The sequence below is a fragment of the Eulemur rufifrons genome, chromosome 9 (assembly GCF_041146395.1).
Source record: "Eulemur rufifrons isolate Redbay chromosome 9, OSU_ERuf_1, whole genome shotgun sequence".
Classification (NCBI taxonomy): Eukaryota; Metazoa; Chordata; class Mammalia; order Primates; family Lemuridae; genus Eulemur; species Eulemur rufifrons.
In genome coordinates, this window is record NC_090991.1 from 295,366 (window position 1) to 367,454 (window position 72,089).

The window sequence follows — 72,089 nt, forward strand, 5'->3', positions numbered from 1 at the left end:
AAGAGAGGACAAACATAAGGGCACAAGAGGAAACTATCCTCCAACACCTAAAGCTAGTAAATAGTAAAAGTAAATAGTAAAACAGCCTAAACCCCAACCAGATAAACATAAAACCTCACAACAAATGCCTATTTACCATGGCTCCTTTTACCCAGTATATCATCATGTTCAACAAAAAATTACAAGGTATACTTAATATGGCAATAGGACTCAAGTGTTCCACAATCTTTTAAAACACTGTTGAAAAATGTAATCTTTGATAACATCGTCGATTATAAAAAGTCAGGATAAGCAGGGATATTCAGCCAACACTAGCAGTATTCAAGATTATACTAGAGGTCTTAGTTTAATTCAGTTAAGATTCCAAAAGGATAAACAGTTTAAATATCAGCAAACAACTAAAAAAAGGCCACTATTTGGAGATGTTTAGAAGATATAAGCATTTCAACTATCAAACTAACTGAAAACCAGGCCCAGCAGTGCATGCCTGTAGTCCCAGCTACTAGGGAGGCTGAGGACGGAGGATCACCTGCATCCAGGTGTTTGAAGACCAGCCTGGGCAACATAGCAAAATCCCATCACAAAAAAGAAAATGATAATAACAAAAATAAAATTTAAAAAACGAATTCAAGTGTTCAGTATGGTGTTTGGATTAAAAATTAGCATAAAAAAATTATTAGGTTCCTATATATTAATCAGTTAGGAAAATATAACAATAGGACTTCAAATAGAAAAAAAAATCCATAAAATACCTAGAACAAATCTAACAAGAAATATGCAAACTTACATAATAAAATTTTACAACTTTACTAAAAGAATATGAGACTGGGCGCATGCCTATAAACCTAGCACTTTGGAAGGCTAAGGCAAGAGGATTACTTGTGCTCAGAAGTTCAAGACCAGCCCGAGCATGAGTGGAACCCTGTCTCTAGAAAAAAATAGAAAAATTAGCCGGGCATGGTGGCGCATGCCTGCAGTCTCGTATACTCGGGAGGTGAGGCAGGAGGATTGCTTAAGCTCAGGAGTCTGAGGTTGCTGTGAGCTAGGTTGATGCCACGGCACTCTAGCCCGGGCAACAGAGTGAGACTCTGTCTCAAAAATAAATAAATAAATAAATAAAAGAAGAAGTACCAATACCTGCTCAAATTCCAGACCTTCAAAAATGAGAGGTAAATTATTAATAAAACAATTGCTCGTTAAAACCACTAAGGTCTAAGATAGTTTGTTACGTGGCAATAGATAACAGGAGCCCGTACATGATTATTTTCATTTAGTCTGTATACACTTTTTAACTAAACATTTTCATGTTTTTGAGGAAATCTTTGTGTAACTATCCTTATTGGCCCAAATGAGGTCATCCAATTCCTATCAAGATTGCAAACTGTCACGAGCTTCTGGTCCCAACAGAATCAACCCTGGAAAGGAAAAAACATGGAAGTAAATCCAGATTCCAGGAACAGTAATAGCAGCAGCAACAAAAACAAACAGAAACTGCTGGAGATACCAGAAGCTGTACTGAACTTATCTGAGAGGAAACTGGTGGCCAGAAGCAAAGGGCAGCAGAGGTTGGAGTTAAAAGACAGATTAGCTAAAAGCTTTTTTGAACTCTGCCCTTGCCTCTCCTTGATTGTCCCTTCACCACAGAAATTAGCAGCAACAGCCTAGATGTCTTTGGCAGCAAGATACAATGCAGACAACACAGAAGCCCCGTGGGGGAAGCTGTGGAAACAGGTACAGTGCCTCTGGGCACTCACCCTTCCTGCCCCCACTCGGGCTCCCACAGCAAGGGCCAGGGGTACGGAGCCGAGAGGGAGTTATGATCTAAGGACACTGCCTCTTCCCAATATTACTCATTCTGAGAGTGTACGAAGCAAACCCTCATCAGAAGTTGCCTGATGCAGCATCAGCCAAGAGGAGACTCAACAGCACTTCAGCGGTGCCAGGCGGCTGGCTGACCTGAGACTCAAGCCCTTCCTCTCCTTAAACTCACCTGGACTGACACAAATTCCAATGCACATTAGAGTAAGTAACTAATACCCCCCCCAAGGGGCATAGACAAACAGATACATGTGGAGCATAAAACTACTGTAAAAGAAAGACAACACACTAAACAATTTATGCCATCTGAAGTAGAATTATTGGAATGGAGGATCCAAGAATACAGCCCTAAGAAGTCAATGAGAGATGTAAACACTACCAAATGAAACAAGAAACAACGAAAAAGAATCAAGTAGAAATATTGAGCATGAAAAAGAGACAATATCCAGATAATCAGAGTTTCAGAAGGAGGGAAGAAATAAAGCATTTCAAGAAATAATGGGGGTAACTTTCCCAGAATTAAAGATAAAAGAAGTCAATATTATAAGGGCTCAAAGAGCCAAATAACAGAGGAAACTATTCCTAGAAAATTTAAGTTCACCACAGAAAAAATTCGAAAACACTGAGAGAAAAGAATAGACCAACGCCAAAGCAAAAGAATAAGATTAATATATATCGCAGTAAGTAACACTGGATACAAGATGGAGTAACCCAAATTCACAATCCATACTTCTTGAGGCAAGGGTTTTTTCAGAATTTAAAATTGCTATAGCTTGAATGTATCCTCCAAAAAGCATGTGTTGGAAACTCAATATCCAAAGCAACAGTATTGGGACTAAGGATCAGCCCTCACGGACGGATTCATGCTGGCCCTGCACTGAGAGTGCGTCCATCAGGAAGGGTTCATTATAAAGGGGCGAGTTCCCCCACTGCCTCACTTTCTCTGCCCAGCGAGATACCAGCCTCTCGCTCTTGGACTTCCTATCCTCCAGAACTGTGAGCCAATAAACTTCTGATTCATTATAAACTACCCAGTCTGTGGTGTTCTGTTACAGACAGACAAAACAAACTAAGACAAAAATTTTTCAGATGTTACAAAAGTAATATGGTATATATCATATATTATGTAACATCCAGAGCAGTGTCTAAGGCACTAACCCATAATTGAACTCATTAATATTTTGAAGCAAAATCTGTAAATACTCACACTAAATGAGATGGATAAAAGCCATAAATACCCTCATGTCAGTTCAGGTTGGGTTCTTCTGCCAAATGAGCCATAAACAGCCTCATGTCAGCTTGTTGGGTTTTGTTGCCAAATGAGTTACAAGAAGTCTTTTGGTTTTCAGATCTCTTTTTGATTTTGGAATTCCAGGTAAAGGATTGTTACCTCTATTTTAAGTCTTGAATTAAAAGAACTTTACATTTAGAATTTTCCATCCAGACAAAATATCATTCCAATATGTTAGGCAAAAATATTCCCAAGAACACAAAGCCTCAGAATGTCATATAAAGCCCACTAAGCACAATCTTGGAGGAATATTGAAAAGAAAAAGAAAAAGAGAGAGACAGAGTAAAAGTAGTCAAATGCCTTCATATCGAACAAAACTCTGACCTAAAATACTAGCAATACATTCATTGGGGACGGGGAGTCAGGACACACACCCAGAGAACATAAGAGTGCGCTAGAGTATCTGTCATATGTGGGGGAAGAAAAAGCTACTTTAAGTGTAACCAATATGCAGAAATAAACAGGAATGGGTCTAAAGGACAACCAGCATAAGAACAATAATAGAAAAAAATACAGCCTATGCAATGAAAGGCAGGAAAGGGGGAAAAGGACCAAAAGCAAGCCCAATTAGAGTAATTACAACAGGGGCCGATGCAGAAGGATCATTTCAGGCCAGGAGTTCATGACCAGCTTGAGCTAGAACGAGACCCCATCTCTACAAAAAATAGAAAAATTAGCTGGGCATGGTGGCATGAATCTATAGTCCCAGCTACTCCAGAGCCTGCGGCAGGAGGACCACTTAAGCCCAGGAGTTGGAGGTTGCTATCAGCTATGATGATGCCATGGCACTTTAGCCTGGGAGACAGAGCAGAACCCTGTCTCAAAAAAAAAAAAAAAAGAATTACAATAATGTAAACGAGTTGAACTTGCCAATTTAAAAAGAAATTAGGCCAAAGATTTTATGGTGGGTTAAAAAATCATAAAGCAATATGGTCCCTACAAGAGACATATTTAAGAAATGATACATCAGATGAGTATGAACTGGGCTAGAGTGCCATGATGTCAGCCTCGCTCACAGCAACCTCAGACTCCTGGGCTCAAGCAATCCTTCTGCCTCAGCCTCCCGAGTTGCTGGGACTACAGGCATGTGCCACCATGCCTGGCTAATTTTTTTCTATATATTTTTAGTTGGCCAGATAATTTCTCTCTATTTTTAATAGAGACGGGGGTCTTGCTCTTGCTCAGGCTGGTCTTGAACGCCGACCTCGAGTGATCCACCCGCCTTGGCCTCCCAGAGTGCTAGGATTATAGCTGTGAGCCACCGCGCCCGGCCTAGAAAAGCCTTTCTGAGCCCATTCCTTTCAGCTGGGACTGACTTAGTCACATAGGTTTTAATTTTATGCAACTTAGTATATTTACCTGAAATGCTGATCTTTTAAGTGAATTAGGAGTGGAAGGTGGAAGAATGATCTTTTCAAGTCACAGTGTTAATTTTTCCTCCCCACACCCAGGGTCTCATGTCATTCTGGTTCTCTTAAACCTATAATAAACCACTGAGTTTTAAGTTCCTGTATAGAATGGAATTCTGAACCTCTGACTGCAGCTGCAGTTGTCCTCTACCCTAGGGCCATAGAAAGTGGTTTGGAGTGCAGTTTCTGCCGCTGGGAAGAACTACTGATCTCCCTAACAAGGATAACTGCACTGATACATAGCACTGTTAGGCTGCAGCCCGCTGCTAGACGCGGCCTGCACTGTGTGCAGTGGCTTCTCTCGCCCTGTGTCAGTCACCACTGTTCTGCAGTTGGACGCGCAGGGCTGTTTCTCAAAATGCATTTTGAGACCCCCTGCTGAGGCAGAAGGATTGCTTGAGCCCAAGAGTCTGAGGTTGCTGTGAGCGAGGCTGACATCATGGCACTCTAGCCCGGGCAACAGAGTGAGACTCTGTCTCACAAGGAAAAAAAAATAAAGGCTTTTCATTTTTTAAGAGACAGGATCTTGCTCTGTTGCCCAGGCTGGACTGCAGTGGCACAATCATAGCTCACTGCAGTCTCAAACTCCTGGGTTCAACCAATCCCCTTAGCTCAGCTGGGACTATAGGCATGTGCCATGATCCCAGCTAATTTTTTTTTTTTTTTTTTTAAAGAAACAGGGTCTTGCTGTTGTCCAGGCTGTTCTCAAACTCCTGGGCTCAAGCGATCTTCCCGCCTCCACCTCCCAAAGTGCTAAGATTACAGGTGTGAGCTACCATGTGTTGCTCCAAAAAGGCTTGTAGAAGTGACAGGCAGAGCTTTAGTGTACGAAAAGCACTCACCCTAACAATGGCCAGCTAGTTAATTAAGGTCACCAACTCTATTTACATAAGCATATCCCCTTAGATGGCAATTATTTCCAGATACTTCTAAACTGGACCATTAACTAAAAACTGGAAATTTAGTATCAGTTTCCATTCCCTAAACTTTAAACTAGTATTAGACATTAAAATATTTTCTATCTATAGGCCAGACATAGTGGCTGATGCCTATAATCCCAGCACTTTGGGAAGCCAAGACAGGAAGACTGCTTCGAGACCAGCCTGGGCTAAATAGTGAGACCTCATGTCCACAAAAAAATTTAAAAATTAGTTGGGAATGATGGTGCATGCCTGTAGTCCTAGCTACTTGGAAGGCTGAGGTTGGGGGATAGCTTGAACCCAGGAGTTCAAAGTTACAGTGCGTTATATTGTATCACTATACTCCAGCCTGGATGACAGAGCAAGACCTTGTCTCTTAAAAATATATATATTTATATACATTTTTTCTAGCTATAGATGAAGATTTTCACATTGGATCAAATTCCCAAAACTGAAGAGCTAATACCAATCATTCTATTCCCTGAAAGTTTCCCAAACTCCTTCTTTATAGATATTAACATTTAGAAAGGGAGAAACTCAGAGCCATTAAGGCTGATGTGTGAAAAAATATCCCATGTATTTCTGGGTTTTAAAAAATTTCAATTTCTACAATGTGTACATTCTCTCACATTTGGTGAACAGATTATTCCTTTTGCCTCTGTGGGGGGTAGAGGACTCAATACCTAAACCCAACAGATTGCTTCTAGTAGACTGGTACGCATAGCAAGATGCTATGAAGTCAGAATGGGAAATCAGGATCAGAAGTCAGCCATATGACCACAAAACCAGGAAACTAAAGCTGTTAATACTGCATAAATAGTTTCTGAGTTTTTTCCATCTCTAAAACTGCTATATTCTTTTCCTATCACCAGTGAAAAAATAAGCTATCAAGATAACTCACTAATCAGATAATTACAAAAATTAACTTTTTCAACAAATATTCACTGAGCTCCTACATATTAGGACCACATAGATATTTTAATGAAACATATATAAATTAAATATAAGTCAACATATTATAAAACTATATTTTTAAAAGCACAAAAATAAAATAAGCACTATATTCTTTTTTTTTTTTTTTTTTTTTGAGACAGAGTCTCACTCTGTTGCCCAGGCTAGAGCGAGTGCCGTGGCATCAGCCTAGCTCACAGCAACCTCAAACTCCTGAGCTCAAGGGATCCTCCTGCCTCAGCCTCCCGAGTAGCTGGGACTACAGGCATGCACCACCATGCCCGGCTAATTTTTTCTATATATATTTTTAGCTGTCCATATAATTTCTTTCTATTTTTAGTAGAGATGGGGTCTCGCTCTTGCTCAGGCTGGTCTCGAACTCCTGAGCTCAAACGATCCGCCCACCTCGGCCTCCTAGAGTGCTAGGATTACAGGCGTGAGCCACCACGCCCGGCCAGCACTATATTCTTGAAACTACCATAGAAGCAAAATATTTGTAGACTACCAGAGATTAACTACAGTGCAGTTTTACAAAAGTAACTTTATTTTTAGTTTGTAGCAACTGCAACACAGTGACAATTAAACACTTTTTAAGATCATTTTATACACACTTCAAAATCTGGCCTATACAGATGTCAAAATTGAATTGACAATATTCAACATATACTTCTGATTTTAAAAAGTCTTAACCAGCAAACCGATCTCTTTCACATGTATAAAGCACACTCAAAGGCAGACATAATGCTTAATCGTTCCTAGGACATAGGTGCATCTTAAAAAAGAAAAAAATGCTCTATGTCAAAATATTATAAACATTCCAAAAATGTAAGCATTTAATGGAACATCAGAAGCATTAATTATTGAACAAGACAAGATGCTCCTTATAATCACAATGTTCTAGAAGTTCTAGCCAATGCAATAAACAATCTGGCTCCGGAGTCCATTCCTTTTAATTTTCTACATTTCTCTTCCAAAAGAATAATAGATTTGTGAAGACCACTTAAAATCTTTTAAAATCCTGAAGGAAAAATGAAAACAGGTAAAAAAAAAAATACATCAAAAATGTTAAATGTCAATACCAATTAAAGAAATAAAAATGAAGAAAATAACAAATATTTTCTGCTCAAATGGACAGACTTAAAAAATATTATAATTCTAAAGATTTCATCAATTCAGTGAATAGTCCTAGGATTACAGACCAGAACTCCATAATGAAAGTTTAAAAGACTAAATAACGTGCCGTTATCCTTACCCCTAGAATTCCAATCCCAGGAATCAAGTTTCAGAAAATACTCACGGATGTGCCCAGACTGAACCTGGGAGTGGACACTGGGCTGTGATTACCCTTCCCATGTTTCTGATAGTCAACACTGATAGAATTTTATTTTAGAAAATGTGGCATCAGAGATATGTTTCAATTTTTTTAGCCCATCATGTAGCTGTGATATGTGATGGGTTAAAAGTGCATTTTAAAAATTTTCTTTCTTTTTCCACGTACAGTAAGATTTCAAGACAGTCCCTTCTGCCCCCTTCCCTTCCTCTCTCACCATGTGCTCAAGAAAGTCCCTGCTGAAAAGAACAGTAACCCCGTGGGCAAGACATGGCGCCTTCCGCACTGGCCCTGAGCAGCACAGCACAATCCACAGTCTGAACAGCGGTTAAGGGCACAGACCTCAGAGCCAAAAGCTCTAGGTTACAACCTCAATTCTCCTATCTCCTAGCTGAATGAACCTTGATAAAGGCACTTAACCTCTCTAAATTTTCTCAAGTATATAAATGAATACAATTTATTAAACAGGTAAGTTAAGATAATACAGAAAAGTACTTTACACAGAGCCTGGCATTTATTTAGTAGTTCAACTAATGTTAAGATATTATTATCTGTATTATTAGGGGAAAAAAAAAAAGCCACCTGTCCATTCCTTAAAAAAAAAGATTGTCTTACCTGTTCATGTTGTTATAACAGAATACTTGAGGCTGGGTTAATTTATAAATAAAAGAAGTTTATTTGGCCCACAATTCTGGTGGCTATAAAGACCAAAAGCATGGCACCAGCATCAGCTCGGCTGCCGGTAAAGGCCTCAGCTGCACTAGCACATGGTGGAGAAACGGAAAGGCAAGCAGGCCTGTGTGAAGGGGGACCACACAGGAGAGGACCCTCACTTTACAGCACCCACTCTCGGGGAACTGATCCATTCCCACAAGGGAGAGAACATGCTCCCTGGGGAGGGCATTAGTCTCCTCAGGAGGAATCCACCTCCCTGACCAAACACCTGCCACCAGGCCCCACCTCCCAACACTGCCTCACTGATTTTTTTGGCAGGGACGAATCACATCCAAACCACAGCAGAGAAGTCACATTAAATACACAGTATGTACAGTCCACCCTCAGGATCCAGGGGTTCTGCATCCAGGGATTCAACCAAGCATGGATAGAAAACATCTCAGGGAAGAAAATTCCACAAAGTTCCAAAAAGGAAACCTTGAATTTGTCACATGAATAAAGTGACATACAGGCATCATAATGGGTATTAGAAGTAATGATTTAAAGTATATGGGAGGATGTGTGTAAGGTATATGTAATTACAATGCCATTTCATATAAGGAACTTGAGCATCTGTGATCCTGGAACCAATTTCTCACAGATAATGAGGGATGTCTACCAAATTAAACTTTCTAAAATATAAAAAGTTCTGCAATTTAAAAACACATGTGGGCCCCAAGATTTTGAATAAGTGATTGTGGTCCTGTACCTTTATAAACTCTCCTTATGAAAAAATAATTAATACTGACTTATGGTATTTATTTTTTTAAGTCAGCCAGATTCCAAGTTGCCCATAATTGTTTATTTTACAGTTCTAGAGGTGCCAAGGGTTCAGCAGGAGTCCCTGCCAAAGGGCCAATCACTGTAGATGAACACATGCTCCTTTTTTCTAGAACCCTAACTTCCATTGATAAGAATACATTCATAGTAAGACTGTTCACATAACGTCAGTCTCATCGAGTTAACAACAAACTCCATTTGCAATGGCGTGGACTACATATTTGTTTACGACCTTAGTCCTTGTATTTGGTACTGAAAAAAAAATCAGTGAGTAGATTGCATTGTCTGCTACCTGGCATAACTGTATTACAGGCTTACTTGCCTAACTCACAATTCAAGATTTAGTGAGTTACTTGAGCTCTTATTATAAAGGTATGGAATGAGTGATGAGAAGGATGTATCAGGACATTTTCACATACATGTAAGAGAAAAATCCAAAGCAAATTGGATGAAACAAGGTGTTTACTGACTCGTATAACTGAAAGTGTAAAGCCATAGCACCTTCACGGAAGGCTTGAGCTGGCAGCTCAACTGAGGTGACCAGGGCAGGGTTTTTCTCCACCCTGTTCCTTCAGTGTTGACTTCTTATTCAACTAGCTTTCCTTTGATGGTCAGAAGATAGCTGCCAGGAGTTCAATGACTATGTTTTCAGGTTGAAATTCAGAAAAAAAAGTGCCTTCATCCCAGCATTCCTAGCAAATGTCCTAAGATTCATTCTGACTGATCAGGCTTAAGTCACATGCCTGCCGTGATTGGCTTAGGTAAGACACATGATCCATTCCTACAAACCCATCAAACTTATATGAAACAAAGCACATTAAAGTTGATCTTAGTGATTTAAATTTCTTATATTACTAAACAACGATATTACTGCATTTAAACTGAGGGGTAAAGCACATCATATAACTTTCCCTATCTTCTTAAAAATTACTCTCCCAGATTTTCATCACAACCTATCAAGAAAAAAAAATTAAAATTTTCCCTTAATGTAAATCACTTTTTGGAGGATTCAAAATGTACTACTAGATTACCTGGTAAAATCAAAACCACAAGTTCATGATTGTTCTTGTTAACATAACTGAAAGCAACACCATGGATTTTCAACAAGAAAAAGAGCTCCTTACCCCATACTTTTTTGAGATTATAATAACAACTTAAAAGATAGAAGAGTACAGGAATATCTTGACTGTGGCAAAAAAGAAAGAAAGAAAGAAAGAAAAAAAAAAAAAGAAGTGGTTTGTTTCATACAGCCTTAAGACATAAGCAACTAGATAATCCATCCTATGGCTCAAGACCCCTCTTACCATACTCACCACCACACCTCTTCTCTTGCCCCGCCCAAAACACAGGTCCTAGGAACACAGTGGGGGATGCGCACTTTAGGGAATCTTACTGTGAATGTGCACTCCAAAGCCAAATACAAATCATTCCTGAACTGTTTTCGAATGTTCATGTCCCTCATTCTTACAATTAGCACAAAAAACACAAAGTTTACTCTCAGATTTTACAATGGAGAAGAAAGCAAAATTGCATTTATTAGACTGAAAGCCAATACTCAAACATGTAGGAGTATTCTGGTTCTGATGGTAAAGTTGCACAAAAACAAAAGGCAAAATCCAAGCAGTATGTTTTAGACTAGAACTAACCACCTGAACACATATTACACACTAGTCATCTTAAATAAAAAGTCAAACTTCACTAATAATCCTAGAGGGAAGTAGTGTGGTTAAAGAAAAGGACGTGAATTAGAAGAAAATCTCTATTCAATTCTGTGGACTGGTTTTTCAAATACTCCACCATTCAAATAATTCAGTTCAACAAATATGTACTTAGGAATTCACTAAGAAGAGCGCATTAATGTCAGACACGACAGGGATATAAACATAGCATTTGACTTCAAACATTCCTGAACAGCATAAAACATAATCAAGTAGAAATGCCTGAGACACTTAAAGATAGGGCTTTGGGTAATCAGAAAAGGAAGAAATCAAACGAATGTGGATGATTTCTATAGCAAATAACAGAAAATCTCAAGGCAAAACTACTTAAACAATAAAGCAATTCAGGTAGGGTGGCTCTAGGCACAGTAGACGGGGCTCCAGTTCTACTTTTCTGCGATCCTGTTGGTGCTGCCCTCTGTCATGGAGGCATCGCCTTCGAGCTACTAGAGAAACGGCTACAGCAGTCCCAGATGTCACATCCAGCTAAAACCAGCCCTGGAGAGAAGACGGACCACCTTTTTTCTTCCTTTTCTCAAATGCAAGAAAACCTTCCCCAGAAGCCTCTTGCACAGTTCTCTTTTATCTCCCATCAGCCAAAACTGTCTCTCGTATCCATTACTAGAACAGTCGTTCCAGAGGGAATGAGATCCACTACAACTAAGATTACCATGGATACTGGTAACCATCATGACCATCACTTCAGTGTGGGCTGAATATTTCAAGAATATTTCCGGCCTTGGAATGAAGAAGAAATAAAAAAGAAAAATACATAAGCAAAGGAAGAGATGTGCCTAACTGGAAGAAGAAAGCCAAATTCTGAAATCATACATTAAATACACTGTTAGGGATAAAGAATTCTCTTAAACTGCACTGTTGTCTTTCCCAGTGATACGAAAATTAACTTACTGTTCATCAGTAAATGCTAAGAATGCAGAAGTCGTTCTATTTTTATGGAAAGAATTGAAGTTATTTAATTATCAGTGGGGACAATAAGACTTACCACTCCTCATCAGTGGAGCCACCCATTCAGCTACATCTGGGCTTAGAACATTCCATATTATGCATCCAGATGACGCTGCAGACTCACTGCCAGTAGTTCCTCCTTGAAGGTTTCTTCTCATCTGGGGAAGAGGTTTCACTCAAAAATCCACACACTCCAAACCGGCCCTATCTGCAAATGAAAGCATGCAATTAGGAGGCAAAAAGCTGCAGGGAGCAATTCCCCCTCCCCCATCTATAATTAACTGATCCATATGAAAACTGAACTCAAACATCAGACTAAGCACCATGTTTAAACTAAGCAACCTACACTTCAACACTTGTAATGTGCTTATTGTATGTGGTTACCACCCTTTTCCCATCATGTAAATCTGTTGTTGCTTCCACAGTATACCGGTACAACCCTAGCAAACATTGCCAGTAAGCAGAATTCAGCAGACAGATATTTTTGTTGGACCCACGCAAGGTTGGTCTCCACAGTGTGTTAAAGGATAGCTACCTACATTTATAAATCAGAAGACTTCACGTGAAAAATCAACACTTCTAGCTCTCTTGAAAAATCAGAAAATCTGGCAATACTGCACCCACGTTCCCACATGGTAATAATCTGCTGGAGCTGATTAACAGTTAACCCTCTAGGTGGGGCATGGACTTCACAGTTCTCCAAAGACAACGCCACTCTTTCATGTTACAGCCTGGCTCACGGTTACCTGCCTGGACTCCACAGGCAGCTGAGCTTCCAAACTCTGCTACGTATTTCCAGTAGCTCTCAGGGAACATTTTATTATTGCCAAAGCCAGGCATATTTTTCTGCCTTGAGGATATAATATAGCATAAGGGAATAACAACATGGGCTTAGTCAGAGCACCCAAGACCTGAGTTCTAAGTCTGTAAATGACTAGCTATGGGACCTCAGGCCTGTTTTTAACCTAAAATATATTTCTTCATTTACAAGCACCCAAATAAACCTATAAACATTTAACACAGTAGGCAAACAGGCCTAAAATCTAACCTGTCCAAGCCGAATTGATAATCTTAAATCCAGGCCGGGCGCGGTGGCTCACGCCTGTAATCCTAGCACTCTGGGAGGCCGAGGCGGGTGGATCGCTCAAGGTCAGGAGTTCGAGACCAGCCTGAGCAAGAGCGAGACCCTGTCTCTACTAAAAATAGAAAGAAATTATATGGACAACTAAAATGTATATATAGAAAAAATTAGCCGGGCGTGGTGGCACGTGCCTGTAGTCCCAGCTACTCGGGAGGCTGAGGCAGTAGGATCGCTTGAGCCCAGGAGTTTGAGGTTGCTGTGAGCTAGGCTGACGCCACGGCACTCACTCTAGCCCAGACAACAAAGTGAGACTCTGTCTCAAAAAAAATAAATAAATAAAATAAATAAATAAAAAGAATTCTTAAATCCACTGCTTCCTCATTCTTCCTCATCTCAATAAATCATACCATGACCCACACAGTTCTGCTCAAGCCACAAACATGAAAGTCCTTACCATATACTCTCCTTGTCCCCCAAAATCATCAGCAAGGCAATTGATTCGCCCTCCAAAATACATAATTTGAACAGATGGTTAGAATTCCAGCCATGAAAACAAACAGCAATTCCTCCCTCAGAATCAAATACTTTGCTGAAATTGCCTATAAATTCAACTATTTACATAAGAGTAGCTTGAAATGTCAAGGTTCCATATTATGAGGAATATTAATATTTCATTAAAAGGAAAATGAAGACAAATATTGGGGATGCTGCACATCACTCCTTGCAAGGTACTGACATCACAATTCATAAGCTTATGCAATTCTTCAACTCTAAGCTGACAAGGAACTCAGAGGCTATGCTAAATCTTATAATGAAATTGGGAAAACCAAAAGACTACTGTTAGCAGAACTAAAGTGATTTTAGGAACGTTGCAGAATACATGATCAATACTCAAAAACGGACTCTGTTTCTATAAAACAATTGTTCAAAGAACAATCAGAAACTGACACTGTAAAAAAAGTTCATTTATAATATAAAAATATGAATTATGAATCAATTATCAAATGATGTGCAAAGACAAATAGAGAGAGATACTATGTTCATAGATCAGTGCAGTCAATGGTGTTAACATGTCAATTCTCCCCAATTTAAGCAATAGAGTCAGCGCAATTCTAGTTAAAATCCCAGCAGATTTTTTTGTAGAAATTGACACGTTGATTCTAAAATCACATAGAAATGCAAAAAAGATAGAATAGTGAAAATAACTTTGAAAAAGAATACCATTAGAAACCTTATACTATGTGAATTCAAGGTTTATTATAAAGCTATGAAAAGAAAGTACTGATACATACAACATGGATAAACCTTGAACATACTAAGTGAAAGAAGACAGTTACAAAAGGCCACATATTACCTATTGTGCTGACAGAAATGTAAAATTGTACAGCTACTCTGGAAAGCAGTCTAGCAGCTCCTTAAAATGTTAAACCTAGAATTACCATATGATCCAGCAATTCCACTCCTAGGTATATATCCAAGATAAATTAAAACATATCCACACAAAAAAACCTGTACGTGAATTTTCATAGCAGCGTTGTTCATCACAGTTGTTTGGGTTCACTCACTCACTATCTATTCATTAGTGAATAGAGAAGTCAAATGTTGTATATCCTACAATGGAATAATATTTAGCCATAAAAGAGAATGATGTACTGATATACACTGTCCAGATCACACTTGAAACATTATGCTAAATGAAGAAAGCCAGTTGGCCACACAGCATATAATTCCATTTATATTACATGTCCAACAAGGCAAATCTAGAAAGACAAAATATGTTAGGGGCTGAGGAGAGGGAAGAATGGGGAATGACTGCTGATTTCTTTTTTGGGGGGGGGTGATGAAAATACTGTAAAATTAGATAGTGGCAAGGGCTGTATAACACTGACTTATGTACTTTAAAAAGGTGTTTATGTTATATGAATAATCTCAATAAGGCTGTTACAATAAAAAAAATAATTTCTCCCCTCACTCCCGCAAAACAGAAAAATGGGTTATTTCCTTAGGATGTACTGAGTTCCGCTCTGTGACATGTGCCAAAGTGCTTCTGAAACAGGTTCCACAGACTTGTACTCCCTCCAGCACTGCATTTAGCACCTGTGTCACTGTGCGCACGTCTGAATCAGCATCATCTCTTAAATCTGATAAAAAGTTTTTATTACTGGTTGAACACTTTCCCCTCCTATTTTCATCATATATTTCTTTCCAAAGGGTCAGTTCTTAGCCTTTAAAATTTACCATCCTTATGGATACAGCACAAATGCTTCACTTTCTCAGGAAATGTAGAAATAGTTACTTTCTTGACATTTTGGTCAGCAATAATTAACTCATCCCAATGGGTTCCATTTCAGCTTTTAACAATAAAACCTGCCTTGAAGTCAAATATTTTGAAAGTTATAAGAACCACTCTGCTTCTCAGACAGGGAAATTAAGAAGGTCACTACAATACGAGTCCACCTGGGTTACGTCTATTTCCAGTTTCCTGACTGCAATTCACTTTCAAGTGAAATGTCCAAGTGGCTCCCAAGATATTTTAAAACCATAAGGTGTAGCAGAAAGGAAATGAAACATTTATTAGCATCTTGTACAAGCCAAGTGCTTTACGTGTATTACTTCATTTAATCTTAATAAGCCTATTACCCTCACTTAAATGAAAAGGAAAATAAAAATCACCCAGGGTAAGAACTTGCCATGCAGCAAATATGTGCCAGAGTTAGTGATCAAACTGAGGTGTGTCTACCTCCAAAGTCCATATTCTTTCTGCCACTTTACAGGGCTTCCCAAGCTACTGACTCTGAAAAATCAGAAAGGACTTCAAACATGAGTTCTGCCACTTACTGTGTGACTAGTTACTAAGCTTCTTTAGAACAGTTTACAAAAATAAAATAGATGTAAAATGAGGAGGCTAAAAACTCACTGTGGAATGAACCTTTTTTAAAAATAACATTTTTTTTTAAAACAGCAAAATGTATGGAATAATTCTAAACACTTTTCTCGAATTTATCTCAAGATTCACTTTACCTTCCAACAAACAGAGACACCTGCATGTTCATTCACAAACATAGAATGTGGATGAAAAACATTTTTTAGTGACTACACTGCCAGTCTCTAAACAAGAAATACATCATTTCTCAGTAAAAAAGTCCACATTGACTACACTGCTTTTTATTCTTCTTTACCATGTGAGAAGTGCTTTCTGCAACACATGCACCGTCTGGGATGTGGCATTTCGGGGTAAGAGAAATGGCCACTGAACAGAAAAAGACTACAAGAGCTTGCGAGCAAGCGGTAATACAACACAGAAAAGGGCATAGCTAAAAACAAGGCAAAACAACAGCCTACTCTACCCTAGGTAACAGGTGCCTTTCCTGTGGCAAAGGAAAAAACATTTTTTTTTTTTTTTTTTTTTTTTGAGACAGAGTCTCACTCTGTTGCCCCAGCTAGAGTGAGTGCCGTGGCGTTAGCCTAGCTCACAGCAACCTTAAACTCCTGAGCTCAAGCGATCCTCCTGTCTCAGCCTCCCGAGTAGCTGGGACTACAGGCATGTGCCACCATGCCCGGCTAATTTTTTCTATATATATTTTTAGCTGTCCATATAATTTCTTTCTATTTTTAGTAGAGATGGGGTCTCGCTCTTGCTCAGGCTGGTCTCGAACTCCTGAGCTCAAACGATCCGCCCACCTCGGCCTCCCAGAGTGCTAGGATTACAGGCGTGAGCCACCGCGCCCGGCCCCAAAGGAAAAAACATTTAAATTATAAAACCCTTAAAGGATCTTTGAGTGGCTTTAAAAATTGCTACTTTAAGGCCCAGCACAGTGGCTGGCGCCTGTAATCCTAGCACTCTGGGAGGCCGAAGGAGGAGGATCCCTTCAGCTCAGGAGTTCAAGACCAGCTTGAGCAAGGGTGAGACCCCGTCTCTACCACAAACAGAAAAAATTACCAGGCATGGCGGCGCATGCCTGTCGTCCCAGCTACTCGGGAGGCTGAGGCAGGAGGATGGCTTGAGCCGAGGAGTAGGAGGTTGCAGTGAGATATGACGACTCCACCGGCACTCTAGCCCCAGCAACTAAGTAAGACCTGTCTCAAAAAAAAATTGCTACTTAAGACCCAAACAATTACTTGACAAGATTGGGACTGGTAATTTCCAAGGAGGCAATACACCAATGCATCTCAGCAATTCTTCCACAAGAATTTTCACAGTCATAAAACAAAAGTCAAATCAAACATTAACATAAGAATTCTTACATGCTAAATTTTCTTTTTCTAAGAACTCCCTCACTCTGACACATAACAAGGGCAGCAATATCTAATAAAACTGTCATACCACACATAGATGAAGGCTGTCAAAAAAACACATTTTTCTTCTAGAAGTATTTTAATATTAAGACATCAGTAGGACTTGGGCAGTCTAAAAAATATGAACGTATTTACAGGCCCATATTTCACCATAGGGCTATTTAAAATAATTCTACTTTACATAGATAGAGTCAGGAACGGTTTTTGTTAGCTAGTATAAAACAATCAGGCTATTGTACAATGGTGACAGAGCTCTTGAGAAAAAAATTACTGCTTAAGTAATTCTTGTCTCCAGTTGACTCTGCCACATTCTGCTCTCCATAAACACCATTGTTTTTACTCACAACTTTGCTGACAGCTTTGCTCTTGTCAAACAAAATTTTCACTTTCCAATAAGACCCTTTCAAACTGAAGTAATAAAAAGCAATGCTTATATGATCATAATATTTGCTAAGGTAAAATGTTATAGAATACTATGTATAGTAAGATCTTACTTTTGTGAAAAAGCATATATTCACTGATTTATCTAGAAGGATATTCATCAAAATATTACCAGTGGTTGGTTATCCTGTGGTGGTAGGAGTGAAGGTTTCTTCTTTACCTTATATATACTTTCTGATGCTCTATATTAAACAGTTTTTTTTCATATGTACATAAGAGAGAGAACAATTTGAGTTAGAGGATAGGAAACGTAGGTGTCATATTTTATAATAATTCAATACCACCAGTTCAAATCCACTTATTCAGAATTAACATAAAACAAATATTGCTCAAGAAATACCAATAAATTTCCCTGAGCCAACAAAGTTCAATTTTTAAACAATAAACTTCCTCAGATAAGAAAATGATGCCTGTAATTTCATGTCTCTTTGCTGGAGAGCTGGGGGGAGGGTTGGAAATGGGCTGGAATGTCCAGGTAACCATAGGAAAGATAATAGGAAAAAACTCGAGAAACAAGACAGAATCATTTCATTGATTTAGTGACATTTATTTGTAGAAGAAATCACGGAGTAGCAGAAGTAAATGATCAGAAAATGTAAGCAAGCACTTCAAGAGTAATAATGGGCAAAAGAAGAAAAAAGCCAGAAAAAAAACCCCCAAAAAACTGAACTCAGACATATTTATGTCAATCATAGGGGGGGAAAAAAGGGTAGATAATGCTATATCACTAACTGAATCAGATCTGCTTTCTGGACGAGAAAAGGAACACCTTTCAAAAGGCTCATTTACTGCTCAGTAGCGAAACCAAGAACACTCTCAGAGGAATCTGAAGATCTTTTGTGCCTGCTTTGGAATAAGCTAAACTATTAGATATGCAGTTAAATAATTAACATACAAACATATACGTAGCTAATTTTATGCATTAAATGAATCTCAAAGTAATCATCAGATGTGAAGGGAACATAATTTTGAAAAAGAAAGAAGGTAAAGCACTGAGGTAATTTCAGTAACTCCTATGAAGAAATTATCTTTAAACCAAAACAGGTAACTCTACTAGGTTAAAACATAAGAAATTGCCAATATTCAAGCAAACACCAGCAATTTCACATGGGCCCACCCAGTGGTCTCCTGATAAATATTGAACCACCACCTCTTTTGAAAAAAAGAGCCCTGATTGGTAGCTTTTGCCCATTCCCATGTTGGAACTGTCCCACCACGGCCAGTTTCAAGCTGCCAGACAATGGCACCCAGCGCGGAGTCGCGGAGTCGGAGCGAGAGGCACAGGCACCTCACCAACTCCAGCACACCATGGCTCCATGGAACACGCTGAGGATCAGAGCAGTCCCCAAACTGTCCCACCCTGTTCTAAAGCCAGGCTTTTGTCTGATTGATCCAGTTTCTGTCTTCCCTAGGTTAGAAGAAATATGCTGTTGACAGTTTAAAATACTAGTACAGTAAAGTCATTCATAACAAAGAACCAATGAGACCGGTACCTGGTTTCATCCATTCAACACTTGACTGCACACCTGTTTGGTGCCAGGTAGCATTCTGGGCATTGTGGACAGCAGGGAACAAGACAAAGGAGGTCCCTGCTCTCCTAAGAAATATATATAAAAATACATAATTTCAAGGACTGAGAAATGCCATGAAGAAATTAAAACAGTAATGGGGAAGCTATTTTAAACTGCGTGGTGAGTTAGGTGATATTTAAGCTGAGACCTTAAAGTTAAGGGGCCAGGCTCAAGATCTGGGAAAGACCATTCAGACAAAGGAAACGACAAGTGTAAAAGTCCTAAGGCAAGACCAAGCATGGCATGTTTGAGAAACTGAACAGACTAACTTGCATACAGCCTAATGAGCAAAGGTGAGATTGTCTGAGAGGTCGTGAGAGGCAGGAAGATCTCCTGAGCCCAGGAATTCAAGACCAGCCTGGGCAACACAGCAAGATCCCATCTCTAAAAAAAAATTCTACTCTGCTGGGCATGGTGGTACATGCCTGTAGTCCCAGCTACTCAAAAAGCAATGGCAGGAGATTGCCAATGTAAAAACCTCCAACAGAAGTCTCCTAGATTTAGGGAGGGATTTTCAGTGTACAAAACTCTATTGGTATGCCTGTCCTCTTGGTACTGTGCCGCCTATTTAGTCCCCCCTTTAAAAAGGAGAGGAATATAAGTACATTTATTGTTTTGCACGGTAAACTAGCAGGTAGCTACAGCAATCCCAGGAGTTATGATCACACCACTACACTCCAGCCTGGGCAACAGAGCAAAACCATGTCTCTTTAAAAAAAACAAAAAAAAAACCCCACAAAAAACCATGACTATAGCTGAAATAAACTTAGTGGTAGGAGTACACACCAGCTCAGAAATAAGGATCTTATTAACCCAAGATGTTTACTTCGTACGTGAAATGCTAACATATGAATTCAAGTATGTCAATGTTGAATTCTAATGAAGATGACCTATTTAGTCTATAAAATAGATTCACTATGTTGTTCAGGCTAGGATTATTTCAAAACCATAGGCAAACACTTCTTGTGTGCCATCCAAAATCATTTTATTTGGTATGTAAATAGACTTTTTAAGAATTATAGAGGTCATGCTTATGTTAACGTGAAAGAAAAATATAATACCAAATCTGATTTTTGTTCAAATTAGTGCTTAGGAGTTAAAGTAAAATATAGCATATCAGTCTAAATTACATGTTCATATTACAAAAACTGTAAAGAAATATGCACACACATACACACCCACACTCCCTGTAGCCATGAAAACCAAGTCTACATTATGGCCACATAAAAGTCCCACAAGTCAATAAAGACAAATTTTTGCATATTACACAAAAAAAGGAAACTGTGTAGACTGGTTTGAGGAGAATTTACACTTGCACATAAAATTATTTATTCATTGAGGAACTACCAAGCTAGTCATATCAACAATTTATCTAAAAGATTTTTTTTTTTTAATCAACCAACAGGAAATGACACCTACAGCTCAGGGAAAAAAGGTTAAAAGAAAAAAAATCTTGTCTCAGCACAATGAAATACTAAAAATCTGCATATCATTAATTCCCCTTGCACTCTCATTTCCCAACTAAATATCAGTTAAGTTCCATTTTTAGACTATGCATTTAAGTCTGTACAAGCATTTTTCTTTTTCTTTTTTTTCCTTTAAGAGTACAAATAAGCATATGCATTTAATACTACTCAATAAACTTGTGATTATTGTAGCTAGCTGCTATTTTACCGTGCAAAACAATAAATGTACTTATATTCCTCTCCTTTTTTAAGGGGGGACTAAATAGGCGGCACGGTACCAAGAGGACAGGCATACCAATACATTTTTGTACACTGAAAATCCCTCCCTAAAACTATGAGACTTCTATTGGAGGTTTCTACAAACAAAAATAAAAACTGCTAAGAATACCATTCGGCTTTCTCAGTAATTTCTCCTTTTCTTTAAAAAAAAGAGTTGGGCAAAACACAGAAGAACAATGAAGTTTTGGCTCCTGATCTCACCTGAGCCTACATCCCTGATAAAAAGAAGGGTATAATATAGTCCAACTTGAAGTGTCTAGCCCATGAAAATCACCAACACTCAGAACTCAAGAAATGTAACTGAAAAGAAATATGGGACAAGCCCAGAATAAATTTTTTACATGTTGTCACCCTATTTCCAAACCAGGTTTTCCTCTTCTTTATTTCATTTGCCTTAGCTCTCTTCATTCCTTTCCTACCTCCTCTGTCCCTTACCATTTCACTGTGTATTTTCACTTCCCATACACAAAAACTGACTTGAAACTTACTTTATATTCTTGTATCTAAATTTGTTTCTACTTAATTCTTACAGGACTATACGGTTTTAGGTGAAGTTCAAATACTTTTGTTATAGAAACATGCATATAGGCTGTAACCAGAATCAGGAGTAACAAGACAAGCAGCCCTTCATTCAGGAACTCTGAGTGCCCATCATGAGCCAGCCTCGGTCCTGGGGACTCTGCAGTGAATATATAAAACAATGCTCTATCCCTGAGGGCACGAAAGCAAGACTGTGCTTGGCAGGTTCAAGAAACCTGGAGGATGCCTGGGGGCCAGAGTAGAGGAAGCCAAGGAGAAACCTGATTGTGTAGGACACAAAACCAGAGAGGCAGGAGGTACAGATCAACGGAGGCTCTTATAGGCACAGTAAATATTCTGGCTTTTACTCTCAAGGATATAGAAAGCCACTGAACGGTTTGAACACAGGAGTGAAATAACCAGACTTTCATGTTAGAAGGATCACCGTGGTTGCTGCGTTGAGAATAGAAAGGTGCAGAAGCAGCGGGGAGACGAGTGACTATGAAAATAACACAAGCAAGAGGTTATAGTTGCTTACAGCAGTGGCAGCAAATTGTGGTTCCATTTATAGTTAAGGCAGCATTTAAAGTATATAAAGAAGGTACTTTTGGCCGGGCGCGGTGGCTCACGCCTGTAATCCTAGCACTCTGGGAGGCCGAGGTGGGCGGATCGTTTGAGCTCAGGAGTTCGAGACTAGCCTGAGCAAGAGCGAGACCCCATCTCTACTAAAAATAGAAAGAAATTATATGGACAGCTAAAAATATATATAGAAAAAAAAAAAAAATTAGCCGGGCATGGTGGCACATGCCTGTAGTCCCAGCTACTCGGGAGGCTGAGGCAGTAGGATCGCTTAAGCCCAGGAGTTTGAGGTTGCTGTGAGCTAGGCTGACGCCACGGCACTCACTCTAGCCCGGGCAACAAAGCAAGACTCTGTCTCAAAAAAAAAAAAAAAAAAAAAAAGAAGGTACTTTCGTGATTACTATTTGAATTAGATGGGGGAGTATCAGAAGGGAGTATCAAGATGTCTATGAGGTTTGGGGCCAGAGAAACTGAAAGAGGGAGTGGACGTTTAAAAGATGAGGAAGACTGGAATGGAAACAATTATTGGAATGGGTGGGAGAGAAGAAGGAGGCGACGAGTTGTTCAGTTGTGACATGTTAAATTTGGGATCTAGATGTCTAGTTAAATTAGACATCTAGCTGAAAATGTTGAGTACGCACATGAACATACAAGTCTGGAGATTAGGAAAGAAATTCAGACCAAAGATAAAATTTTTAGTTAGAAATATATAATTCTAGCTAGATAAGATGAGATCACAAGGGACTAAATATAAATACAGAAGAGGTCTAAACATATATCCCTGGAACACTGCCTCATTTTTTAGAAGTTGGAGTGATGAAAAGGAACCAGCAAAAGAAACTGAAAATAAACAGTAATATCCCAGAAGCAAAGGGAAGAAGGTTTCAAAGAATAGAACATTATCAAACACATCAAATGCTGTGACTGCTGCTATCTTCACTGACATTAGAATTCACCAAAGAGGTCACTAGTAACCTCAAAAAAGAGCTGCTGTGGTAGAATGGAAGAGAAAAAAAAACCTCACTGTAGTGGATCCAAGAGAGACAGGGAGTACTGAAGACCACAAATATCAACTTTTCTGGAGAGTAGTAACTAAAGAAAGATGTGGTGTTGAACAAGGTTTTTTAAAGATGGGAGATTTCAGTATCTACATGCTGCATATATATCTATATGCTGACAGGAATGATCCGGTAAAAATAGGACAGTGACGCATCTCGTTGGCACGCACGAGGGGATGGACACGGAAGCCAGGCAGTGTCCTTGACAGGAGGAAGGGAGAGAACCCAGGGCAGCCGTGGAGACCGGGGTGAAGAACAGCAGGAAATGCAACGAGCATGGGCAGAGGCCTGAGGGACAGGGAAACGCTTTCTGATCGCTTTCATTTTTCACACACGGGAAACACGTTATCAGATGAAAATGGAGAAAAGGGTAGGGGCTTGAGGAGAGAGGTGTAAAATAGTCACTTATGGGCCGGGCGCGGTGGCTCACGCCTGTAATCCTAGGACTCTGGGAGGCCGAGGTGGGTGGATCGCTCAAGGTCAGGAGTTCGAGAACAGCCTGAGCAAGAGCGAGACCCCTGTCTCTACTAAAAAAATAGAAAGAAATTATCTGCCCAACTAAAATATATATAGAAAAAATTAGCCGGGCATGGTGGCGCATGCCTGTAGTCCCAGCTACTCGGGAGGCTGAGGCGGTAGGATCACTTAAGCCCAGAAGTTTGAGGTTGCTGTGAGCTAGGCTGATGCCACGGCACTCACTCTAGCCTGGGCAACAAAGCGAGACTCTGTCTCAAAAAAAAAAAAAAAATAGTCACTTATGGGAATGCTAAAGTGATTCAACCAGGGAAATGTCCTGGGATTACACCACTGTCAGCAACACAAAGGGCCTTCCTGAGGTCAGCGGTCAGGCACTGAACGGGAGACCCGGGTCAGCATGGCTGTGTTTTCCTCAGAGCACGGTCTACTGCCCAGGTGCAGGCTGAACCGGACGGAGAACTGCATGTAAACGGTGTGGGGTGGAGGGCTGGCCAGGGGAGTGCAATGGAGGAGCGCCCTACATGGAACTGAGGGCCCATGAAAGGGAGAGATTATAATAGTGGACCATGGCTTCAAGGCAGGGAAAATACTCAAGTAAGGATGTGCAGGAAGAGAGACAGTACAGAGGTGGCAGAAGCAATGGACTGCAGGTCCCAAACAGACAGAAGTGCTGTCAAGGGGGGTTACAGCTGTCCCACGGGGGTTTGGTTCATGGAACCCCACCATACCAACATCCCCAGATGCTCAAGTACCAGATATAAAATGGGTAGGTGTTTGCATATAACCTATACATATCCATAGACTTTAAAGCATCTCTAGATTACTTATATGTAAATGCCATTAAGTAGCTGTTATCCTGTAGTTTTTAAATTTGTCTTTTTTTTAGAGACAGGGTTCAGTGTTTTTGATCCACAGTTGGTTGAATCCCCACATGTGGAACCCACAGACACAGAGGGTCTACTGTATCTGACAGAAGTTGGAAATAGAGGATGCGGAAGCCCCAGTGGAATTATGCCGAATGAAATATCCTTAGTAAAGTATGGGCAGTTCTGGTTAAAATGTTATAGAACCACCTTAAACACTAAAGCAGAACGTCACCCTGGGCAAAGTGGGCCCGCAGATGAGGAAAGCTGGGAAGCGAAATTAAAGATAGAGAATTATATCACAGGAATTGTAGCTGGGGGTCCCAGACATAGAATTCTCCAGAAAACTATTTCCAGCAGTCCTAGGGAGTCAGCTTTGAACAACCTGTCCAACCCAGGAGGCAAAAATGCCAGATCACAACCAGATCAGCTAAAATAAACCATACCTTTCCCCTCAATCCCTTTTCCACATGGAGCTGGACCCTGAGCAGGTGAGGACGTCACACTGAAGAGAATCTGGCAAAATAAAAAGAGAAATCCAGTAGGAATCTTCCTCCAAAGCAGGCTTCTAGGTCTGAAACAGTGGGAACCAAAGAAGAGTTCAGAATTGTGTGAGCGTCTCAACACTGATTATACTGAACTGCACCTCCTAATGACTAAAATAAGATTATGAATGACAAGTAACCACAAGAGTTTTTATTACCTGGAAGTTACTGGAAAAGCTATCTGATCTTACTAAGAGCTCATGCAGAGGTAGAGACTGAATCTATGGAGAGTCTGAAGGCACAGTGAAAACTGTTTTCTGCTTAGCCTTACCAAGTCCCATCCACTGAACATACTAGTTCCACAGATACCCATAAATTCCCACTACATGTAAGGCATAAAATATACCCAATGCTAGAGGTAGTAAAAATTCATTTTTGCTTTACTAAGCAAAAAGTGAAAGCAAATTATTAAGTCAAATAAAACAAAAGTCATTTTATGTTTGAGTACAACTACAAAATTTGATCACAGAAGATGTCATAAGAAATCTTAGCATGAGTTTCTAAGCGGGCAAGCAACAAAACAGAAATATCAGGGCTCACCATTTAGTCATTTTCAAAGTCACCTCTATTTAATGTGGACTTATCTAATGCATTCTAGGAAAAGGACTGAGTATGTGTTACCATAATTTTGACTAAAATACATTTACAGGTATTTTACAGTGTCAAGATAAAGACAATAAAGACAATTTATTACCAAATCTTTTTGGCATTTCAGTTCAGAAACCCCATTTGGATGCAGTCACAGAGCAGTCTCAATGAAATTCTAGTCCATTCATAATTTGGTAGTATTACAGAAAGAGTCAAGCATACTGAAGCTTTGAACTGAGGCAGCAAGTCAATATTTAATATGCTAAATTCCAAGTTTTTCCAGGAAGTATGAAAAAAAAATCAGAAAAAATGCTATCACCTAACTAGCAAGCAAGCATTAAGGATAAGCACGTTTCACTCAGTTCCTCTCAAGAATACACAGGGAACCTACAATGCCCCCCATTCTGACACATTACTAACATTTAACATTCAATAAAATGTTAAAATATTTGTTTCATAAAAACTGAGATTAAAAAACCACTAAAACAGGCCAGGTGGGGTGGCCAGTACCTGTAACCCCAGCAGTTTGGGATGCAGAGGCTAGGAGTTCCAGACCAGCCTCTGCAACATAGCAACACCTCGTCTCTACCAAAACTTTGAAAATCAGCCGGGCATGGCAGTGCAAGCTTATTATCCCAGCTACTCGGGAGGCTGAGGTAGGAGGATCGCTTGAGCCCAGGTGTCTGAGGTTGCAGTGAGTGACAGTCATGCCACCGCACTCCAGCATGAGTGACAGAGTGAGACCCTGTCTCTGAAATAAAAAAACAAAACAAAACACTACAATAAATCAAAACCAATAAGCATGTTTCATTCTGAGTGAAAAATCTTATAAAACCTTAAAAAAATCCCAGATTCATCCTAAAACAGATTAGAAACCTAAACATTTTCATGTTTTTTAAAAAGACAACTGGGAATTAAAAACATAATAGCAATCTATACTAGACAATAAACGTGAGAAATCTGTTATATAGCATTTAAATAAAAATTTTAAAATTCAAAAATGTTTTCTACAAATGCTAATTAATAAACTCTGACAATCTACACAGGCAAACATGGGCACAGCTGCAAATGCCTTGTTAGCATCATTCTTCATCACTTGATTAATTACATCTGAGAGAAAAGAAATTCCTTCTAGATCACTCTGCAGGGTCTTACAAAAAATCAACCACCCCCCCCCAGCAGACACATCTACCTCGATGAAGAAAACACCAACATTTCAAATATTCCAACAATCATAAAATAGGATAATCCTGGAATTTACTCAGCCTCAAAACATTATGAACTACTCCAACACAGGAATAATACTTTAAAAACATTTACAGTGTTTTCTAAAGTACAAAAAATATTCATTATGAATCCTGATTTCTTGGAAAAAATTATTTTAACATGTCTCAATGCTGTTGATTGTCAAGAATTTTGATGATGTGCTTATCCAAAAAGAATGCCAGGCACTTTTTATTTAACATATGACAGGCTGCTTACATTGTTCTTTATCATTGCTATTAGATTTCTTATCAACACCAGACTGATAGTGGTAAATTGTCAAGAAATACACATTTCTTCCTCCAAGAAATACACATTTAAAGAAAAACTATCACAACTCTCTACCACTAAAATTTGAGGGATTCCTTCCCTTATTATTCCTAGGAACAACAATCATAAAAAGCTAATAGCCAGTAAGTCTAAAATCTAAAACTTCTCTTTGAATGTATACATTATTTTCAACAATGTATAAACTATTATAAGCATTGACAAGTCAAAAGGGTCCACCAAAATTCAAAAGCTAACTGCAAAAAAATTAGTAATCTACATTATTTTGTAAAGATCAAGATTGGCTTTGGAGTACATTAACTCAGACTTCTGAAGAGGCCAAATATTGTTTTTAAACATATGTAAATAAGATAAAAATAGGCAATGCAACCTTAGAATAAATGCAATACTAAAAATTTCATCTTCTTTTTAATAAGCACTTTTATCAGTAGTAAAACTACAGGTAAAGTCCATATATGGAACCACAAATTATTACCAATAAACCTTCCCATTTCAGCACTATCAAGTTAATACTGTATTTGTTTGTAAATAGTAAAGAAACAGGACAAAATAAAATTCCTGAAATGGTGCTTTACTTAAAAACGTTTCTTATGGAAAAGGAATCCAATGTTTATCATCAGTGATTTTTAAAAATAGAAAATATTGCTGTTCCAAAGATTATTTACAGAACACAGAACCAGAAGTCCATGACCTTTCAATAAATACACTGTACTAAAATCTTCTTGTAAGAGAGATAATAAAAACACCAGTCTGTTAAATCTCTTCCTCCTTTCTTTTTAAAATGTAGATAGATTTTACTAAACTGACAATATGAAAGTGTAAGCCAATAATCTTAGCCCTCTTAAGTTACTTATTATCTTTTCAATAGACTGTTATGAATTTACAGTTCCTGCAGTTCACCTGCCACCTTTCCCAACTTAAAGCAGGCACAAGGGGTTGAAGACAGTCCCCACTTGCAACATCGATTATAAGAAAGAACTTTATGCTCGTTTTAAAAAAGGATTATTGTGAGTTTTGTTCGGCCCCAGAAACACCGCTCAACACAGATCTCAGCACATGATAGATGTTTAATGAATACCTGTTAAGTAAATGGTAATGTTGAATTGTATTAGTGCAACATTAGTTTTTTTTCCTGCTTCAATTTACAGTTCTCCCTTGTTGGAAAAGAAACTCAAGACCATAGCAGTCCCTCAAAAGCACATAAACAACTTTATTCACAATGAAAAATAAAGCTGGGTCTCAAAATACAATCCCAGTGCCTCTTTATGATCTCCATTATTTAAAAAAAAAAAGAGAGACATAAAGCCTGCTTTTAAGAAATAGATAATGTATACCAACTTTCCTCAAAATAAAAAATCCACATTTCAAACTTATTTTAGATGTTAGCAGTACTGAGAGTAACAACTGATGGTTCCAAAGGATGCATATATTGGGTAAAAATCAAAAACAAGCATATAAACAAAACTACATGTTTTTTGCCAACGTTTTTTCCTTAATCTTAGTCAAAAGGGTATGTGCCTAAATTTTACGAGATGGGAGACCAGCTTTGTCTGATGCTTCCAGATTCATTCGTTCAACAAATATTTTAATGAGCATCTACTGTATTCCAAGCCCTTTAACGTTTGCGTTTGCAAACTGCACACCACCACCGAATTCCTCTACGAAGCCTTATCATTTAAAAGAATGGCAAGGTAATAAGGAATCTCAACACCGTTTCTTGTACACATTAAGTCAGTGGATTGGGGCGCTTTTTCAGCCGTTAAAGCGACATCAGCGAGCCGCTACCCACCACACCCGGGACCCAAAATCCCAACCAGGAGCCACAGCCGGTGAAACCACCTGTGAGAGTCGTCCGCGCTCCTCCTCCGAGGAGGCGGCCGGGGCTTCCGCTCCGAGCCCAGCGAGCTCCGCTGCGGGACCGCGGGCGGGACGCGCCGGGCGCCTCGGGCGACAGTCCGGCTCCGGAGCCCGGGTCCCCGCCCCGCCAACCCTCACCTGGAGACCCCGGGCCGTCCCGGCCCACCCCTCGCGCCACCCTGGCGACCGCCAGACCCGCCAAGTGGGGGAGGGGTCTGCGTTTCCGCTTTACCGCGACGGGCGGTGGGCGCCTCGGTCGCCCGCCTGCCTGAATTCCGAGCTGAGTTCGGGTCCCTTCCTCAGAGGGAAGGGACGAAGCCCAAAGGGCGGGTCCTCGGGGAAGGGACCTCGCCCGAACCTGGAAACGGAGCCGCCGGCTCGGCCCGGAGCCCACGGGCGGCGCTCACGGCGGAGCCCCCGGGCACCGCGGTTCGGGGCTTCAGGCCGCCGCCCAAGGGCCCGAGCGGGCGAGGCGCGGGGCCGGCGCCGCACTCACCGTCGCCTCTGTCTCGGCTGCCCGCTCCCGCAGCGCCGCTCTCGGCCGGCTCCGCGGCTCTCCAGTAATGGGGAAGCGATTTTAAACTGAGTGGTGAGTTAGGTGATATTTAAGCTGAGACCTTAAAGTTAAGGGGCCAGGCGCAAGATCTGGGAAAGACCATTTGGACAAAGGAAACGACTAGTGTAAAAGTCCTAAGGCAAGACCAAGCATGGCATGTTTGAAAAAGTGAACACACTAACTTGCATACAGCCTAATGAGCAAAGGTGAGATTGTCTGAGAGGTCGTGAGAGGCAGGAAGATCTCCTGAGCCCAGGAATTCAAGACCAGCCTGGGCAACACAGCAAGACCATATCTCTAAAAAAAATTCTGCTCAGCTGGGCACGGTGGTACAGGCCTGTGGTCCCAGCTACTCAAGAAGCAATGGCAGGAGATTGCCGATGTAAAAACCTCCAACAGAAGTCTCCTAGATTTAGGGAGGGATTTTCAGTGTACAAAACTCTATTGGTATGCCTGTCCTCTTGGTACTGTGCCGCCTATTTAGTCCCCCCTTAAAAAAGGACAGGAGTATAAGTACATTTATCGTTTTGCACGGTAAACTAGCAGCTAGCTACGGCAATCCCAGGAGTTATGATCACACCACTACACTCCAGCCTGGGCAACAGAGCAAAACCATTTCTCTTTAAAAAAAAAAAAAAAAAAAAAAAAACACAAAAAAAACTGTGACTATAGCTGAAATAAACTTAGTGGTAGGACTACACACCAGCTCAGAAATAAGGATCTTATTAACCCAAGATGGTTACTTCGTACGTGAAATGCTAACATATGAATCCAAGTACGTCAATGTGGAATTCTAATGAAGATGACCTATTTAGTCTATAAAATAGATTCACTATGTTGTTCAGGCTAGGACCATTTCAAAACCATAGGCAAACACTTCTAGTGTATCATCCAAAATCATTTTATTTGGTATGTAAATAGACTTTTTAAGAATTATAAAGGTCATGTTTATTTTAACGTGAAAGAAAAATATAATACCAAATCTGATTTTTGTTCAAATTAGTGCTTAGGAGTTAAAATAAAATATCAGCGTATCAGTCTAAATTACATGTTCATATTACAAAAACTGTAAAGAAATGTACACACACATATACATCCACACTCGCTATAGCCATGAAAACGAAGTCCACATTATGGCCACATAAAAGTCCCACAAGCCAACAAAGACAAATTTTTGCATATTACACAAAAAAAGGAAACTGTGTAGACTGCTTTAAGGAGAATTTATACTTGCACATAAAATTATTTATTCATTCCGGAACTACTACGCTACTCATTTCAACAATTTATCTAAAAGATTTTTTTTTTAATCAACCAACAGGAAATGAGACCTACAGCACAGGGAAAAAAGGTTAAAAGAAAAAAAATCTCGTCTCAGCAGAATGAAATACTAAAAATCTGTATATCATTAATTCCCCTTGCGCTCTCATTTCCCAACTAAATATCAGTTAAACTGCATTTTTAAAAGGTGAAAGATTTATATGATCTGAAGAGAAATCAGAGTATAAAACTGCATTTTTAGACTATGCATTTAAGTCTGTACAAGCATTTCTCTTTTTTTTTTCATTTAAGAGCACAAATAAGTATATGCATTTAATACTACTCAAATAAACTTGTGATTATTGTAGCTAGCTGCTAGTTTACCGTGCAAAACAATAAATGTACTTATATTCCTCTCCTTTTTTAAAGTAGGACTAAATAGGTGGCACAGTACCAAGAAGACAGCCATACCAATACATTTTTGTACACTGAAAATCCCTCCCTAAAACTATGAGACTTCTATTGGAGGTTTCTACAAAAAATAAAAATAAAAACTGCTAAGAATACCATTAGGCTTTCTCAGTAATTTCTCCTTTTCTTTGTTTCTACTTAATTCTTACAGGACTATACGGTTTTAGGTGAAGTTCAAATACTTTTGTTATAGAAACATGCACATAGGGCTGTAACCAGAATCAGGAGTAACAAGACAAGCAGCCCTTCATTCAGGAACTGTGAGTGCCCATCATGAGCCAGCCTCAGTCCTGGGGACTCTGCAGTGAATAAAACAATGCTCTATTCCTGAGGGCACGAAAGCAAGACTGTGCTTGGCAGGTTCAAGAAACCTGGAGGATGCCTGGGGACCAGAGTAGAGGAAGCCAAGGAGAAACCTGATTGTGTAGGACACAAAACAGAGAGGCAGGAGGTACAGATCAACGGAGGCTCTTATAGGCACAGTAAATATTCTGGCTTTTACTCTCAAGGATATAGAAAGCCACTGAATGGTTTGAACACAGGAGTGAAATAATCAGACTTTCATGTTAAAAGGATCACCCTGGTTGCTGGGTTGAGAATAGAAAGGTGCAGAAGCAGCGGGGAGACGAGTGACTATGAAAATAACACAAGCAAGAGATTATGGTTGCTTACAGGGGTGGCAGCAAATTGTCGTTCCATTTATACTTAAGGCAGCATTTAAAGTATATAAAGAAGGTACTTTCGTGATAATTATTTGAATTAGATGTGGGAGTATCAGAAGGGAGTATCAAGATGTCTATGAGGTTTGGGGCCAGAGAAACTGAAAGAGGGAGTGGACATTTAAAAGAGGAGGAAGAATGGAATGGAAACAATTATTGGAGGGGGAGGGAGAGAAGAAGGAGGCTACGAGTTTTCAGTTGTGACATGTTAAATTCGGGATCTAGATGTCTAGTTAAATTGGACATCTAGCTGAAAATGTTGAGTACGCACATGAACATACAAGTCTGGAGATTAGGAAAGAAATTCACACTAAAGATAAAATTTTTAGTTAGAAATATATAATTCTAGCTAGATAAGATGAGATCACAAGGGACTAAATATAAATACAAAAGAGGTCTAAACATATATCCCTGGAACACTGCCTCATTTTTTAGAAGTTGGAGTGATGAAAAGGAACCAGCAAAAGAAACTGAAAATAAACAGTAATATCCCAGAAGCAAAGGGAAGAAGGTTTCAAAGAATAGAACATTATCAAACACATCAAATGCTGTGACTGCTGCTATCTTCACTGATATTGGAATTCACCAAAGAGGTCACTAGTAACATCAAAAAAGAGCTGCTGTGGTAGAATGGAAGAGAAAAAAAAACCTCACTGTAGTGGATCCAAGAGAGACAGGGAGTACTGAAGACCACAAATATCAACTTTTCTGGAGAGTAGTAACTAAAGAAAGATGTGGTGTTGAACAAGGTTTTTTAAAGATGGGAGATTTCAGTATCTATATGCTGCATATATATCTATATGCTGACAGGAATGATCCGGTAAAAATAGGACAGTGACGCATCTCGTTGGCACGCACGAGGGGATGGACACGGAAGCAACGCAGTGTCCTTGATGGGAGGAAGGCAGAGAACGCCAGGGCAGCCGTGCAGACCGGGGTGAAGAACAGCAGGAAATGCAACGAGCATGGGCAGAGGCCTGAGGGACAGGGAAACGCTTTCTGATCGCTTTCATTTTTCACACACGGGAAACACGTTATCAGATGAAAATGGAGAAAAGGGTAGGGGCTTGAGGAGAGAGGTGTAAAATAGTCACTTATGGGCCGGGCGCGGTGGCTCACGCCTGTAATCCTAGGACTCTGGGAGGCCGAGGTGGGTGGATCGCTCAAGGTCAGGAGTTCGAGAACAGCCTGAGCAAGAGCGAGACCCCTGTCTCTACTAAAAAAATAGAAAGAAATTATCTGCCCAACTAAAATATATATAGAAAAAATTAGCCGGGCATGGTGGCGCATGCCTGTAGTCCCAGCTACTCGGGAGGCTGAGGCGGTAGGATCACTTAAGCCCAGAAGTTTGAGGTTGCTGTGAGCTAGGCTGATGCCACGGCACTCACTCTAGCCAGGGCAACAAAGCGAGACTCTGTCTCAAAAAAAAAAAAAAAAAAATAGTCACTTATGGGAATGCTAAAGTGATTCAACCAGGGAAATGTCCTGGGATTACACCACTGTCAGCAACACAAAGGGCCTTCCTGAGGTCAGCGGTCAGGCACTGAACGGGAGACCCGGGTCAGCATGGCTGTGTTTTCCTCAGAGCACGGTCTACTGCCCAGGTGCAGGCTGAACCGGACGGAGAACTGCATGTAAACGGTGCGGGGTGGAGGGCTGGCCAGGGGAGTGCAATGGAGGAGCGCCCTACATGGAACTGAGGGCGCATGAAAGGGAGAGATTATAATAGTGGACCATGGCTTCAAGGCAGGGAAAATATTCAAGTAAAGATGTGCAGGAAGGGGGACAGTACAGAGGTGGCAGAAGCAATGGACTGCAGGTCCCAAACAGACAGACGTACTGTCAAGGGGCGTTACAGTTGTCCCACGGGGGTTTGGTTCATGGAACCCCACCATACCAACATCCCCAGATGCTCAAGTACCAGATATAAAATGGGTAGGTGGGCCGGGCGTGGTGGCTCACGCCTGTAATCCTAGCACTCTGGGAGGCCGAGGTGGGCGGATCGTTTGAGCTCAGGAGTTCGAGACCAGCCTGAGCAAGAGCGAGACCCCACCTCTACTAAAAAAATAGAAAGAAATTATATGGACAGCTAAAAATATATATAGAAAAAATTAGCCGGGCATGGTGGCGCATGCCTGTAGTCCCAGCTACTCGGGAGGCTGAGACAGGAGGATCGCTTGAGCTCAGGAGTTTGAGGTTGCTGTGAGCTAGGCTGACGCCACGGCACTCACTCTAGCCTGGGGAGACTCTGTCTCAAAAAAAAAAAAAAAAAAAAAAAATGGGTAGGTGTTTGCATATAACCTATACATATCCATAGACTTTAAAGCATCTCTAGATTACTTATATGTAAATGCCATGTAAGTAGCTGTTATACTGTAGTTTTTAAATTTGTATTTTTTTTTAGAGACGGGGTTTAGTATTTTTGATCCACAGTTGGTTGAATCCTCACATGTGGAACCCACAGACACAGAGGGTCTACTGTATTTGACAGAAGTTGGAAATAGAGGATGTGGAGGCCCCAGTGGAATTATGCCAAATGAAATATCCTTAGTAAAGTATGGGCAGTTCTGGTTAAAATGTTATAGAACTACCTTAAACACTAAAGCAAAACGTCACCCTGGGCAAAGTGGGCCTGCAGATGAGGAAAGCTGGGAAGCGAAATTAAAGATAGAGAATTATATCACAGGAATTGTAGCTGGGGGTCCCAGACATAGAATTCTCAAGAAAACTATTTCCAGCAGTCCTAAGACGTCCGCTTTGAACAACCTGTCCAACTCAGAAGGCAAAAATGCCAGATCACAATCAGATGAGCTAAAATAAACCATACCTTTCCCCTCAATCCCTTTTCCACATGGAGCTGGACCCTGAGCAGGTGAGGATGTCATACTGAAGAGAATCTGGGAAAGTAACAAGAGAAATCAAGTAGGAATCTTCCTCCAGAGCAGGCTTCTAGGTCTGAAACAGTGGGAACCAAAGAAGAGTTCAGAATTGTGTGAGCGTCTCAACACTGATTATACTGAACTGCACCTTCTAATGACTAAAATAAAATTAGGAATGACAAGTGACCACAAGAGTTTTTATTACCTGAAAGTTAATGGAAAAGCTATCTGATCTTACTAAGAGCTCATACAGAGGTAGAGACTGAATCTATGGAGAGTCTGAAGGCACAGTGAAAACTGTTTTCTGCTTAACCTTACCAAGTCCCATCCACTGAACATACTAGTTCCACAGATACCCATAAATTCCCACTACATGTAAGGTATAAAATATACCCAATCCTAGAGGTAGTAAAAGTTCATTTTTGCTTTACTAAGCAAAAAGTGAAAGCAAATTATTAAGTCAAATAAAACAAAAGTCATTTTATGTTTGAGTACAACTACAAAATTTGATCATGGAAGATGTCATAAGAAATCTTAGCATGAGTTTCTAAGCAGGCAAGCAACAAAACAGAGATATCAGGGCTCACCATTTAGTCATTTTCAAAGTCACCTCTATTTAATGTGGACTTATCTAATGCATTCTAGGAAAAGGAGTATGTGTTACCATAATTTTGACTAAAATACATTTACAGGTATTTTATAGTGTCAAGATAAAGACAATAAAGACAATTTATTACCAAGTCTTTTTGGCATTTCAATTCAGAAACCCCATTTGGATGCAATCACAGAGCAGTCTCAACGAAATTCTAGTCCATTCATACTTTAGTAGTATTACAGAAAGATTCAAGCATACTTAAGCTTTGAACTGAGGCAGCAAGTCAATATTTAATATGCTAAATTCTAAGTTTTTCCAGGAAGTATGAAAAAAAAATCAGAAAAAATGCTATCACCTAACCAGCAAGCAAGCATTAAGGATAAGCACGTTTCACTCAGTTCCTCTCAAGAATACACAGGGAACCTACAATGCCCCCCATTCTGACACATTACTAACATTTAACATTCAATTAAATGTTAACATATTTGTTTCATAAAAACGGAGATAAAAAACCACTAAAACAGGCCAGGTGGGGTGGCCAGTACCTGTAATCCCAGCAGTTTGGGACACAGAGGCTAGGAGTTCCAGACCAGCCTCGGCAACATAGCAACACCTTGCGTCCACAAAAAATTTGAAAATTAGCCGGGCATGGCAGTGCAAGCTTGTAGTCCCAGCTACTCGGGAGGCTGAGGTAGGAGGATCGCTTGAGCCCAGGTGTCTGAGGTTGCAGTGAGTGACAGTCATGCCACTGCACTCCAGCATGGGTGACAGAGTGAGACCCTGTCTCTGAAATAACAAACAAAAACAAAAAAAAAAAAAATAAAACACTACAATAAATCAAAACCAATAAGCATGTTTCATTCTGAGTGAAAAATCTTATAAAACCTTAAAAAAATCCCAGATTCATCCTAAAACAGATTAGAAACCTAAACATTTTCATGTTTTTTAAAAAGACAACTGGGAATTAAAAACATAATAGCAACCTATACTAGACAATAAACGTGAGAAATCTGCTATATAGCATTTAAATAAAAATTTTAAAATTCAAAAATGTTTTCTACAAATGCCAATTAATAAACTCTGACAATCTACACAGGCAAACATGGGCACAGCTGCAAATGCCTTGTTAGCATCATTCTTAATCACTTGATTAATTGCATCTGAGAGAAAAGAAATTCCTTCTAGATCACTTTGAAGGGCCTTACAAAAAATCAACCACCCCCCCAGCAGACACATCTACCTCGATGAAGAAAACACCAACATTTCAAATATTCCAACAATTACAAAATAGGATAATCCTGGAATTTACTCAGCCTCAAAACATTATGAACTACTCCAACACAGGAATAATACTTTAAAAACATTTACAGTGTTTTCTAAAGTACAAAAAATATTCATTATGAATCCTGATTTCTTGGAAAAAATTATTTGAACATGTCTGAATGCTGTTCATTGTCAAAAATTCTGATGATGTGCTTATCCAAAAAAAAAAAAAAAGCCAGGCACTTTTTATTTAACATATGACAGCCTGCTTACATTGTTCTTTTTTTTTTTTTTTTTTTTTTTTTTTTTGTTGAGACAGAGTCTCACTTTGTTGCCCAGGCTAGAGTGAGTGCCGTGGCGTCAGCTTAGCTCACAGCAACCTCAAACTCCTGGGCTGAAGCGATCCTACTGCCTCAGCCTCCCGAGTAGCTGGGACTACAGGCATGCGCCACTATGCCCGGCTAATTTTTTCTATATAGATTTTTTTAGGTGTCCATATAATGTCTTTCTATTTTTAGTAGAGACGGGGTCTCGCTCAGGCTGGTCTCGAACTCCTGACCTTGAGCAATCCACCCGCCTCGGCCTCCCAGAGTGCTAGGATTACAGGCGTGAGCCACCGCGCCCGGCCTTACATTGTTCTTTATCATCACTATTAGATTTCTTGTCAACACCAGACTGATAGTGGTAAATTGTTAAGAAATACACATTTCTTCCTCCAAGAAATACACGTTTAAAGAAAAACTATCACAACTCTCTACCACTAAAATTTGAGGGATTCCTTCCCTTATTATTCCTAGGAACAACAATCATAAAAAGCTAATAGCCAGTAAGTCTAAAATCTAAAACTTCTCTTTGAATGTATACATTATTTTCAACAATGTATAAACTATTATAAGCATTGACAAGTCAAAAGGGTCCACCAAAATTCAAAAGCTAACTGCAAAAAAATTAGTAATCTACATTATTTTGTAAAGATCAAGATTGGCTTTGGAGTACATTAACTCAGACTTCTGAAGAGGCCAAATATTGTTTTTAAACATATGTAAATAAGATAAAAATAGGCAATGCATCCTAAGAATAAATGCAATACTAAAAATTTCATCTTCTTTTTAATAAGCACTTTTATCAGTTGTAAAACTACGGTAAAGTCCATATATGGAACCACAAATTATTACTAACAATCCTTCCAATTTCAACACTACCAAGTTAATACTGTATTTGGCTGTAAATAGTAAAGAAAAGGACAAAATAAACTCCTGAAATGGTGCTTTACCTAAAAACGTTTCTTATGGAAAAGGAATCCAATGTTTATCATCAGTGATTTTTAAAAATAGAAAATATTGCTGTTCCAAAGATTATTTACAGAACACAGAACCAGAAGTCCATGACCTTTCAATAAATACACTGTACTAAAATCTTCTTATAAGAGAGAGATAATAAAAACACCAGTTTGTTAAATCTCTTCCTCCCTTCTTTTTAAAATGTAGATAGATTTTATTAAACTGAAAATATGAAAGTGTAAGCCAATAATATTAGCCCTCTTAAGTTGCTTATTAACTTTTCAATAGACTGTTATGAATTTACAGTTCCTGCAGTTCACCTGCCACCTTTCCCAACTTAAAGCAGGCACAAGGGGTTGAAGACAGTCTCCACTTGCAACATCGATTATAAGAAAGAACTTTATGCTCGTTTTAAAAAAGGATTATTGTGAGTTTTGTTCGGCCCCAGAAACACCGCTCAACACAGATCTCAGCACATGATAGATGTTTAATGAATACCTGTTAAGTAAATGGTAATGTTGAATTGTATTAGTGCAACATTAGTTTTTTTTCCTGCTTCAATTTACAGTTCTCCCTTGTTGGAAAAGAAACTCAAGACCATAGCAGTCCCTCAAAAGCACATAAACAACTTTATTCACAATGAAAAATAAAGCTGGGTCTCAAAATACAATCCCAGTGCCTCTTTATGTTCTCCATTATTTTTAAAGAAAATGAGAAATAAAGCCTGTTTTTAAGAAATAGATAATGGATACCAACTTTCCTCAAAATAAAAAATTCACATTTCAAACTTATTTTCGATGATAGTAGTACTGAGAGTAACAACTAATGGTTCCAAAGTATGCATATATTGGGTAAAAATCAAAAACAAGGATATAAACAAAACTACATGTTTTTTGCCAACGTTTTTCCCTTAATCTTAGTCAAAAGGGTATGTGCCTAAATTTTCCTAGATGTGAGACCAGCTTTGTCTGATGCTTCCAGATTCATTCGTTCAACAAATATTTTAATGAGCATCTACTGTATTCCAAGCCCTTTAACGTTTGCGTTTGCAAACTGCACACCACCACCGAATTCCTCTACGAAGCCTTATCATTTAAAAGAATAGCAAGGTAATAAGGAATCTCAACACCGTTTCTTGCACACATTAAGTCAGTGGATTGGGGCGCTTTTTCAGCCGTTAAAGCCGCATCAGCGAGCCGCTGCCGACCACACCCGGGACCCAAAATCCCAACCAGGAGCCACAGCCGGTGAAACCACCTGTGAGAGTCGTCCGCGCTCCTCCTCCGAGGAGGCGGCCGGGGCTTCCGCTCCGAGCCCAGCGAGCTCCGCTGCGGGACCGCGGGCGGGACGCGCCGGGCGCCTCGGGCAACAGTCCGGCTCCGGAGCCCGGGTCCCCGCCCCGCCAACCCTCAGCTGGAGACCCCGGGCCGTCCCCGCCCGCCCCTCGCGCCACCCTGGCGACCGCCAGACCCGCCAAGTTGGGGGGAGGGGTCTGCGTTTCCGCTTTACCGCGGCGGGCGGTGGGCGCCTCGGTCGCCGCCTGCCTGAATTCCGAGCTGAGCTCGGGTCCCTTCCTCAGAGGGAAGGGACGAAGCCCAAAGGGCGGGTCCTCGGGGAAGGGACCTCGCCCGAAGCTGGAAACGGAGCCGCCGGCTCGTCCCGGAGCCCACGGGCCGCGCTCACGGCGGAGCCCCCGGGCACCGCGGTTCGGGGCTTCAGGCCGCCGCCCAAGGGCCCGAGAGGGCGAGGCGCGGGGCCGGCGCTGCACTCACCGTCGCCTCTGTCTCGGCCGCCCGCTCCCGCAGCGCCGCTCTCTGGCCGGCTCCGCGGCTCCTGCCGCTCTGATGCCCGCAGCTGCGCTCCCGGCTCCCTGCGCCCCAGAGGCGTCGCGCGCTCCCAGAGCGGCGGGGGGCGGGGCTTCATCCCGCAACCGCAGCGGCCCCCAGAGCTAGGCCCCGCCCCGGGCCCGCCCCAGCCAGGCCCCGCCCCCCGCCAGGCCCCGCCTCGGGATGGGCGGGCGCGCCACCCCCACCTTGGAGCCGCGCAGGCTGGGCGCCGCTGCTGTGGGGAACCGACCGCCCACAGCAGGGGGTGGAGCCTGCGCGGGAAAGCGCACGCGGAAGATGGCCACCGAGCCTGCGCGGGAGCGCGCGGGAGCCTCTTCCCAGCCCGGCCCGCAGGCGGCTGCGGCTCGCGCCCGCCCGGCCGCGGAGGGGCGGCGTCTGCGCGCGGTGTGGGCCGCGGCCGCGCCCTGAGGAGGAAGCGGGGTGCCGAGCTGGCGGGGGGCGAGGTGTCTGTCGGTCACAGTTGAGACCTCGAGGTCCTGAAACCCTCCGACCATTGTTGTTTTCAATGTCACAGTCAGAATCGTTTTGTCATTCACTGGCTTCAGGCCCGGCACATCCAGCTGGCATTTGCAATGCGAAAACTGTTCCTGCCCCGACCTCTGTGACTCCTCCCCCGGATCGCATACGTCCCAGAAGTCGGGACACGTGACAGTGTCCCAGTCTAGCGGCCAGTACTCCACCAAAGGACCCTCCAAACTCTGCCTGTGGTCAAAGGGACAGAGAGAGCCAGGTGTCGGTGTCAGGGCATCCTGCCAGCTGCTCAGGCCACAGACTTTGGCGTCATCCTTGGTCCCTCTCACACTCTCATTTTCACTTCCAATCTGCCAAGAAAGCTCGTTGGTTCCACTTCCAAAATAGATCAGACTAGTTCTCACCTGCGTTACTTCCAGCATCTCAATGATACCTCAGGGACCTACTAAACCGCAGGGCCTCCCTGCCCATCATCTACTCCGTTTACTGTCAAAACAGCCGGAATATCCTCTCACGAGGAAATGTCACTTAGCGTTGATACTTAGCCTGAGCCAGGTATTTAAAATTGCAACCGCCAGACACCAATTCTCGATCCTTCCTACTTCATTCTTTTTCTTTTCTTCCCATGACACTTCACACCTGGTAGCGATCTCTATGGTCAGCTTTCCGGATCTATGGTTAGGCATTCACAGATTCAACTAACCGCAGATCAAAAATAGTCAGGAAATAAAATTTAAATAACACAAAAAATACAGTGTAACAACTATTTATATAGCATTTACACTGAATTTGGTATTGTAAGTAATCTAGAGATCATTTAAAGCATACAGGAGGATATATATAAGTTATACGCAAATATTATGCCATTTTATATAAGGGACTTGAGCATCCACAGATTTTGGTATTGGTGGGGATCCTGGAACCAATCCCCTAAAGATATTGAGATATGACAGTATTTATTTTACATGTTTATCTTTTAGTGTCTCTCTTGTCTTCGCTGGTAGAAGCTGGGATTTTTGTCTGTTTTGTTCAACTGATATACCCAAGTCCCTAGAATAAATGAAAAATTTTTAAATTCCCTGAGATAATAAAAAGTGTAAAGCAACAAAAAATGACCCGGTTTGTATTTTAAATTTCCTCTTGGTTTCAATTTCTATCAGTTAATTTGGTCACTATTATATTCATAACACTCTCTTTACATATTTAATGTACCCTTTAAGATTTCAAATAAAACAATTTAAAGCCACAGATTATACAGTACAGTTTGGATTTTTTTTGTTTGTTTGTTTCTTTCTTTGAGACAGGGTCTTGCTCTGTCACCTGGGCTAGAGTGCAGTGGCGTCATAATACCTCTCTGCAACCTCCAACTCCTGGGCTCCAGGGATCCTGCTGCCTCAGCCTCCTGAGTAGCTGGGACTACAGGCACACGCCACCACACCTGGCTAATTTTTCTTTCCAGTTTTTGTCGAGACTGGGTCTCACTCTTGCTCAGGCTAGTCTCGAACTCCTGACCTCAAGCGATCCTCCTGCCTCAGCCTCCTAGAGTGCTAAGATTACAGGCATGAGCCACCATACCATGCCCCGTCCCCGCCCCCACTCCCCTCCCGTGTCTGCCCCGGCCCCACCCCCTCCTCCTCCCCTCCCCCTCCCCTCCCCCTCCTGCCCTCCCCAGCCCCCCGCCGCGGCTCCGCTCTTCCCCCCGCGGCCACACGGGGGCGCAGCCGGACAGTGAGCGGGAGCGGGGCGGGGCGGGGCGGGAGGACGGGGATGGGTGGGGAAGGGGGCGCCAGGGAGGCGGGGGTCTGGCTGTGTTAAGGAGCAGTTTTCCCCTAAACTGATCTACAGACTAACCAGGATCCTTACTGAACCCTGGCAGCGCCTTTTTTTAGTGGAAATGACAAGCTGACCCTAACATGTGTATGGAAATTCAGAGCATCTAGACAATATGCCAGCCAAAACAATTTTGAAAAAGAACAAAATTGAAGAACTTACACAACCAGACGTCCAATTTTACTACAAAGCTATGGCAATAACGACAGTGTGATGCTGACATAAAGATGGACCTACAGCCAAGTGGAACAGAATAGAGGTCCAGACTTAAACCTTTCATTTATGGTCAATCAATTTTAAACAAGGATATCAAGATAATTGAATGGGGAGAAATGACAGCTTCAACAATTGGGACTATCTACAAAGGTCTGTTTGTATATCGTCTATAGTACCAAATTGGCTTATAAATAAATGAGTATTCGTAAATTATGCAAATAAGCCCAGATGTTTTTCAAATGCACAGGACTTAGTAATCTTTTGGCAGATGAGACTGGTCTAATATTGGTTTGATGGGAATGGCCAGGTCTTCAGCTAAATATGCATATATTTAACTTTAAAGTTCTTACTTTTATGATGCTTTCTTGGCATGAAAATTTAGCCTGGGATGATGGCTATATTTGTCTGATGTCTCATGAAATTTTCCAGGCATAATTGTTAAGAATGAATAAATTGGGTAGATGTGGCTAGGAAAAAAGTTTGTAAATAAATTTTTGATGATGGTTATATTTTGTAATATGTTTCCTTGGGGAGGTTTCTCAAATATTTTAAGTAAATATACCCTTAGAGTTTTGCTAAGTGAAGTTAAATGATGAATATTCATTGAATATATAGATGTTATCCAAATAAGATAATTCTAAAACAGTAATTGAACATTAAGTGAATAAGAGTTTAGACTCATATACTTTTGACTTCTTATTTCAAAGAAACAAAAGTTATCTGAGTCTGTTAGTGACCCATGACTCTGTTTTTTTTTTTTTTTTTTTTTTTTTTTTTGAGACAGAGTCTCACTCTGTTGCCCAGGCTAGAGTGAGTGCCGTGGCGTCAGCCTAGCTCACAGCAACCTCAAACTCCTGAGCTCAAGCGATCCTCCTGTCTCAGCCTCCCGAGTAGCTGGGACTACAGGCATGCGCCACCATGCCCGGCTAATTTTTTCTATATATATTTTTAGCTGTCCATATAATTTCTTTCTATTTTTAGTAGAGGTGGAGTCTCGCTCTTGCTCAGGCTGGTCTCGAACTCCTGAGCTCAAACGATCCGCCCACCTCGGCCTCCCAGAGTGCTAGGATTACAGGCGTGAGCCACCGCGCCCGGCCTATGACTCTGTTTAGTGAAGTACCTCAAACCCTTTAACATCTTTGGCAGGTTTTCCTGGGATCAAAATCCTAAATTAAATCTTTTGACCTAAAATTAACTTTGGGATTTTCCAGTTGGACCCCAGGAGAGCATCAAAGAATGTATATCTCTTCTTGTGGAGATATTAAACTATTAGGCTAATTTGGTAAATCATATAGGAAGCATTGCCAAATAAGAAATGATATTTAACTTGGTCATATTTGTGTAAATGTGTTATTAAAATGTATTCCAAAAATACGTGATTCTGAAAATTCTAATGTGTTGGGTTATGTGCTATCAGTCATCATGATTACTATGTTAAACTGTTATATGCCACAGAAATACCTAAATTTTCTTGCCAATTGTAAACTCTCATCAGACTTTTGACCATGGCTATTCTGGGTTTCCACAGTTATTATTTTAAATTCTTTGATGGAAGCATTTTCAATCAGCTATAGTCCAAAATTGTTAATCAAGATTGAGAAAAACAATCTTGATTACATGAAACTAAGTAATTGATAACAATACTGCTTTTATGCCTTTATTTAAAATGTTGGTTCTTTACCTAAATGTTTTCCAGAGTCAAGAAAATTTTCTTTCATAAGCTCTGTATAGTTTGCAACAATTTCGTAAAGTATCCTTTTGTGAACAAAGATGAAAGCATTTGCTTTTTCTCCCTACTCGATTCCTTCAAAATTCCGGAAGTATTTGTGAATATCCTTATCTTTATTTATATAAGTTCAATAAAAATATGCTGTCTCTTTACAAGCAGGATACAATTGGAAACACTGGCCATATTGCCAAGGATTTGACTGAAGTGTCATATTTAAGAATATGCATAAAATGCCAGTGTTCCCAGCCTTACAGAGAATGAGTAAAAATTTGTCACTTCCTGGCAGTGACAAACTTTAAGACTATAAGTAAAGAGAACTATAAGTAAAGAGACTATAAGTCCGAGAATCTTAAGACTATAAGTAAAACCTAAAGCCTGCCTTGGTTTGGCTTCCTCCTCTCAAGAAGTTCTAAAATCTGAGATTCCTATATGATCACGTGGACAGAGAAAATCATGCTTCTAAGGAAAACGAAAGCACACCTGCTAGTAGATTGAAGCCCTCTGCACTGTGTTCAAGTCCTTGTTATCTACCTGTAGCCTGGAATGGATCCTAAATCCCCTGATTTCCTCCAATATTTGGCTACAACTAAATCATGCTAAAGTCCCCGGGATCTCGCCCACCAGCAAAGCAGGGATACTCCAGGGCCATTCATGGAACACGACCCCTGTCCAGATTAACCAACTAGGAGAATTAAATATTAAGATTGGGCCGGGCGCGGTGGCTCACGCCTGTAATCCTAGCACTCTGGGAGGCCGAGGTGGGCGGATCGTTTGAGCTCAGGAGTTCGAGACCAGCCTGAGCAAGAGCGAGACCCCACCTCTACTAAAAATAGAAAGAAATTATATGGACAGCTAAAAATATATATAGAAAAAATTAGCCGGGCATGGTGGTGCATGCCTGTAGTCCCAGCTACTCGGGAGGCTGAGACAGGAGGATCGCTTGAGCTCAGGAGTTTGAGGTTGCTGTGAGCTAGGCTGATGCCACGGCACTCACTCTAGCCTGGGCAACAGAGTGAGACTCTGTCTCAAAAAAAAAAAAAAAAAAAATATTAAGATTGGAGAGGAGTTAGACATGAAGATTGGAGGTGTGGGTGACACTGGGGCTACGCTGTCTATCCTTAGCCCCGGCACACTGTCTCTGTGCCCTCCCTAGGGCTCTGAATTCATCTAGATGGTTGGAGTGGCCAACGAATCTATGACAGTTCCTAATCTCTACCTATCCTCCAACTAGGACCCCTCGTGACAGCCGTGGCCTTTTGCTTGTCCCGTCAGCCCCCATACATCTCCTGGACAGGGACTTCTTAAAAACCTACCAGGCCCATACGTCCTTCTCCCAACTAGGGGAAATAACGCTTGAGTTATTTTCACCAGGAGACTTTGCCACACAATGGCTTTTACCCAAATTCCCATCCATTCAGTTAGCCTCGCCACCACTACCCACCCTGCTCCGTAAGAGCCACGTGGGAGTCTGGGCACAATCCAACACCGACGACAACCCTCAGGTTGTGAAGATGACAGTTGTGTACACTCCCCAGGACGCGATTCACCCCAGGAGTCGACCCCAGTGAAGGGGCGAGATGGGGAAGGTTTCTGCGGTCCTGCGCTGGACGAGGTTCTGCTTGGGATGACCGTGTGGTCAGGAACCTTTCCCATGCCGTGAACAGAGCTGCCGCAGCCACCAGGGCGCAGCGGGGTCCCCAGACGCCCTCGCGGGTCGTCGCAGCCCAGTCGCTGCGAGCGTTAGACCAGCCCCGCTGCCAGGTGGCGTCGCTGCCGCTGCCCACACTCCCGCCGCACCTGAGTCGCGTGACAAACCTAAGATCTTGCGGCAGCGACGCTCTGACAGACGCGTCTTCAGAAAGCCCCCGGCCCCAGCCCGACGCACTGGACTCAATTTCCCTTTCTGAGCTGTTTCCAGATCCCGTTCGCCCCCACCCGTCGAGCCCTAATAATCCTCCTGGCACCTGGGCTGGGCTTGGCGTCCTCCCCACCCTGCCTCAGCCGTTCTCACAGGCGCCTGCGGGAGGCCCCGGACCGCGCCGGCCGACTCTCCGCAGCCGGACCCGCAGCCGACGCGACCCAGAACCGATCCGTATTTCACAGGCGCTTGGGCGTTTCCCAGGCACAGGGCTGGTGGCGCTGCCCGGCCCCTGCGCTGCCGCTGGGGTCCCGCGTGGACTAGGGGGACCGGGCCGGCTGCAGCCGCTGCCCCGGACGGGTCCGGCTCAGAGGCAGAATGCGGACAAATGTGTACCTGAAAGCCCATCCTTCAAGACGGATCCCGAGCAGCCGCAGAGTCTGATTTTAATATGAAGCCCGGAGGCCATTTGCTGACTGGAGGCCGTGCCCGCACCGCCCTGGAGTTCCCCAGAAACCTGAGCCTGGGATCAGCTTTAGCACGTCTGGAGCTCAGCTGCACTGACCAATGAGATTCAGCCACACTGACCAATCAGACTCAGCTGCATTGACCAATGAGACTTAGCTGCATTGACCAAACAGGACTCAGCCACACTGACCAATCAGACTCAGCCGGACTGACTGATCAGGACTCAGCTTCACAGACCAATCAGACGCAGCTGCATTGACCAATCAGACTCAGCCACTTTGAGCAATCAGGACTCAACTACACTGACCAATCAGATTCACCCACACTGACTTATCAGGATTCAGTCACATTGACCAATCAGGATTCAGCCACAATGACCACTCAGACGCACCCACACTGACAAATCAGACTCAGCCAAATTGACCAATCAGGACTCAGCCACACTGTCCAATCAGATTCAGCCACACTGACTAATGAGGACTCAGCCACACTGACCAACCAGATTCAGCCACACTGACTAATGAGGACTCAGCCACACTGACCAATCAGATTCAGCCACATTGACCAATCAGGACTCAGTCCACTGACCAATCAGATTCAGTCAAATTGACCAATCAGGATTCAGCCTCAGTGACCAAACAGACGCAACCACATGGATGAATCAGACTCAGCCAAATTGACCAATAAGGAATCAGCCAAGTTGTCCAATCAGACGCAGCCACACTGACCAATGACATTAAGCCACACTGACCAATAAGGACTCAGTCGCACTAAGCAATCAGACTCAGTGACGTTGACCTATCAGAACTCAGCGGCACTGACCAATCAGATTCAGCCACATAGACTAAAGAGGACTCAGCCACACTGACCAATCAGATTGAGCCACATTGACCAATCAGGACTCAGCTGCACTGACCAATCAGACGCAGCCACAGTGACGAAGGAGACTCTGCCAAATTGACCAATCAGGACTCATCCAGCTTGTCCAATCCGACTCAGCTACACTGACCAATGAGGAATCAGCTGCACTGACCAATCACATTCAGCTACACTGACCAATCAGGACGTAGCCTGACTGACCAATCAGACTCAGCCTCATTGAGCAATCAGACTCATCCACATTGACCAATCATAACTCAGCTGCACTGACCAATCAGATTCAGCCTCACTGACCAATCAGACTCAGCCTCATTGAGCAATCAGACTCTCCACATTGACCAATCAGGACTCAGCCACACTGACCAATGAGATTCAGCCACACTTACCAATCAGATTCAGCCACACTGACTAGTCAGGACTGAGCCACTCTTACCAATCAGATTCAGGCACACTGACTAATCAGACTCAGCCGCATTGAGCAAGCAGACTCAGCCGCGTTGACCAATCAGGACTCTGCCGCACTGACCAATCAGATTCAGCCACGCTCACTAGTCAGGACTGAGCCACACTGACCAATCAGATTCAGCCACATTGACTAATCAGACTCAGCCACGTTGACCAGTCAGGACTCAGCCGCACTGACCAATCAGATTCACCCACACTGACTAGTCAGGACTGAGCCACACTGACCAATCAGATTCAACCACACTGACTAATCAGACTCAGCGGCATTGAGCAATCAGACTTAGCCACGTTGACCAATCAGGACTCAGCAGCACTGACCAATCAAATTCAGCCACCCTGACCAATCAAATTCAGCCACACTTACTAGTCAGAATTGAGCTACACCGACCAATCAGATTTAGCCGCATTGAGCAGTCAGACTCAGCCACGTTGACCAATCAGGACTCAGCCGCACAGACCAATCAGATTCAGCCACACTCACTAATCAGGACTCAGCCACACTGACCAATCAGATTCAGCCACACTCACTAATCAGGACTCAGCCACGCTGACCAATCAGATCCAGCCACACTAACTAATCAGGACTCAGCACAGTGACCAATCAGATTCAGCCACACTGACTAATCTGGACTCAGCCACACTGACCAATCAGATTCAGCCACATTGACCAATCAGGGTTCAGCTGCACTGACCAATCAGACGCAGCCACATTGACGGAGCAGACTCAGCCAAGTTGACCAATCAGGACTACGCGAAATTGTCCAATCAGACTCAGCCACACTGACCAGTCAGGACGCAACCGCACTGACCAATCAGACTCAGCCACACTGACCATCAAACTCAGCTGCATTGGCCAATCAGGACTCAGCCGCACTGTCCAATCCGTCTCAGCTCATTGACCAATGAGGACTCAGCCACACTAACCAATCAGACTCAGCTGCATTGAGCAATAGAAGTAAGCCACAGTGATCAATCAGACTCAGCTGCATTGACCAATCAGACTCAGCTGCATTGAGCAATTAGAAGTAAGCCACAGTGACCAATCAGACTCAGCTGCATTGAGCAATTAGAATTAAGCCACAGTGACCAATCAGACTCAGCTGCATTGACCAATCAGACTCATCTGTATTGACCAATCAGGACTCAGCCGCACTGATCAATCAGACCAAGCCAGTGAATCCCTCATTTGTATAATGAACCTGACTGGAGCCTGGGCGGGAACTTCCACTGTGTGACCTGAGCCTTCCCTGTGCTCTCTGGAATGGCCACCCTATCACACGGAAGGCGGGGTCTCTGGAATGAGTCTCTTCCCTACAGAATCCTTTTCAGAGAACTTCTGTTCCCGCCACTCGCATCCCGAAGACCTTCCCCAGCTGTCCACACCCGCGGGCCCGCCCAGCCCCGCCCTGCACCCTCCCCAGACCTCCCGCTCAGGCTGCAGCTCATCCTTGCCTGGGCCTCATGGAAGCTACTGGAGCCCCCAGGGCACGGACCTCTCTCGCTCGGCAGTGGGCTGCATGGTCGCCCTGCCCGGCAGAGGCTGCCCAGCTCCCGCGCATCAAAGGGCCCATCCTCTGGCCGCCTGGGACACTGGGAAGCCACCGCACCCCGGCTGAGAATCCTTGCTCAAGGCCAGGGACCCTGAGTCCCCACTGCAACCGCTGCTGGTGGCCTTTTGCGATCTAGCTTGAAAGCTGCCAGCTGTGCCAGCTTCCTCTGCCACGTTGCACCCCTGCTTGCAACTGGCACAGCTCCCCACTGCCTCCTGCCGGTGTCCTTGGCTGGACTTTGGAACGTCCCAGGGGCCACTTCCCCTTGCTCCCCAACACCTCTGCTGCTTCCCGCCAAGACCCTGCTTGGCCAGGCCGGCGCTCTAGCATAGGTAGCTTCCTCTCCAGGGGCCTGGGCATCTTGAGACCGGCAGGCGTCAGGCCAGCTCGCAGCCCCGGCACGTGGGGGGCTGTTGGCATGCTGTGAGCCTACTGCATGTACTCAGAGCCTTCTGATGTCAAGGGTCAGCTGTCTGCCCTGCGGCCAGCCAATTCCCACTAAGTCCCTGCCTGCCAGGGTCAGAGGCCCCCACGTGTGTCTCAAGCATCTCCTGAGTTTGGCTTTTGTGTCCCTGGTGGATTTTGAGGTGCTTCGCAAGGTGCTCACAAGCAGGAGCTGTTGATCACTGCCATATTGCCTCAGCCCCCCGACCCCCAGCAGCTGCCCTCTCCAAACAAAATGATGGGGCACGTTGGGGAGGCCCAGGAACACAGGCAGGGTTGGGACCAGGCAGGCGAGGCGCTGAGCTGGGTGGTTCTGTGCCCCAAACAGGAACCAGGTCGAGAGGCCCCTGTTCTGGCATCTGGCTGCTTGAGCCCCACGTGGCTCCAGTGAGAGGGCCCTAGCAGTGCTGCTTGAGGACAGAGCCTACCCTGGGCCAGGTCCCCGGGAGGGGCTCACCAGGCCCGAGGCTGCGGGCAGCCAAACCCCAGGGCCAGGGGCCAGGTGTGCTGTGGGCTGGGTGGTGTCCGACGGGGGCTGGTCCTGCCTTGGCTCTGCGGAGGGTGAGGGTGTGAATGGTGCTGCCTCTCCAGGGAGAGGCTGAACAGACGTCCAAGAGGTGCTGTGGCCGAGCATGACCGACCGCCCACGCCAGCAGCCCCAGGCCACCTGCAATGAAACTCCAAACCCCGGAGCTCCCCGGCGGGGGAGGTGGGTGAACGCTGAGGGGGGAGTCAGACCATGCAGCAGGGACAGAGAGGGGCCTGCAGGGCCTGGGGGGCGGGCAGAAGCCCCTTAGCCCCTGCACAGTCCCATACCTGTGGATTGGGCACAGAGAGCTGCCCAGGAGCCCTGTGTCCCCAAGACTTCTGCACCCCACAGCCACAACCCACCCCGCTGCCAAGTCAGCGTCCTGACACCCTCCTGGCCCAAAGCAGTAGCCCAGGGCCTGGTCAGCCAGAGAGGCTTCCAGGAGGGAGAGCTGCTCCCCTCCCCACCCCACTGCTGCAGAGGGCGGAGGGGTAGGACAGGTGTGGACACAGGTCCCCCCGCTCCCCTCTCTGGGCTTCCCTTGGAGGCTTGGTCCCACCAGGGCCTGCCCCACACCTGGCTGTGTAGATCCCGCTGGTTCAGGAAGGCCCTGGGACTTTCTACCAGGTTCACATGGTTGGGGAGGACAGCGTGGCTCCGTGACCATCCTTTGGTAAAACCGAGTCAGTTCCATCCACGGAGCTCCAGGGCAGGTGGCACTCCCAAGATGTCATGTGGTGTCGCTGTGCCACCCAGGTGGCCACACCTCTTACTTGCCCCTTCCCTCCTCTGCGTGTGTGTCCATCTCCGCCTCTTTGTCTCCCCTGCCCTCTGTCTATCTGTGTCTCTGTCTCCCTCACTCTCTTGTCTCTGTCTCTCTCAGGAGGTGCAAGGCCAGCAGCAGAGTCCAGAACCTGACAGGCAGGGAGTGGGGCGGTCCAGCCAGCTCAGGTGTGAGCAGAGGGCAGGGGAATGGGCACCCTCGAGAGCCGGCCTCCTGCGGGGACCTCTGAGCTCCCAGCTGTGCACAGGGACCCTGGGCAGGGAGCTGAGCAGGGCAATTGGGGACCTGGCCCTCCGGTGAACACCCCTGGCAACTGCTCGTGCCGCTGGTAGGGCTGGTGTGATAGCGCCCCCCAAATTCGCGTCCGCCAGGAACCTCAGGATAGGAACTTATTTTAAAATAGGGTCTTTGTAGAAGTAATTAAGTTAAGGATCTTGAGATGGGGGCCCCTAAATCCAGTGACAGGTGTCCTTATAACAGACACCCCAGGAGGAGGCCCCATGAGGACAGAGCAGCATTATTCACGGTACCAAAAGGTGGAAGAAACGGAAGTGTCCACTGACAGATGAGCAGATATATAAAACGTGGGCCATCCACACAGTGAACTATAATTCAGCCTTAAAAATGAGGAAATTCTGACATACGTAACAACATCGTGCTAAGAGAAACAACCCAGGCACACAACGACAAATAGAGTGTGCTCTACTTATGAGGTAGCTGGAGTAGTTGCCAGGGGCTGGGGAAGAGAAAATACGAAGTGGGTGTTTAACGAGTACGGGTTCCACTTGGGGAAGATGAAAGCAATTCTGGAGACGGATGGTGGTGATGGTTCCACAGCAACGTGCACGTGGTTCAAGCCACTGCAGTGAGCACTTAAGAACGGTGAATGCTGTGTGTATTGAATCATACAGGAAAAAGGCATGAAGTACTGATGTATATCACAACACGGATGAACCTTGAAAACGTCCTAAGTGAAAGAAACCAGGCACAAAAGGCCACATATTATATGAGTCCATTTGTATGAAATGTCCAGAGCAGGCAAATCCACAGCGATGAAATGCAGATTAGTGCTTGCCGGGGACTTGGGGGACAGGGAAAGGAAAGTGACTTCGTAACGGGCTTCGAGTTTCCTTCAGAGGAAGAAGAAAAACATCTGGAACTATTAACAAATAGATGGTTGCACAACACGGGCAATGTACGACACTCCATTGAATTATGGATTCACGAGTGGTAAAAACGGTGAAATTGTAAAAGGTGCTTTCAGATATTTATATACGTTGTCATAATATGGACTAGGACTTTATCACTTAACTATATCGATTGGTGATGTAAACATCAGTGGGCAAACCTGAGATACCTTGCAACCGGTGTGCACACACATGGCCAGAGAATTACAGTAAGGTAACATGTGGTTCAGTAAATTCTCATGAAATTTCCATGATCAATTGGGCCATTTGCCATTCACTTGGCAGTGAGATTTAATTTTTCTTTACTAATTATCCCAAATATGAACTCTGTGTTTAGCTACTATTTCCTTGGTTTATGTATAAATTGAAGGTGATTCTTGCACATGATATATCAGATAATAATTTGGGGGGGGCTGGGTGCGGTGGCTCAGGCCTGTAATCCTGCACTCTGGGAGGCCGAGGTGGGCAGATTGTTTGAGCTCGGGAGTTCAAGACCAGCCTGAGCAAGAGCAAGACCCCATCTCTACTAAAAATAGAAAGAGACTAGCTGGACAACAAAAATATATAGAAAAAATTAGCCGGGTACAGGAGCGCATGCCTGTAGTCCAGATACTTGGGAGGCTGAGGCAGGAGGACGGCTTGAGCCCAGGAGTTTGAGGTTGCCGTGAGCTAGGCTGATGCCATGGCACTCCAGCCCGGGCAACACAGCGAGACTCTGTCTCAAAAGAAAGAAAGAAAAAAAGAAATTTTTTGTCTTTTGAAAAATCACATCACCCACTTTTTCTACTGTTAGATATGACAAACTGCTGTGACTTTAAGTATCCAGCTGGGCAGAGCCTTAGAAAAGCTGCTAAGGGTGTCCACTGTGTGGACAGGTTGACGGAACCGAATAAAAGCCCCAAGACACCAACAGCCTGCTGTGCAGCTGACAATGACAGCAGAGTAGACCGCAGGCAGCTGGGGTGGAGCCCACGGGAGAGGGCGGCAGGCAGGACGCGGGGGGTCTGCAGGCAGCTGGGGTGGAGCCCACGGGAGAGGGCGGCAGGCAGGACGCGCACAGGGTCTGCAGGCAGCTGGGGTGGACCCCACGGGAGAGGGCGGCAGGCAGGACGCGCGGGGTCTGCAGGCAGCTGGGGTGGAGCCCACGGGAGAGGGCGGCAGGCAGGACGCGCGGGGTCTGCAGGCAGCTGGGGTGGACCCCACGGGAGAGGGCGGCAGGCAGGACCGCGGGGTCCGCGGGCAGCTGGGGTGGACCCCACGGGAGAGGGCGGCAGGCAGGACGCGCGGGGTCCGCGGGCAGCTGGGGGGACCCCACGGGAGAGGGCGGCAGGCAGGACGCGCGGGGTCTGCAGGCAGCTGGGGTGGACCCCACGGGAGAGGGCGGCAGGCAGGACCGCGGGGTCCGCGGGCAGCTGGGGTGGACCCCACGGGAGAGGGCGGCAGGCAGGACGCTCGGGGTCCGCGGGCAGCTGGGGGGACCCCACGGGAGAGGGCGGCAGGCAGGACGCGCGGGGTCCGCGGGCAGCTGGGGGGACCCCACGGGAGAGGGCGGCAGGCAGGACGCGCGGGGTCCGCGGGCAGCTGGGGGGGACCCCACGGGAGAGGGCGGCAGGCAGGACCGCAGGGTCCGCGGGCAGCTGGGGTGGACCCCACGGGAGAGGGCGGCAGGCGGGACCGCGGGGTCCGCGGGCAGCTGGGGTGGACCCCACGGGAGAGGGCGGCAGGCGGGACCGCGGGGTCCGCGGGCAGCTGGGGGGACCCCACGGGAGAGGGCGGCAGGCAGGACGCGCGGGGTCCGCGGGCAGCTGGGGGGACCCCACGGGAGAGGGCAGCTGGGGGGGGACCCCACGGGAGAGGGCGGCAGGCAGGACCGCGGGGTCCGCGGGCAGCTGGGGTGGACCCCACGGGAGAGGGCGGCAGGCAGGACTGTGGGGTCTGCAAGCCTGGCCAGGCCTGTGCGCTCAGGAGGAGGCGCCGCCCACACCCGCCGTGGAGTCAGCTCTGCCCTTTAGATCTGCCAAGGCGGGAAACTGAGGGACAGTCTCGGAAACGGTTCCGGGAAAAGAAAACTGGAACCGGAGGGAAAGACACATTTTTCCCCCAGTTGGGGAAGGTGGAGAAGCGGGCCTGGGGGATGGGACGGTCGGGAGGAAGGTGTGTTTCCTGATTTGGGGTCAACGGTGACGACCTGGGAGCGCGTGGCTGCTGCCAAACACACGGTGACACACACGGGAGGACTCACCGTGACGTCGCAGACCTCACACGGCAAGGACGCCGGGGACTCTGACAGCGGGACACAGAGGACGTTGCGCGGCGACCCCACGTTCCCTGGAAGGGCGAAATTGCTGTAAGGAAACTGCGTTTGTGAACAACCTGAACACCCTGCCAGGGACACAGAGAGGACAGCGACCTCCCTCACAGAGGCTGAGCCAGACCCACGTCCAGCTCAGAGGCCGCTACCCCATTGGGGCGGAGAGGCCACCGCGCGGACGTCACACCCGTGGCCACCGCGTCCTGGGCGTGGGGGACCTCGGTGTGGTGGAGACTGCGGGTGCCCCGTTTCCACATGTCCCCACGGAGCCCCTCCCGGGTCCCTGAGGACCGGCCGCCCCTCAGCAGGCGGCTGCGCACGGGAAGGCGGTGCCCGCGGGGCTCGGACGGGAAGGTCGCACTCACCCTCGGGCCTCGCGTCTCAGGGCGGACGAGGAGGTCGCGGTCGCTATGGGTCTGAGGCCAGGCCGGCGGGCAGCATGGAGGCGGCGCCTGCGAGGCGACGCTAACGTGGGGGCACCGCGTCCTCTCACGCCGCGTGACATGAAGGGCGCTGCGCCCTCTGGTGGCCCGCGCCGGCACTGCAGCCCTCGCTGCTCATCGGGGCGGGGACGGCGGCGCCAGGGAGCCCTCCTGGCCTTGCCGGAGAACCAGTGACACTCCGAGTTCAGCGTCTCGGGAGCCAGGATCTGGAAATGGAAACTCAGGTGGGCTCACTGTCCTGTGTCTTTCAGAAAAACGGGGCGGCCCCTGGGAGCGGCCTGTGCTGAAATGGCCCCACCTAAGAGGGGTCTCACCTGGGGGGGGGGGTCACCTTTAAGGGTCTCATCAGAAAGGAGCCTCCTGTAAAAGGGGCCTCGGCTGAAAGGGCCTCTCCTGCGAGGGTCCGAGGGGCTGTTGGCATCGCAGTCATCCGCGTGGCCGTGGCAGACGCAGCGGCCGCCGACGCCGACGTCCCTGATGCCGCAATAACACCGCCCTGCCGCCGAGCGCCAGGCCCAGACCCGCCCCCAGTCCCAGGGCCTCGGGCCCAGGCTGCCCCCAGGGCCGGCTCCTCCCCGTCCGCCAGGGCTGCCCCGCTCGCCAGACAGGGTGGGCTCACCCGGGCGTGACCGTGGGGTCCCGCAGCGCCCTGCCCGTGAGGTGACCCGCAGCGTGTTGGTGCGCAGGACACGCAGGCGGACGTTGATGGCTTTGGTGAAGTTTCGCAGCAGCGGCGGGTGGGAGCAGGTCATGGTCCCCGGGCGCCCATTCCCCAGGGACACCACGGTCCGCAGACGGCGTGGACGGCGAGGCCAGGGTGGCCGCCAGGAGCAGACCGGCAGAACCGCCAGCACGCTGTCCCCGGCCCACCTCGCCGTCCCCCAGGGACACCACGGCCTGCAGACGGCGTGGACGGCGAGGCCAGGGTGGCCGCCAGGAGCAGACCGGCAGAACCGCCAGCACGCTGTCCCCGGCCCACCTCGCCGTCCCCCAGGGACACCACGGTCCGCAGACGGCGTGGACGGCGAGGCCAGGGTGGCCGCCAGGAGCAGACCGGCAGAACCGCCAGCACGCTGTCCCCGGCCCACCTCGCCGTTCTCCGGGGCGCGAGCGCGAGTGCTCAGTGGGGCAGATGGCGTCGTCATCCCGCGTGGTGCGCTCCAGCGTCCGCGGCCCAGATCGCTCCAGGCAGTCCCTCTTGGAGGCCGCAGGAAAGGGCGGACAGGGACGGCTGAGGCCACCAGAAAAGCCCGCAGGGCCAGAGGCGGGGCCCCTGGGCCCCCTGACATCCCTGAGCCTGACCACTCGGAAGGCTGCCTCTGGGACGGGTCACCTGAGCCTGAGCCCGGCCACCTCATCTTGAGGTGGGACAGCTGCGCCCTCGACCGGTCACCCAGCCAAGGCTCCACCCGCCAGCAGGACTTGGGGCAGAGGACACCGAACCCTGCTGAGGGAGGCGTTCCCGCCCCACTGGCCATGCTGGACGTGCACCGTGAGTGCCAGGACCCGGCTCTCCTGAAGCATCTGAGCTGGTAGGAAGCGAGCTGGGAGCCGCCAGGGCCCTGTGTCACCACCACAGGGAGCTGTCAAACATGAAGCCAGCCCAGAGGGAGCCAGGAGATGGCACCGAGATTCCTGCCACCACCAGCCCCTGGGTCCAGCTGTGCCGGAAGTCAGGGGTGACCTGATGAATTCCCCTTTGCCTCCCGGTCCTCAGACAGACGATCCTGACCCGCACAGAGGTTGGGCATGAGGGCCGGGCTGGTGACCGAGACCTCAAGAAGCCGTGGTCACAGCAGCCCCGCTGGGGACACCCCCCAGGCCCCACAGCTCCCGAGACTCACAGGCGAAGAACTGCCACAGCTGGTAGGTGTGGCCGAAGTCCCTGGACTGCTCCAGCACCCAGAGGTCTGGCGGGGGGGGGGGGGCGGGGGGGGAGTTGGCAAACTTCATGAGCACATAGGCCACGTGGAAAACCTGTGGGGACCCAGGGTGTCAGGGTGCCCCTGCCCATTGGGAGGGCCACAGCAGGTGACGCAAGACAAAGGTGCCCCACAGGGGCATCTGTGGGTTTGCTTGCCAGGGGCAGAAGGACGCAGGGGACGGGCCTGCACTGGGGACAGTGATGAAGATAGTTACCAGCCCTCTCAGAAACCCCCTCCTGAGCCTGGGTTGCCTTGGCTGGAAGCTCGGGGTCACACTGATCCTTCAGGCTCTGTGGCTGCAGACAGGGCTCACGGGGGGAGGTCCCAGGCAGTGGGTCTGACCAAGGTGGAGACAGGAGCACATTCCAGTGTCCCCACAGCATGATGTCCAGCCAGGACAGGTGGCCAGACAGTGCCCCCACCACCAAGCAAGTCCAGCACCCAGAACATCTGACAGTGCTGTCCCAGGACGGGCTCTGTCCTGTCATCCACTGACTGGCCCCCAGCCACTGAGTCCCGGGCCAGGTGGCATGGAGCGAGTTGGGACCCAGTGCTGCCATCAGAGCCCTGGGAGGGGAGACAGACTGGCAAATGGGCCCTTCTAGTGCTGAGCCAAGCTGGGAGGCCCAACTAGCCCAGGACTGGGGCTGCGGCTTTCCTGCAGCCCTGGGCTTGTAGGGCAGCCCTGGCCCAGGGCAAAGGGAAGCTGTTCCTCCAGGGGCACCTGGAACCCCCAGGCCCTACCCAGAGGGTCCTGCACCGCCTCTCCTGCTTTCTCCCCAAGGCCCTGCCTGATCCCAGGGAGGTGCCCGTAGCCTCATTTCTCATTGTTCTGGCCAGAGGACCACATCTTGGGCTGTCCCATGTGCCTGTGCCCCTGGGGCTTAGTAAGGCCCTTCCTCAGCACAGCCTTCACAGGGCACTTTGGACACTGCCTCCGGGAAGCCCTCCCTGACTGCAGCCCATCCACCCCACCCTTGGCCCTGGGCAGCCCCTCGCTGGTCATTACTGCTGCAACTGGACATCTGCACCCACCCATGATGGCCCCGCTGGCCCCATGCCTGCATCCGGGGTGCACACACGCCCATCAGCCCAACAGCGTATGCTGGGCCCAGCTCCTCAGGTCACCCAGGGCTGTTGGGACGAGCCCCTGAAGCAGCAGAGGCTCTTGGGGGCTGAGGGTCCTTCTGGGCTGGGGGCTGGAGGTGGGCTCATGCTGCCACAGGTGCCCCCAAAAGCCCCCAGGGACTTAGCACTGGGCAGCTCCACCCCCACCCTCCACAGGAGTGGCTCCCTGCGGGTGGGGGCCATAGCCCCCCAGCAGAGGTCTCTGGCCCCTAAAAACTGCCAATGGCGACAGGCTGACCGAGGAGTGGGCGGGGGGGGCACAGAGATCCTCCCAGGACAGGGCGAGTGCCCAGGTGGGACCCCACCGTCACACCCCCCGTGTGCATGTCCCATGCAGATGTCCCCACGTCCCATCCACCTGGGGGGCAGCCAGTCTCTAGGCTCAGCCCCACATGACAATGGGGAGGGGGTGTAGTTTCCAGGGAGGGTGACAGCCCCCCACACACACACTGCAGTGCAGGGAACAAAGGGGAAAAGGCCCTGGGGGCCTGCTGGGAGGTCCCTCCATCTGCCCCCCCATCTACACAAGAACCCAGCTCCCAACAGGAGTGGGGGATCCCGACACAGGGCAGAGTCTCAGCTGGTGCGGACCCCTGCTCACAGGTGGGCTCTGAGCTGCCCGCCAGGCCTCTGAGGGTGGCTTCAGACCCCAGGGCCCCCTGGCACCTACTGCTCCAGGGGAAAACAAGACATAATATCTCCTTTCTTTCTTCCATGTAGTTTTCATCACTTCCAATGCCCAGAAGATTCCAGAGAAGCCAGCTAGGCTGTGTGGGTCTAGAAAAGAGGATTCTGGACTAAATATGGCCCAGGGAAACAACGGTGGTTCTGCACAGAATGTTTTAGGGCATCCGCTTGGCCAGGAGGGGTCCATTCGGCCAGCAGGTGGGGGAGGGGGACTTAAGATTTTAGTTTAGTTGACAGAGACACCAACAGTAAAATCACACCTGTGTGGCCAGAGACTGTACCTGCCCGTCCCCGAGCAAATTTTGGCGACCCTAATGTAATCCTCTCCCTTAACTAACTCCTGGACCTTTGGAGTTTCCCAGAAAAGAAGGATTTTTTGCAAGACAAAGGATTTGAGATTCTGACCAGCCAGGGAGTTTTGACCTGCTCCGTTTCCGACCTGAGCCCATTCACTCCTCCTTAGCCAACCTGGTGGTCGCCCGCTCCGGAGAGGTCACCATGTTGATGCCGAACTTAGTGCGCACACCTGATGGGCACAGGGCACCAGAGCCCAGAAGTCCTGGGCTCCAGCGATCCTCCCGCCTCAGCCTCCGGGTAACTGGGACTGCAGGCGTCAGAGTTCCTGCCCTGGGGCTCGCCATCCCCCCACCTCCGTCGCCCCGGGGGCTCACCGTCCCCCACCCCCACCTGCCCCGGGACTCACCGGCCTCCCCCACACACCTGCCCCGGGACTCGCCATCCCCCCCACCTCCGTCGCCCCGGGGGCTCACCGTCCGCCATCCCCACCTGCCCCGGGACTCGCCGACCCCCCCACACACCTGCCCCGGGGCTCACCGTCCGCCATCCCCACCTGCCCCGGGACTCGCCGACCCCCCCACACACCTGCCCCGGGGCTCACCGTCCGCCATCCCCACCTGCCCCGGCACTCACCGTCCCCCCCAACACCTGCCCCGGGACTCGCCACCCCCCCACCTCCGTCGCCCCGGGGGCTCACCGTCCCCCACCCCCACCTGCCCCGGGACTCACCGGCCTCCCCCCACTTGACCCCCTCCCACCTGCCGGGCTCCCTCCCCTCCCCGAGAGCCCGAGAGCTCCCCTAGCCGGAGACGGATTTGAGCAGCTGCTTTTCTCCAGGTCTCTCCAGTTAAAAATTCCTTCCTTCCTTGGCAACCCTCGTCTCAATCACTGGATCTTTGTGCGAGGAGCACCTGGATCTAGGCGCAAACCCCCCGCAGTCTGGACAACAGGAAGACTCTTCCAGAAGATGCCATTGCCGCCAAGACCACCGAGAAACGGCAGGGCCTGCGCAAGCAGACCCAGGGCCGGGACTGTGCACCCCGCGGGTGACGGAAAGAGCCGACAGTTGGCGACAAAGGCCGGGGGACCACGGGAAGGGCCGAAGAGGTTTGGCGCAGAGAGCCAAAAGGCCTCAGCGAGGACCGAGTCGTGACGGAGAGAGCCGAGGATGGACGGAAACCGCCGAGGGACGAGGGAGAGAGCCGGACAGCGGACGTGCGGCGGGCGCTGCAGCCCAGGCTCTGAGGATGCGCGGAAAGAACGGAGGGAGGAAAGGAGAGTGGCCGGGCGACAGCAGCGATGAGGGCGGGGCCGGGTGGCCCGGAGGAAAAGACTGGGCGGGGCCGAGGTGACCCGGATTTGGGGGGAGCGGTAGGAAGGGAGGGGGCGGCAGGGGGTCCCGGAGGGGGTGGCTGGGCGGGCCGGAGTGACCAGGTGTGCAGGGTTGTGGGGGGTGGCCCGCACGGAGTGACTGGGTAGGGGCCTGGAGGACCAGGGGTGCAGGGTGCGGGGAAGCTGTAGGGAGAGCTGGAGGTGGGGGTTACGGGAGGTGGGTGGGAGGGAGTGACTGGGCAGGGGGCAGGGAGGAGCACTAGGGAGGCCCGGGGGTGGGGGTTACGGGAGGTGGGGAAGCCATAGGGAAGGGGGTGGCCCGGAGGGAGTGACCAGGAGGCAGAGAGCCCCACTCTCAGCCAGCGGGGTGCCCACGGTTTGCAAACTCCCGGCAGCTCCATTGCCCAGGGGCTCCCGCAGCTACCCAGGACTGTGTGACTTTGGGAGGGGCCTGGGCTGCCTGCAGGTTGCTCTTCTGAATTCAAGTGAAGTTTGGGGAAGACACTTTGATAGAAAACAGATGAGGAGCCTTTTTACCTACAGTTTTTGAGGTTTTTAATGCAACTCACCTCCCTCAGTACAGCACATAGGGTGGATGTAGCCACATTACTGACAAACGAGCTCAGAGGAGTGAGACTTCAGGGTGGGAGACAGCAGCCTGGACATGTCCAGAAATGACTGAGGTGCACTGTGTGGGCAGGGAGAGCCAACCCCAGTGTCCTGCCGCCTTCCTCCTGCCTCCCACAGCTCCCGCTGGAGCCGCCTCCTGGCCCACTGCAGCAGCAGGGGCTCCGGCCATCACACACAGGCTCCACACCTGATAACAAGGAAGAGACGGGTAACGGCTGCTCCTCCCTTCCAGGTCAGCCCAGGAATTCCAGCGGCCCTCTGCCCATCACTTAGTCTTGTCCCCACCCTGGGATGTGCAGGAGCCAGGGAGAAAAAGCCTTCTTAGATGCCCTGCCCAGTGAGTTCCTGATCTCTTACAGAAAATGAAGAAAGACATGCATTAAAGTAACCTAAGTGGCTGTCACAGTCGCCCACCCATTTGGACTCCTGGAAGAGTCCCCAAATGATCTGCGGTCTGTAGGCCAGCCCTCCCCCCAGGAATTTAGGCAACCTGACACATCCCACACATGAGCCCTTGTCTGTAGGCCAGTCCCCCCTCCAGGTGATTTAGGGAACTTGGGACAGCCTGGAGATGAGCCCCGGTCTGTAAACCAGTCGCCCCCAGGGATTTAGGGGACCTAGGACATCCCACACAAGAGCCCTGAACTGTAGGCCAGTCGCTTGCAGGGATTTAGGGAACCTGGAACATCTCACAGTTGAGCCTTGGTCTGTAGGCCAGTCCCCCCCTGTGATTTAGGGAATCTGGGACATCCCACAGATGACGCCTGGTTTATAGGCCTGTCCTCCCCAGATATTTAGGGAATCTGGGACGTCCCACAGATGAGCGTGGTCTGTAGGCCAGTCCCATGCAGGGATTTAGGAAACCTGGGATATCCCAGAGTTAAGCCCTGGTCTGTAGGCCAGTCCCCCCAGGGATTTAGGGAACATTTCAACAAAGGAGAAATTAAAACTTTGCCCTGCCTAAAACAAATAGAACATTACTTTATTCTAACTCATGACATGAAGGTGCAAGATATTAGTTTTAACTGCACTCACGCAACATGATGGTGGCCATATATCATGGATCTGCCTGGGACAGTCCAGATTTATACCTACTGCTGTGGTGAATGGTTAACATTACTATTACTCTCTTTCATCCTCAGAAGTCTACGGATTTGGTGATAAACTATATGCTTACTCTACTCAACACATATTGCTGATTTGTTTGAATAGGCTTAAATACACCATTATGTTCCTCCTAACTAAAGTAAGCTATAAAGTAAGCTAGTTGAGTGAAAAGAAGGATGTCAGAGTCTCTGAAAATTATAATTTACTGAAGCCATAAAATTAAAGATTTATACAGATGAACTTTCTAAAAATCTTACTTCAGAGAGTGTCTTTTTTAGGTTCAAAGAAACATCAACATCCTGAGCACTTTGATCATCTAGTTCAGAATCTGCTCCTGAAAAGCTGAACAGATAAACACTTCAGAAAGAATAAGATCTAATGTTTGATAGCAGACTATAGTTAACAATATATTTTATATTTCAAAATAGCTAGAAGACAGGACTTGAAATGTTCCCAACACAGAAATAATAAATATTAAATATATGAAGTGATGGATATCCTAAATACCCTGAACTTGATTATTACACATCCTATGCATGTAACAAAATATTACATGTACCCTATAAATATGTACAAATATTACATATCAGTAAAAAAGATAATAAAGACTTCATTAAAGAATCCCCCCATGTTTTCAATAGGGACCAAAACAGAAAATTTAAAGTTAACTGGATTAAGTGATTTTAAAGATGTAATGAGTTCTAAATTAGATGAAATCAACTCACACGTGTGATTCTTCTTTCATCAGCTGTAAAGACAGAAAAGAAAAATCTCTGTTTAAAATGTTTTCTGTCTAAATGAAGTAAAGTTTTTACTCCTAAAACATACACACATACCCGGGAAGCGAAAGCAGAGCAGGCGGATGGCGACCTTGATCCCACTGACGGGGGGCAGCTCTCCCAGTGCTGCGCCCGCGCGTGGTTTTTCTTTCAAACTCACATGTCTACGTCTCCCAAAAAAGACAGCAGTGCCGACCCTAATTCCTTCTTAGCAGAGTTACTTTATAAATTCCTGTTCAAAATTTAAGTTCACAAAACGAAATTATTTCAGCCTAAGTCATCCATTGAACACTAATATTAATATAGTATATGCTTAGTTCTAACTCTCTAGATCTTAAATTTTTTTCTTTTAAATGGTGAGTAAAAGAAACTGAACCACAATTAATGTGCTTTTCTAAGGGCAGCACAAACATCTCTCAATGGATAAATCAGAGAGAATGTGGTAGAATGTCATGCAAAAACCTCCTGACTTCATTCTTACTTGGACTTTATATAAAGTTCAAACATATTACTTTTTCTAGGAAAAGTCCGTTACCCCTAGGCCAACTAAGAAGCCAAGTTACAATCTACCCCTCATTCTGCCCTTCACAAATGAAAATTAAGAAAAATTTCCAGAATAAACTTGAAGGTAGTGATACATTTCTTAAAAAATGCAGATTTAAAATCAATAAACACCTATGTAATCCCTCCCCATTTTCCATTACAAGTTTGTAAATATCACAACAATGACGATGACACATCTGATAGTGAACATTTAAAAGGTGCAGCTCTGCTTTCGTGGCTCTCTGCATTACTTTCTGACAGCACACTGATGGCAAATTCTCCATCTCTTTAAAAAGTTGAAATTCCCTTTAAAATAAAAAAAGGATTAGGTTAAGATTCCAAACATTTTTCTATAGCAATGACAGGCCTCTTGAAACATTTTAAATTTCTTGCATTTCTCTGTCAAGTTTAAATGGATTCTACTCAGGATAGAGAGGCTGTGGGAACACATAACAGCTTCAGAAAACAAGGACATCAAGAATTATGACTAAATATATTCTTTCTAGAAGTCAAGGAAGTAAACAATTCTCAAATTCATACTTTCTTTTACCAAAAAAGGATTCCAATCTAAGGTAATAACTTTATCCAGAATCAATGTATTTTTCAACCTAAATCAAACTTTGGCCAAGATTTTTTTAAGTTGTAAGCACTTTGCATGGAAATTGTTCTTAAACATATTATCTTTTTAACAGAAAATAATTTACATTTTCCTTAACATAAGCCAATATTTTGCTGTGCTATTACAATATATCCATCGAAAAGCCCCAAGTCACCACATCTTTTTGAGTATTACTGTTATTGGAAGTCTTCCCTTGTTTCCAATGGCCACTTTCAGCTGTTCTCAATACTTCTGCTTCTGGAGTTGAGATGCCAGAATAAACTCATCAGAAGAATGAATGATGGAAGGAAAACGTAAATGACCTCAGAACATTATAACTAATTTGGCTTCTTAGACACCTCCCTGTTTCTCTACCTTCCCACTTCCTCATTCTTCATTGTGCTCTGAATTATAAGGGTATCTTAATAAATGCAAAGCAAATTATATAATAAGTTAAAATCAAGATTAAAATGCACCAGTGAAAGTAGCTACTTCTTCAAATTTATGACATTTTCAAAAAACATTTTTTGCTTTTGTCTATAGGGGAATAAAATGAAAGAAAATGGAAAATTAAATCAGTATGAGTTTGGGTTGAACAGGTAAGATGCCAGGAGTTTCTGATGAAACCGAGACTGAAATCTCAATAAATGAAGAGCTTTAATATTCTATATTGTTTTATGTATTTGTTTGAAGGCAAATGGCTAAAGCAGATGATTTCTTAAGGTCCATTTTAGCTATTATTCTGTATGGTTACATATGCTACACAGAAAACAAATACTATTTCAATTTCCCCCGACAGGTATCTGCAAGCTCATACATCTGACGTGCCTCTCAGGATGTTTCTTTAAGTCTGTGATATCAGATGTTTTTCTTAATTCCAGGGAATCCTGAAAACATGATTTTAAATTAAATTATAAATATATGATAAATAACACATGGTCTATCTGGAGTTCCAAACTAGTATTAATAAAATGTAAAATTCAACTTCTAATGTACTTTGTGGCAATAGCAGCCATGAGAGGATAGAGCTGGTAACAATCTATATACCCTTTTCCCTCTTCTAGCATTTTCTCACAAAAGCCTCAATATAATCAATGAACCAAAAACATTTGCTAGCATATACTGTCTCTTTATAAAGTCAAATAAAATTTTGTTATTAATCATATTGATTTTACCTTATTTAGAAAATTTCCATTAGGTTTTAAACTGTCAACTGAGGGAGATTTTCCTGATCCTTCTATCACAGCCGCCTGAGTATCTACACAATCTTGACCCTATGACCACTCTGTATTACAAGCCACACTTCTTTGTTGCTCAGGAAAACAAATTTTTAAAAGACTCAGAAACAGGTGAACACAGAATCAACCACAGAGAGAACTGAAAAGGCTAAAGATATATCCTGTAAAAAGTCCTATCAAACCTTCTTTGAACAAAGAGAAATGGTGACAGGCAACCTTAAAAACTAAGCTGGGCAGGGTGGCATGTGCCTGTAGTCCCAGCTACCAGGGAGGCTGAGGTGGGAAGATCACTTGAGCCCAGGAGTTCAAAACTGCCACAAAAACAAAAACCCTAAAACAATAAATAAAGCATTGAAGGGAGAAGGAAATATCAATTTACATGGGTACGTATTTATATGTGTAAGGAGAAGAGGTTTTCACTTTTTCTTATTTATTTATTTGAGACAGGGTCTCACTCTGTTGCCTCAGCTAGAATGCAGTGGCGTCATCATAGCTCATTGTAACCTCAAACTCCTCGACTCAAGCAATCCTCCTGGCTCAGCCTCCCAAGTAGCTAGGACTACAGGTGCACGTCACTACACCTAGCTAATTTTTTGCAGAGATGGGTCTCGCTTTGTTGCCCAGGCTGGTCTTGAATCTCTTGGTCTCAAGTGATCCTCTCACCTTGGCCTTCCAAAGTGCTGGAATTACAGGCATGAGCCACTGTGCCCAGCGAGGTTTGCACTTTAAACAAGGTAGTCAAGGAACACTTCTCTGATAAGGTCAGACTTGAACAAACTGAAGGAGGAGAGGAAGAGAGTCACGTGGCTATCTAACCAGTCAGGAGGCTGGTGTAATAACCTAGGCAAGAGACAGTGATGGCCAGGACCACAGCAACTGCAGCAGAGGAGGTAAGAACTGATTAGATTCTGGATCTATTGAGGTTAGAACAGAAAGGATTTGTTTCTGTTGGTATAGATATGAATTCCGAGAAACACATTAATGCTGAAATACATATTAGACATTCAAATGGAGAGACAGAGATCTGGAAATCAGTGAAGTTAACAAGAGCTGCACTGTCCGGTAGCCACATGTGGCTATTAAGCACTTGAAATGTGGCTAATCTGAATTGAGATGTGCTGTAAATGTAAAACACACCAGATTTCAAAGACTTAATACGACAAAAAATATAAAATCTCATTTTTATTTCATTACATGTTGAAATAATATTTGATATACTGGATTAAACAGAACATATTAAAATTAATTCTACCCATATCTTTTAACCTTTTTTGGTGTGGCTACTAGAAAATATAAAGTCATATATATTGCTTATATTATATTTCCACTAGATAACACTGACCTAGTTAGTGATGTAAATCTGGGATTCATTAGAATGGAGATTTAAATCTATGAATTGAATATAATCGCCTCCTGACTGCAGAAAGACAGAAGAGACTCAAGGATTAAGCACTGAGGCACTCCAAAGTCGAAAAAGGTTGAAGGGATGAAAAGGAACTAACAAAGGAGACTGAGAAGGAAGAATATGTGTAGCAGGGGAAAACCAGTAGATGCAGACATGGAACAGTGGAGGACAACAGAAGAGGGTGTGCAAAGGCGGAGCGGATGGTGATTGCAGGGTAAGATGAAGACTGGAACTCGTCACGGGATTTGGCAGCACAGGGGTCATTTATAACCCACAGAAACCGACTTGGTCAAATGATGGGAACGAACGCCTGCTGGGAGGAGATTCACAAGAACTGGAGACAGTGCACACAACCCATTCAAAATTTTTTGCTGTAAAGGGAAACAAAGAAATAAGGAGATGTGAAAGGGAGTTCAAGAACAATTTAAAAATTTCTTTGAAACAATTAGAACCAAGAATAAAATTAAACAAAATGCTAAACTAAGGAAAATTATTTCAAACAACGAGGTAATAGACTTAATGCATAAAGTGTTCCTGCAAACTAGTAATATGCCAAAAATATATAAAAGCTGTGTTTGGACAACTTCTAAGACTCATAAGCTCAAATATATTTTTAAAAGATGTATAAACACATTACTATCAAAAATGCAAATTAAAATGGATGGATTTTTACCTATCAAGTTGGCAAAGACTGATCTTATGTTGTATTATTAAGGGTGATGAAATGGACATTCATACATCATGAGGATTTAAATTCTCCCAACTCTTTTAAATATAATGGAATACCTATCATGCAGCTTATATAAACAAAAGAGATAGATCTTTATTTACTGACATGGAACATGTTTATAAAATACTGAGGATTTTTAGAGGTAATTTCCTTCATGAGACTTCAGTTAAACCCGTGTTAGATCTTTTCAATATCCATCGCATCTCTTTGCTTCTGTATTTTTCCATCCTTTTGTCTCCCCCATGCTTCAGTCTGGACAGTTTCTTATAACCTACCTTCCATTTCACAAATTCTTTCTACAGTTGTAACTAATTCTGATGTGGAATCCATCTATTAAGTTCCTAAGTTTGTTTACCTGAATTTTTCTGTTCTAGAATTTTACCCAGTTTTTTCCAAGTCTGTTATGCCATTTTTAATGTTGTCTAGTTTGTGGTAAATTTTTTAACGTTAGCTGTTCTCTCCTAAAAGATAGTAAATAGAGTTGTTTTACAGCCTGTATTTCATAATTCCAGTAAGTGGAATCCCTGTGGATCTGTTTGTATTGTCTATTGTTTTCTGACTCATGATGTCGTTTTGGGTTCCTGGTTATGTTTTGATTAAGTGCTAGACACTGTATTTGATAAGTTGTGCACATAAATAATTTGAACCCAAGGATGATGTCACTTTTCCTCAGAGAGAAATTTTGTTTGCTACTGCCAGGTGGCACAGGGAACTAGTTATGTAGAATCCCTTTATTCTGACCAAAATTTGAGATTTCTCTAGGCTACTCAGATAACTAGAGTCTGAGGAAGGGCTGGTTTACTTTAATTCTAGGGCACAGTTCTTTGGGATCCCATCCTCGTAAGCACATTGGAAGGGGTACATTACCTGGCTCCCACCTTTGACAGACCAAGGACTCTGATTTTTGTCCTTTTATTGTCAGAAGGCTGTCAAAAGCGTAGGCTACTCTCTGTTAGGCTATGCTTTTCAAGGCAAAATTGTTCCTAATGCTAGGCTTAATTCTCGGGGTTCCCATTCTTTCCCAGGTTGTGGCCTGGCAATTTCCCCTTATCTGGCCAGTTCTTAGATGCTTTTAGGAAGATTTTAAAAATATTTTTTCTAGGTTTTTTAATTGTCTTCAATGGGTAGGAGGTCTAATGACTTAGCTTGCCATTATCCTTATTTTTAAAAGTTTAAATACAGTTCCTATGTGACACAAGTAAAATCTCTTGATTTAAAGATTAACTATTTAAATGATCTGTTTTTAGAATATTAAGTTCACTTATAAACAGAAAGGGCATTTTAGAGAATTTATGAAAATGATTTAACAACCTTACAAAATTGAGAAATATTAAAAAGTAGACATTACGGCAGCAACAGTGGGACTCAAAACATTTTGTTTGCTCCCCATAGTCCCCACCACACTTTCAAAACTCCTTGCCGGGTGACTACTTCTGGGCAGAGCGCTCTGAGCAGAAGAAATGTACATTATTTTAAGGTTAAAGCATAGAATAGCTTCATGGAGTTTTAACCACAAATATATACATTAGTATCTGTCAAGGATCAAGGGGGTCTCCCTGCAGATTTCTGGAGCTCTTTTTCTACATAATTCCCTTCTCTCAGGAACACTGCCCTACAATTTCTAACTGCCTTATCTTCTATGAACTCCAATCTCTGCCTTACTCAGGGAGACCTCTGCTTTGCTTGAAGTCTGTCCTTGCTCCACGGTCTGCAGGGTGCTTCCAAGCAGGAAGCCACACTGCCACAGGGCTAACGGTGGATGTTTCCTTTCTCTCAGAGATCACGGTCCTATACTGCCTGTTATCTGGTGTGTTTATCATGGACAGAGGCCTCAATATGCTTGAGAGTATGTGCTCTAACTACAGTATAATTAAGAATAAAAAAGATAATAACTTCCCTAATATTTGGAAATTAAGCAACACACTTATAAATAATCCATGGGTGAAAGAATGTATCACAATGAAAGAAATTATTTTGAACTAAATGATTATGAAAATACTATATATCAAAATTTGTAGACTGCAGCTAAAACAGTGCTTAGAGGGTTTATAGCTTTAAATGCTTATATTAGAAAAGAAGAAAGGTTTAAAAATCAATGACCTTCGGTTCTATCTTAAGAAACTAGAAAAAGCAGAAAAATTAAGCCCAGAAAAGTAGGATGGGAATAGAAAAAGGAGAAGTACACAAAAGTATATGAATAGATGAAAATAAACAAAACCAAAAGTTGTTTCTTTAAAACGATTAATAAAATTTATAAACACTTCACAAAACTTATCTAAGAAAAAGAGAAAACACAAATTATGAATGTCATGAACAATAAAGGGAACATTACTACAGAACATATAGACATTAAAATAAGGGGGTATAATAAACAACTTCATCTGATAAATTCTATAACTCAGATGGACATAAGTTCATTGAAAACCACAACCTTCCAAAATGGATACAAGAAGAAATAAATCATATGAACAGTCCTGTCTCTTAAGGAAATTAAATCTGTAATTAAAAATTTCCCCCTCAAGGAAAATGGCAGGCATAGATGGTTTCATTGAATTCCATCTACCAATTAATGTAGAAATAAAGCAGGAATTCAATCTTAACTAACTCCATTAGTGAAGTGAGGAAGAGGGAAGACTTCTCAGTATGTTTGTTTCACAGGGCCAGCATAATGTTGATACCAAAACCTGAAAAGAACACTCCAAAAAAAAAAAAAAAAAAAAAAAAAAAGCAATACCTTTTATACACAGACTATTATATGCTAATTTTTTTACAAAGCAAAAAAAGGCTAGTACGTCCAGATCAAGTGGAGTTTACCCCAGGAAGATGAGGGCAGTCCAAAATTTGTAAATCAATTGATGTTATTCACGACAGTAAAAGAATAATGGAGAAAAAAATCACATGATCATTTCAACAGATGGAGAAAAAGAATTTTGATAACATTTATTAAAACTCAAAACCAATTCATGACAAAAAGCTCTCAGCAAATCATGAATAGTAGGAAACTTCCTCAATCAAATGATGGCTATCTACAAGAAAAACCCCAAAACCTATAGCCAACATCACACTGGGTACCGAAATACTGAATAATTTCTGTCAAAAACAATAAATTTGTTCTCTTACCCCTTATATTTATTATATCAGAGGTCCTGGCCAGTGCAACAATGGAAAAGAGGTAAAACTGCCTTTATTCACAGGTCACATTATAATGTACAGAGAAAAAACGGAGACATACAAAGAAACTATTGGAACGAGTAAGTCAATTTAGTAAGGATGAAGGATACAAAGGTCAATATACAAAAAAATCAACTATATTTCTATATTCTAGCAACAATTGTAAAATGAAAATGTAAAATAATACCTACCATTTATAAAAACATAAAATATTTGGTGATTAAAGGTAATAAAATATGTGCAAGACTTCTATATTAAAAATTATAAAACATTGATGAAATTAAGGAGGAACTAAAATAAATGAAGAGCTACACCATGTTCACAGACCAAGAGACTTAACGTTGCTGAGATCTGTTCTCCGCAAATGGAACTGTAGATTCAACACAGTTAGAATCGAAATTGCAGAAGAATTTTTTTAGAAGTTGACAAATTTATTGCAAGTTAATACAGAAATGCAATGAACCTACAATAATGAAAACAATCTAGAAGTTAGATGACATATATTTCAAGAATTGTAAAGCTATAGCTATTGACAGTATAGTATGTCAGATTAAAAGATTAATGGAACAAATTATGAGTCCAGAAAGAGAGCTTCATGTGTATGGTCACTTTGTTTTTGAGACGGTCACTATTTCAATTCAATGTGGAAAAGAAAGCATAAGGTACATTCAATAAATTGTACTGGCACACCTAGATTTTACAATGTAGTTTTTTTTTTTTTTCTAAAGGAAAATAAATGCCTAGACCTGTATCTCATACCACACCCAATAATAAAAGCAAGATGAGTCATGTTTCTAAATGTGAAAAACAAACCTATCACATTTCTGAAAACATAGAAGAATATACTTATGATTTTGGGGTGGGCAAAGATTTATCAGCTAGAACACTAAGGCATTAATTAAAAAGTTGTTGATTTCCCGCATTCAGTGGCTCACACCTGTAATCTCAGCACTTTAGGAAGCCCAGGTGGGAGTTCAAGACTTGCCTTTGCAACAGTGAGATCCCATCTTTACAAAAAGTTAAAAAAAAAATTAGCCAAGCATGGTTCAAGAAGTTCTAAAATCTGAGATTCCTATATGATCAACGTGGACAGAGAAAATCATGCTTCTAAGGAAAACTAAAGCACACCTGCTAGTAGATTGAAGCCCTGTGCACTGTGTTCAAGTCCTTGTTATCTACCTGTAGCCTGGAATGGATCCTAAATCCCCTGATTTCCTCCAATATTTGGCTACAACTAAATCCTGCTAAAGTCCCTGGGATCTCGCCCACCAGCAAAGCAGGGATACTCCAGGGCCATTCATGGAACACGACCCCTATCCAGATTAACCAACTAAGAGAATTAAATATTAAGATTGGAGAGGAGTTAGATATGAAGATTGGAGGTGTGGGTGACACTAGGGCTACGCTGTCTATCCTT

The 72,089-nt window shown here is 44.6% G+C and overlaps 1 long non-coding RNA gene across 1 annotated transcript; it reads right to left on the reverse strand.

Annotated features, from left to right (window-relative positions):
• Positions 1-1,341: 1,341 nt before the first annotated feature.
• On the reverse strand, positions 1,342-39,928 carry LOC138391845 (uncharacterized). Its single transcript, XR_011234878.1, has 3 exons — positions 39,864-39,928; positions 11,935-12,105; positions 1,342-1,415 (listed from the first exon to the last, which is right to left on the reverse strand). It is a non-coding gene; the product is annotated as an uncharacterized lncRNA (long non-coding RNA).
• Between the last annotated feature and the right edge of the window lie 32,161 nt (positions 39,929-72,089).